General features: G+C 41.1%; 1 protein-coding gene across 2 annotated transcripts; it reads right to left on the reverse strand.

The window, feature by feature from the left end:
• Positions 1 to 9,999: 9,999 nt before the first annotated feature.
• On the reverse strand, positions 10,000 to 37,418 carry FLVCR1 (FLVCR choline and heme transporter 1). 2 transcript variants are annotated; one of them, XM_025877537.2, is made up of 11 exons: positions 36,492 to 37,418; positions 30,918 to 31,062; positions 25,502 to 25,642; positions 20,330 to 20,397; positions 19,207 to 19,310; positions 15,667 to 15,777; positions 15,116 to 15,221; positions 14,792 to 14,903; positions 13,120 to 13,187; positions 12,884 to 12,962; positions 10,000 to 12,447 (listed from the first exon to the last, which is right to left on the reverse strand). In XM_025877537.2, the coding sequence occupies exons 1-10, from the start codon at positions 37,227 to 37,229 to the stop codon at positions 12,885 to 12,887; spliced, it is 1,671 nt and encodes a 556-aa protein (XP_025733322.1). In that variant the 5' UTR covers positions 37,230 to 37,418; the 3' UTR covers positions 10,000 to 12,447; position 12,884. The 2 variants fall into 2 exon arrangements, with proteins under 2 accessions (XP_025733322.1, XP_025733321.1); XM_025877536.2 differs by having other exon boundaries at positions 10,000 to 12,450.
• Between the last annotated feature and the right edge of the window lie 23,530 nt (positions 37,419 to 60,948).

Here is a 60,948-nt window from a genome sequence, read left to right on the forward strand (position 1 = left end):
CAGCCATGCGTCCTTTAGGAAGGAAAGTCAGCCCAGACTGTGCAGCAGGAGACTCGAGCTCAGAGGACTGGGGAAGGTCAGGTTTTCGGCGCATTTGGAGCTTTTGCTGAGGACAGAAACTCCTGGCTCTGTGGGAAAAGACAGGGAAGGAAAGGAAGTCTTGAAGGGGGCACAGGTGGCTGCTCCGGTCAGACCCGGCTGGAGCACCTACTCTGTGGGCAGCGGGCCCTCACCTGCTCCCTGCCCGCCTCACCTCTGCCCACAGACGCCACCCTCGCTAATGGGCCACAGCATGAGCCAGGCACAGACCCCCACCTTCTCACTGTTCAAATTCCCCATATCTGTCCTCAACAAGCTACTCTCTCCGAAGAAAGACGCCTTTGCTTCAAGCCCCGGAGTTCTCCCTGTTGGAAGTGGTGGGTTCCCCGCTCAGTTTCAGAGGCAGAGCCTCTTCTCTCCTTTGCTGCTTTTCCTCCAGACCAGGTAAGGGTGTCGCTTGCTTTCCTGGCTTCGTGGCAGTCAGGGGCTGTGGGGATGGGGTGTCTGCCGTCTTCACCGGGGAGGAAACTGCTTTCCTAGAAGCCAGTTCTTCTAACCCTGTTGCCCCTGCTCCCACCTGTAACCCACCCTGTCTCCTGAAGCGGTCCAAAGGAAAGGGGAGGGGAGGAAGATACAGGGCTGAGGGGGAGGAGTGACAGCTGACACTGGCCAGGGCTCAGCCTGGCTCTCCCTGGGCTCCGTGGGGGCGGAAGTTTGCTTCTGCACAGAGGCGGAGCCGGGCTGGCTGTGGTCCCCGCACGCTGGAGACAGGCCAGCAGCACCACCTGCCTTCCTTCCCTCCATAGTCCCAGACGCACCTGCTGGGCTCAGAACTGTCTGCGTGTCTGAGAAACCAGATCCTTACCTTGTTCCTCTTCACCGGGGACACACAAAAGCCTCCCATCTGGACAGTGAAAAGAACAGCCGGTCATGTTTCCAATCAAACCTGAGGAAGCATTTCTGGGGCAGCTAAGGGGAGCCTCTAGGGGAGGGGTGCTGAGCCCAGGTAGACCCACCTGACGAGGCCATGTGTGTGTTCAAGCCCATCTGGGGAGGCAAGGCCAGCTGGCAACTGCTGGAAAGCTGTTCTCGAGGTGTGGTCCTCGGGTCAGCAGCCTCTTGTCACCCGGCGACTTATCAGGAATATGTATTCTTGGGCCTCACCTCAGACCTGCCGAATCAGAACCTCTGGGCTCGGGGCTCGGCACTTTATGTTTTAATAAGCGATCCAGGTGATTCTGAGGACACTCGAGTTGGAGAGCCTTTGGTTAAAGTAGGCCATGCTAGTGAGCCCGGAGCCCTGGGCTGGGAGGCAGGGCCAAGGGGACTGTGTGTGACGCCCCAGGGACTCCAGTCACAACAGCCTCAGCTGTCTTGCTTTTGTGTCAGCAAGGATGGGGGCTAGAGAAAGCACGCGGCCAAGCTGCACGCTGCCTATGGGAGGAAGGAAGCGCCCCCCACCATCATGGCCCCGGGACAGGCCTAGGGCAGCTTGGCTGGAGGGCACACCAGGGGCCACGGGAGTGGCTCACAGATTCCACTGGGGCGCAGTCTCTAGCCAAACACCATGACTTTTCCCATCTTGCACAAGTTGTGCAAGACAGTTAAGCTGAGTCAGCCTCTCTACCAACCTTGCCGGAACAGGCTTGCCTCGGCGATACCGAGGGTTCGGTTCCAGACCACCACGGTAGCTTGACTATCACGGTAAAGTGAGTCCAATGAATGTTTCGGTTTCCCAGTGCCTCTGAAAGTGATGTTTACACGGTACACTAGTCTTGGACATGTGCAGCACCATTATGCCTAAAAAACAGACATACCTTAATTAAAACATACTTTATTGCTAAAAAAATGCTAACCATCATTTGAGCTTTTTAGTGAGTCCGAATCTTTTTGCTAATGGAGGGTCTGGCCTTGAGGCTGCTGGCTGCTGGCTGATCAGGGGGGCGAGGGTTGGGGTGAAGGCTGGGGTGGCTGTGGCAATTTCTTAAAAGGAGACAACAGCGCAGTTTGCCCCATTGGTTGACTCGTCCTTTCGTGTGATTTCTCTGTTAGCACTGAGAACATTTTAACCACAGTCAAACTTCTTTCACAGTTGGAGTCGATCCTCTCAAACCCTTCCACTGATTTACCCACTAAGCTCATGTAATACTCTAAACCCTTTGTGGTCACTTCAACAATCTCCACAGCACCTGCATCTGCAGATTCAGTCTCGAGAAGCCACTCTGTCCTTATCCCTAAGAAGCAACGCTTCATCCTCTCACGTTTCGTCATGAGATTGCAGCAACTCACAGGTAATAATAATGAAAACGTTTGAAATATTGTGAGGATTACCAGAATGTGACACAGAGACACGAAGTGAGCCAGTGCTGCTGGGAAGATGGTACCAAGAGACCTGCTCTTGGTGCAGGGTTGCCACAAGCCTTCAGTTTGTAAAAAATGCAACATCTGCGAAGCTCAATAAAATAGGATATGCCTGTATTTGCCTCGAAAGTGTCAGTAAACATGTGAGAGTTGTCAATGGCTAATGTTCACCACGGCCCCCTGCTACCTAGCCCAGACAGTGGGAGTGTGAGGACACACTCACTTGTTTAACCTGTGTGTGCGTGTGCATGTGTGCGTGCGTGCGTGTGTGTGTGTATGTGTGTGTTAGGAGGCAAGTGACTCCTACTGGTTTGGAGATACGGCTAAAATGAACTGGCACATCCCTGTCCCCCCTCCCAAAACATGCCCACACATCCCCTCAGCAAGCCTGTGAAATCGCGGCCATGAGTCCAGAGCAGTTCATGAAATGACCAATAGAGAGAGTGCTGGTCCCATTTTTGGAGTGGAAAGGGGTCTCCCAGCCCCGGGCCAGGCAAAGGGCCAGCAGCTAGGTTTTCAGTGCTAATAAGGAAAAGCCAGATGTACTGGTAGGTTAGAGGCACAAGCCTGAAGCAGAATGATTTCAGGGACACAAAGAGGTGCAAAGCCTCACATCCTACTGGACAACTGAGGCTGTCTGAGCTTTATCTTTTTAGCCTAGACCAATTTAAAATACAAATACAGGGGCGCCTGGGTGGCTCAAGCATCTGACTTCAGCTCAAGTCACAATCTCAGGGTCCTGGGATGGAGTCCCGTGTCTGGCTCCCCGCTCAGTGGGGAGTCAGCCTGAGGATTCTGTCTCTCCCTCTCCCTCTGCTCCTCCACCTGCTCGTGCTCTCTCTTTGTCTTATATAAATAAATAACATCTTTTAAAAAATAAAATACAAATACAATCCAGGATTACACATCAGGATTTCACATCTCAGTGAGATGAAGGGAGCTGAGAGAAGGTTTTGACAAACTAAGAGGTGAGGGTGGCCCAAGAGGCCTAAGGGGCATAAAACAATGAAGTTGGGGCTCCCCAAGTATCAGGATCCTCCTCTGTTCAAAACAAGAGAAAAGCCTTGCCTGATTCCGAGGGTGAGAGGCTGCATGTTGGTGTCCGCCCAGGAGGGGGCGCCGCTTCCCTAGAGCTCCTTTTTCATTTGCTCATCTTAGGTCTCTGAGCAAGTGCTGTGGACTCTGATGGTTTGTTTTCGTAGAGCATTTTGAGAGGACACTGTTTTGTATTTCCAGCTCCTACCAGAAACCCTGACACAATCGTACGTGCTCTATACACATCAAATAGGTAAACGAATGAATGTCCATGAGCAGAGAAACATTAAAGTACGGTATATCAGCCTGATGGGGATATTATGCAGTTATTTTAAATAATGGTTATTTGTTGTTTTGTCTTGTTTTGTTTTACTTACTTTTAAAAAGATTTTATTTATTTATTTTGTGAGAGAGAAAGAGAGATTGAACGCACAGGCGGGGGTAGGGGGAGGACATGGGGAGAAGCAGACTCCCCGTTGAGCAGGGAGCCTGATGCAAGACTTGATCCCAGGACCCTGAGATCATGACCTGAGCCCAAGGCAGACGCTTAAATGACTGAGCCACCCAGGTGCCCTGTTTTGTTTTAAATAATGGTTATTTGAAAGGTACGAAGAGTAGATCTTAGAAGTTCTCATTACAGGGCGCCTGAGTGGCTCAGTTGGTTAAGCAACTGCCTTCGGCTCAGGTCATGATCCTGGAGTCCTGGGATCGAGTCCCGCATCGGGCTCCCTGCTCAGCAGGGAGTCTGCTTCTCCCTCAGACCCTCCCCCCTCTCATGCTCTCTCTCTCTATCTCATTCTCTCTCTCAAATAAATAAATAAAATCTTAAAAAAAAAGTTCTCATTACAAGAAAAACAAAATGTGTAACTGTGTGAGGGGTTGGATGTTAACTAACCTTACTGTGGCAATCATTTCACAATATACATATATATCAACTCTTTATGTTGTTCACCTTAAACTACTACAATGTTCTCTGTCAATGATATTTCAATAAAACTGAAAAAAATAAAATAATGGTTATCAAGGCCATGTAGCAACATGGAAAATGCCTAGGTTATTATATTAAATACACATGTTGCTTTCTACCTGTGTGAGATTCTGCATGCATGTGAACGAAAGGGAAATAAAGAGAAATAGTTGCGTATGGGTGGAGGACTAATGGGTAGCTTCCTTTTTTTTTTTAAAGATTTTATTTACTTATTTGTTAGAGAGAGCGTGGGCGAGAGAGAGAGTGAGCGAGAGTACAAGCAGGGGGAGCTGCAGGCAGAGGGAGAAGCAGGCTCCCCGCTGAGCAAGGAGCCTGATGCAGGACTCGATCCCAGGGCACTGGGATCATGACCTGAGCTAAAGGCAGCCGCTCAACAGACTGAGCCACCCAGGCATCCTGGGTAGCTTCCTTCTTAACTTGTTGTTTAATCTCCTTTGTTGTGGGTTGTGCAATAAACACAGAAACTGCTTTTTCCTGAGTGTCTCAGTTTTGTTCTTTGGTGCCCAAGTACCTTGACTTCCACCCCATCTGTCCAGATCTCACCACCTCTTTAGAATTCAGTTTTGTTTCATTTTCTTTGCACCAAGCCCAGTGTTGCACCCACATGCACACGGAAGTGGCTAAGTACTTTGGATATCAATGATTTTAAAGGCAGCTGCTATAAATAATGTCAAGTTCAAACACTTATACACATGTTCTCCCAAATCAGTCAACTGCCTCTCAAGTGTTATCAGCAGTCAGTCCCTACCTTTACTGTTTCTCACAATGGGAATAACAATGCGTCTGATTTGTTAAGGATCTATTGTGTGCCTTCTACTTAAATTTCATCCTCACCACAAACCTGCAAATTAGGAAATATTATTCTAGTTAGTAAGAGAAGAAACAGAAATTCATTTTAAATTCCTTTCCCAAGATCATAGTCATGTTTCACACGTAAGACTTTAGGTTCCCAGAGGACATGTTTTTACCCTACACACCATGTGGGATGCTTTCCAAGGGCCTACAATGCAATAAAATAATGCATATCAATAACAGAATCTAGCCATACAAGGACACCAAACTGTCCTATGAATAATAGTACCAAGTACTGCATAGGTTTGCAGGTAAGGAATCTATGCCCATGAGTCACCCCTCCAGGGACATGTTCTTATACTAATCTGATTGTGTGTGGGGAACCTCTGTCCACGCATAAATTCTACCCTGGCCAGAATGATCCAGAGCTTATCAGTCTTCGTTTTGGGTCAGGATAAGTTTTGAACGATTCAGGCTTTTCACTGAAAAAGAAATCATTGCCACTCTTGTTTCAGCTTCACTTTTATGCACGATGAGGCTTTATGAAAATTTAATCTATCAGCTAATCTCAGGGGTTCGGGGCCATTTCAGTCCCTGGAGGAATTAGACATGTCTCTGAGAAAGAGAGGTGCTCAGGCAGCCTTTATTATTCAAGACCTGGAGGCTCCAGCCAGAAATCAAGTTTCTACTGGTTTCTAACAGTTTGTTCTCTTTACAATGACCATTTCATCATGGGCTTAAAGTAACAACTGAAAGGGGAAGTGCAAATGAATACATCAAGCAAAATTAGAGGCCTAATACATCATTTGTCTAAGTGGAAAACGAAGCTCACTATCTTAATGAGTCTTCCCCCATCCCCCACCAATATCATTCTCCTCCTTTCTCAAGGCTTAGGGTCTCCGGACCACATCCCCCCCCCCCACCGCCTTCTATTCAAACCTGCTCAAGGATATCTCTAGACCCTGGTTCAGATTTCAGATAAGGTATTCCCTCTTGGTGGTCAGTGTGCTTTGAAACCTTGCCTCTCTTTGGGGACCCAAAAATGTTTTATCTCCTGTGAGGTATCACAAAGGCATCTTCCAGGCACAGGATCCCGTCAAGAACCCTGAAGTCATTTCAGGGCAGGTTGTCACCTACACAGATGGCTAGCTCCCCTCGCAGGGAGGGAGGGCGAATGTGGTATAGGCAGGTGTCTCCGTTGGGGAACCTGAGACTGGCCAGCGGGTTACAGGAGAAACAATGGGCTTCGGAAATGGGTTATTTACCTCGAGAGCTTTGCCTGCTGTGGAAAATAAGAATGACTGTAATTCTAGTGAAAGGTCTTAGATTTTATTTTATTTTTCTTAAGATTTTTTATTCATTTATTTGACACAGAGAGCGAGCGAGAGACAGAGAGCAAGCACAAGCAGGGGGAATGGCAGGCAGAGGGAGAAGCAGGCTCCCCCGCTGAGCAAGAAGCCCGATGCAGGGCTCGATCCCAGGACCCTGAGATCATGACCTGAGCCAAAGGCTGCCACTTAACCGACTGAGGCACCCAGGCGCCCCAGGTCTTAGATTTTAAAGCCTCTGTTTATTATAGGGTGATGGTAACACATACAATGCTATATAGTCAGCTTTAAAAAAAAAAAAGATTTTATTTATTAATTTGACAGAGAGAGCACAAGCAGGGGGTGTGGCAGAAGGAGAGGCAGAAGCAGGGAGCCCGATGCAGGACTCGATCCCAGGACCCCGGGACCATGGCCGGAGCCAAAGGCAGACGTTTAACCAACTGAGCCATCCAGGTGTCCCTATAGTTGTTTTATTTCAGTTTCATGACCTTTGCCTTAACATTTAGCTACCTATAAAGCTAAATAAAACTGGAAACTTCATCTTGAAACATCACACTGACTATAATTAAAATAGTATAAAAAGAGGTAGTGGTAACATTTTTATGGCTTCAGGTAGCATCTTCGTTTGCACCTGCCTGCTTTGGCTTCATTAACAAAACTACCCGGGGTTTTGCCTTTCTTTCCCCACAGGCTCCGTTGTGTCTCCAATGACTCTTCTTCCATCCGGCTCCTTTTTAGAGACCTTTGAACTTTGACCCTGCTCTCCTGTCCACTCTCCCTGGTTTCTCATGCTGTCTGTCGATCCCTGATCTGCGCTGATGACAGCCAATCTCTTTTCCAGAAGAGTGGTTCTCAGAGTGTGGTCGGCGGAACCTTGGGAGTCCCCACGACCCATGTCAAACTCTTTTGTAATCCTAGAAAGAAGTGATTTGCCTTTTTCACTGCACTGACGTTTGCTCTGACGGTTCAGAGGCAGGGATGGAAGAAACTGCTCATACCTTCGCACTGAATCAAGGCCCAGGCACCGAGCTGCTCTGGTGGCCACTGGGTTCTTCCCCGTCATTCAGTGGCAGTGAAAAAAAGAAAGTCAGAGCCACTGAAGAATATCCTTGATAAAAAAAGTAAAAGCGATTGAATGCTGATCCTTGGGCACATGACTTTTAAATATTGTGTGATGAAATGGCAAGGACGCATGACACACTTCTGCACACACCCATGTATGAGGCTCGTTTAGAGGAAAAGCATTGGTACACTTATTTGAGATGCAAGCTGAACGAGAGGTTTATTTTCAAAGAACATCATTTTTACTTGAAAGGATGGTTGACAGATAAATTATGGTTATTCAGATGGGTCTTTGGCAGGTATTTTTTCAAAAAGCAATGAAGCGAGTCCCTCGCTTCGAGAAAATAACTGACAGATTTTTTTTTTTCCCACCCCAATGGGAAGAATGAAGTTTCCAAACTAAAATTAGCATTCTGGAAACCCTGCATCTGCCAAAACAAGGCTTAAGAGACTTGTATGAGCTTGATGGCTTCCCAGCACTGAGACTTTCTGATGAGATCAGAGGTATTAACAAATGTGATTTATCTGGCATCATATGATGAGATTTATCAAAGTTGGAAGAGCTGTATAACTCAGTGAAAGAATACTTTGCAAACGCCAATGCATAATGTTACAACCACGCATGGTTAAAGACCTATTGGAAGGACAAGACAGACCATTAAATTTTAATGTTAACAAAGTAGGAAAGGTTTATTGATATGGCTCCAGAGCCCACATGGCAACTAATCTTTAAGATACTACCAGTTCCAGGGGTGCCTGGGTGGCTCAGATGGTTAAGCATCTGCCTTCGGCTCACGTCATGATCCCAGGGTCCTGGGATCAAGCCCCGCATCGGGCTCCCGGTTTAGCAGCGAGCCTGCTTCTCTCTCTCCCTGTTCCCCCTACTTGTGCCCTCTCGCTCTGTCAAATAAATAAAATCTTTCAAAAAAAAAAAAGATACTACCCTTTCCAACTTGCCATTGTATTAAAGACTACCCACAATTCTCTGAAAAGGCCACTAAAATACTTCTTTTCCAACTGCACATGTGTGCAAAGTTTTTCTTCAAACATGTCAAAATAGCCTATCCCTACAGACTGAATGTAGGATCTGGTAGGAGAATCCAGTGGCCGTCTATGAAGCCAGATGTGGAAGATTTTTTGCCTTCTTTAAACATTAAAAGGTGTCATTGTTCTCACTACATTTATTTTGGAAAATAATTATTTTTCATAAAATGTAATTTATTAAGATGTAATGAGGTTATTTTTAAATTAATAAAAGTTTTGTTTCAGTTTCTAGTATGATTAGTATTAACAGCCATAACTGAGAAAAACAGAAGTTCTTTGGGTTCCTCAATGATTCTTTTTTTTTTTTTTTAAGATTTTATTTATGGGGTGGTTGGGGGGGAGAGAGAGAGAGCACAATCAGGGGGAATGGCAGGCAGAGGGAGAAGCAGGCTCCCCACTGAGCAAGGAGCCTGATGCAGGACTCGATCCGAGGGCCCTGGAATCATGACCTGAGCTAAGGGCAGCTGCTTAACCAACTGAGCCACCCAGGCTTCCCTGGTTCCTCAGTGATTCCGAAGTGTAAAAGAATTCTGAGACCAAAACCTTTGGGATTCACTGCCCTAATCTCTCATCCAGCCTCCAATCTTGATGACAATTTCCTTAATCGTGACCAACCGGTTTATTTGCATACAGGACTGGCTTCAGGAGGATGTGGAGTGGGTAGCCCCCTGCTAGGTCTGATTTGAATAATGTGGTTACCACTCCCTTCCTCCCTAAATATCTTCTCTATTCGCCACTCTCCAGGACCTCAAATTTTCCTCAGTGGTATTCTTTTGATGTAAGTCACTTGAACTTCTCTCTTCAAATCCAAATACTTTTAAGTGGTAATATGGTGCTAGTTACCAATCATTAATGCATAAAAATAGTAGCCAAAACTTTTGAGTGCTGGCTATGTCAAGCTTTCTACTAAATGGTCTTTATGTATTATCTCACTGAAGCTTATAAAGAATGAGCGTTCATCATACCTGATTTTTCAATGAAGAAAGTTATAGTTTGGTTTTATGATATTAATCAACAAGGCAATGAGGAAAAAATGACACCTGCTGTGGGATATCAGGTCCCATACAGGTACATGCCACCAGGAGAAGAAGGGAAAGTCTGCAGCTTAGGTGTAGTCATCCCCAGATGGCTCATGCTAGGCACCTATCTGCCCAAGGAGGAGTTAGGCACCAAAGGAGAGGAGATTAAGCCCTTTCTACTTTGCTGTTTTAGTCCTGACCCTGGGGGACTTTGTCTCTTTGTGCTCCACAAAACTCCCTCCTTGGCCCGCTCTGAAATCTTACAGTCCCTTTCCACTCCCTATGTGTACCTAAGCATCAGAACTTAAAAAAAAAACAGCCATACAAAATGAACATTAAAAAAATAAATTTATTTCAGGTCTGAAACACTGAAGGACAAGCATACCGACCAATAGTACAAAAAGCAAAAATTAGAACATGAAAGATGACAATACAGACAGGCATTCTTCTGGCAATACTCTTGAGTTTATACACAAACATATTTTTAAAGACATTGCTCCAACATTCACAAAAGGCAAAAGCTAGTGTTTGTTTGTTTTGCTACATTTATAAATGCAACAGCTTTTGAAAGCATCCAATTTCTTTCTAAAAGCACTTCATTAAAACTTACACAAGTGTTGGTTACCCAACTCCATCTTCCAAAGATAAGACACAATTATATGACATTCTTGTTTGACATGTTACAACTTTAACTCAAAATATAGAAAAAATTATCAATCCATTTTGTGTTTTGGAACATCATATTTCATCCTTTTTCTAATCAACAAAGAAAGACACACATCACATATGCATATGCTGATTTTCAGAAACAAAGGAGCCCAACTTTTATCTGTAATTTTTTTCAAAAGCTCAGGAACTCAATAAGTATGTGATTATTTTAAACAATTGATAGCTCACAAATAAAAATAATTATTTAGGAGGGATCTTAGAATATATTTTTGGCCATAACACCTGTGATGTAAGTATCTAAGGAAGTTAATGATTCAGCATATTCTGCCTGCACTATCACCAACTGAATGAAAAAGCAAAAACAGACGTTAAATTCCCCATATCCACCAAGTATCCATCACAGCTGTTGATCCAATTCTCCAGGGGAGTCTTCTCTAGCTAGAATTAAGTTCCTGTGGTTCAGTGATTTGGTCTAGCCCAGGATAGACAGCATTTAAGATTCAAAAAAGATCTCTGAGATCAAAGCGAACACATTCATTATATGGATGAGGAAAATGCTGGCCAGGGAGTGACAGGGACAGCTAAAAAGGGATCCAGGTCACAGACCCAGAGCTCCTGATTCCCAGCTACGTTCTTCTGGTGACACATTCTCCAGGGTAAGAGTCTATATAATTTACTGTTGTTTGATTACAGAGAATGTTATCATTTCAATATAAAGCAATGCACATAATATGCCCAAATCAGAATTGCTAATTCACTTCAAGAATATTCAAGGGTAAACCTGACTGGCTTTTTTTTTTTGGTAGATATGGACATAATGTAAATATCATGGCTGCTTAGATGTCATTATTGTAAAGATATTTCCCTATCAACTTACAACAGTCAGGACAGAAACAACATTTAAATTCTCACTGTAAACAAAATGCAGTGGTAGGCACTGTAGAAACACATTTGGTCCTATTTTCCTTACCCTGAGCATGTAACAAAGCAGACTTTTTTCCAACAGCGTGGAGACTATGTACACTTTGGTGAAGAAAAGAATACACTCCCCCCAACACGCCGAGGGAGCACGTACCCGGGCACAGTATTCCTCGAAGGAGAACGATCATACGCATGATAGTGCAGAATGAAGACAGCATTTCTAGAGGTCTCCACTAAATGAGACCCCTGGGCTACGGTACCACAGATTTATCTCCACAACCTTCAAGCCAAAGTATTAGGCATGATGCAAGAAATCACGAAAAAGCCGATAACATGTAGGATGGCATTTTCTTGCTAGAAAGTTATACACAAGCATATCTTGTTTTATTGTGATTTCATTTACTGCCATTCACAGATACTGTGTTCTTTTTTTTTTTTTAAGCAAATTGGAGGTTTTGTGGCAACCCTGCATCAAGCAAGTCCATTGGTGACATTTTTCCAAAAGTATTTGCTCGCTCGTGTCTCTGTGTCACATTTTGGTAATTCTTGCAGTATTTCAAACTTTGTGATTATTATTCTATTTAGTAGGTAATCTGTGATCAGCAGTTATGACTTGCTGAGAGCTCAGATGATGGTTAGCACTTTTTAGCAAGAGGTCTTTTTTCCTTTAAGGTATGTACATTGTTCTTTCAGTCTACTGTACACTTAATAGACTACAGAATAACATAAACATGACTTTTATATGGACTGGGAAACCAAAGAATTCATTCGAATCACTTTATGGTGATATTTGCTTTATTCTGAATGGTCTGGAGCTGACTTCACAATATCTCCAAGGCATGCTTGCATTGAAAAAAGAGTAAACAAGGCAGTGGGTACAAAATCATTCTATTTCAAGTTGGAGTGAAAAAAAAAACAGTATTAGCATTTAGGCCATGATAGGAAGGCAGTGCAGAGAACTCAAGGTAATGAGCCTGTGTCTGGGCTCCTTAGCTTAATTAGAACATGAGTCTAAGACAAAAGTCATGGGTTCAACGTGTACACAGAATAGTTTTAATGGTCATCGACAGTACATGTTACAAAGCACTGTTTAACAAGAATAGAAGAAACCAGAAAAATCTTAGAGGTTCCGTGGAAGTCTCATCCCAGTGCTGTCCTTTGAGGGCTTAGAAGTGCCATATTGGTTCTCCTACTGAGGCGGAATGGACAGTTGGCCAGAATAATGGAAAGGGAGCCAATTAGGAATATATTGCACGCTTGGTTCTAAATGGCATATACTCCTCTGTAACTTAAAGGGATTAGACCTTCACGTTATTATTTTAGAAAGCCTCTGACCTTCTATTTTCCATAAAAAAGAAAACACTTCTCGAAAATACATGTCAAGAAGTTTATTTTCTGATCAGCGGTAGAGGATTAACAATGGGATGCTCAGTAGATAAATGGTAGTGTTAATAGGATGTGAGCCGAAGTATTTTAAGCAAAATCTTGCTTACATTAACAATGAAGCAAGACAGTAACTATAGTGAGAGGTCACATAATAATTTTCAATTAAGTATCCATCTCCTGTCATGTATAAACCAAGCCTTACCACTCAACTATCACAGGATGTTAACTTTTTCTTTCACCTCAAATTGCCGATTCTGACTGCTTGGACATCATCATAGTTTTGGATTCTTGATCTGTGGGACTATCTTCAACTGGTACCTATAAAAAGAATCAGGAGATAAAAAAAACCTTATAGCATCTGGCATATGCCATTATGACAGATCAACAGCTGGCTCGGGAATACAAAAAAGCTGACTAGACAGATTGATTTCACACACTTCTCAATAGTATAATCATAAAAATATTCATTACTTACAGCTTTAATATCACCGTTCACAATTCCTATGTTTATATTGTATCTTTTGAGATCAGACTTGATTAATGCTGAAACAGAGAAACAGCAATGGAATTATCAAAGAGTATATATGAATATATTTTTCTCTAAGCAGTACAAAGTCTTTTTTGATGTCACATTTAGCACACTGTAGTACCATCATATTCAATAGCATCCTCATGGCATGAAAAAATGCTAGGGATGCCTGGGTGGCTCAGTCGTTAAGCATCTGCCTTCGGCTCAGGTCATGATTCCGGGGTCCTGGGATCGAGCCCCACATTGGGCTCCCTGCTTGGCAGGAAGCCTGCTTCTCCCTCTGCCTGTTCTGCCTGCCGCTCCCCCTGCTTGTGCGCTCTGACAAATAAATAAATAAAATCTTAAAAAAAAAGAAAAAAGAAAAAGAAAAAAATGCTAGTGCTTCTCTAAGCCACTAACTTAATTAGCAATTCATTCATTAGTAAACAATTACAGGATGCTAGGAACCAAAGATACAAAGATGAAAAGCACAATTCTTTCCCAAGAGCACCCTCCAGTCGGAGGAAATATTGACAGGCAAACGATTATAATACTGTAGGGTCATTGCAAGCCCGTAGGTTATGTAGAAGGTGTAGTGGGAGCCTCGGGTGGGGGGGGGGGAAATGCCTCTGTCAGTCCAGAGACAATCACGGAAGGTTTGCCAGAGGAAGCACATTTGAATCGAAACTTAGAAAATGAGTAGGAACTTGTCAAGCGATAAGGAGAGGAAGGCATTCTGGGCAGACCAGAAATGGCATATGCAAAGAATGTGAGACAGGAGTAGAAGAGCCAAGAATGTGGCACCGGAGGTATTTGGGATCACTGGAGCATCAAGTACAAGGGGGAGGAGGCAGGCTATGTGGCTTGGTTGGTAGGTACATTGTATAAAAGAGTTTACACTGCCATCTGAATAGGGAGAAGGAATACAGAAAGAAATCAGCCAAGTGAGCTAACAGGAGAAGCAACGTGGGTGCAGAAACACTGCTGGACATGAAGCTTTGCTTCTAAATCCATTTTTACATTAATGCGCCCAGACAAACACGAATAAAAGCCCTTTTCTGTGCTCTTTCTCTAGAGGTCTGGCAGGTTGGGCTCTACTCTCGTTCCTGCCCATGTCTATTGATTATCCCTAACAAGGGTAAGAACTGGCTGATCATTCCATGTGCTATTTCCATGACCACACACTATCATAATTGCTGACGTGATTAGGCACGTTCTAGGTGCCAGACACAATGCTGGGAGCTTTTCATGAACAACCTCAGTTAATCCATGTAGCAACCCTCTAGGGCAGACTTTTTGATACCCTGTTATATGAGTGAAAAAAGGAGGATTTGAGAGGTGAAGTAACTTGGCTAAAGTTACACAGCCAGTGAGAAGCAGGTCTGTCCACTCCAGAGTCCTTACCAACTCTTAATATAATGGTTTTATTTTCTCTGCAATAGTAACAACAGTATTCAAGTTAAAATCCGAAAAATGAATGAATAGATTCAGATCCTTGGAAAAAGACAAGTAATATCCTGCTTTTTATCTCTTTTTTCCCCTTGAATTCTGCCAAGCCATTGAAAATCCACAGACATGAAAATTAAATATAAAGACAATATGACATAAATAATTTTGCCAGGAAAACGCCCTAACTTACCTGTTAAAAAGATGCCTAGAAACATCCAAATACAGAGGAAAATATTCCCTATCCTAGGACCATAGTCTGACGTGAGTTTTCCTTGAGCCAATGTGAACAAAATTCCAAATATCTAAAATAAGAGAAATAATTGTTAAATTTGCTTCTTTGAAATCAGTGCAATGTTTCCCCCAGAACTTTTCCTAACTATTTTATTCATATGATTTAGCTTCTAGAAACATTGCAAGGTAGAATTTTTCAAACAAGAACTATTTTCAAACTTGTTACCCGCTAGAATAGTCAGCAAACTAATCATCTCAGATTTGAGAGACGTCAGAGGTTTACCTGTGCCGCAGCATTAAGAAGACCAGAGGAAGTACCTTCAGATTCTGGGTAAGTGATTTCAACAGCAAATTCAAAACCCAGTGGGAGGTAACCGGTCATGAAGAAACTAGGAAAATAAATCCAGAATTGTAGATACAATTAACTGAGGGGCAATATCACATACTGAGGCAATCATTCTACTTCTCAGGACTATTCTAGTGATCAGATAACTGAATATTCTGAACTTAACGTGTGAAAGTAAGGCCCTATTATTATTCACTGAGAAAAATGTACCTCTAATTTGCGAAGTCAGTTGTTTTTCTAGCTAAATAAAGTTACCTGGACTAAGGAAGGCTTATCCATTTTTCACTTATCATATATACCAAAAAAAAAATAATTTTAAACTTTTTTTTAATTTCTAAAGAATTACGCATTTGCATGCACAGGATAGATTCTTTAAAGTTTAAAATATTACAGGACATTTGAATGAACTAAAAATTTACAACCACAGTAGTAATACTTCAGAATTGTAACAGCATACTATCTATTCCTCCTACACACCCGATGCTTACCCGAGTACCCCTCCAGTAACAAACACGACGGCAATGTGTCCAAGTTCCAACGTGACAGTAAATACAACCATTCCCAAAAAAGACAAAATGTAAACTATCAGAGTAGTCTGTCTAAAACAAAAACAAAATTGTTAGTATTTTGCCTGATTTTCCTAGGTATATAAAAATCACGTCGCTAACCACTGCTCTGTCCATACGGTAATAAATGCCTTGGTTTTCAAGACTGGGTTTCTTTTGTATGGAAAATGTCTCCACCAAAGCATGAACTTTAAAGCTTACATTTAAGATTCAACAGCAGCAACCGACAAAACTCACACCATATCCAATGTTGAGACAGGAAGGAATATTCATTTGGATCAAATCATTTCTGTTCCACCAAGTGGGATAGTTCCCTCACTGTATCTCAAGACTGGGTTTAAATTCTACCTCTTCCAAAATGCCTTTCCTAACCACTGCAGCTTACAACATTGTCTCTCCTTCCAAATTCCCTTATCATCTCAGAATCTAAATAATTGTCACATGACAGACATCTTCTTGGGCGTATGACATCTATTTTAGTCTGTTATATTATTATTTCTCATATATGAATGCTTTACTTTCCCCACTTAGACCACAAATGTCTCAAGGACAGGGACCCTATATTGCTTGTCACAATCCCTAGCTGGAACTATGGCCACAACACAGGTTTGGTGAATGAATGGCAATTACTCTGAGAACAAAATCAGGACAACAAAGAAGACATTCCTATGCCTATCAAGTTTTCTAATTCTAAAGTGGATCAAAGGCTAGTAATAACTTTAATCCTTTACATATGTTCCCTTTATCTACAGATTGAATGGGTTTCACTGTAAGCTACCATTTCATAATAATGAAACCACAGCAAGTGTTGTATTAAATTACAGGAGAGCTATCTTGGAGAATTTCAACATGAGAGGTCTTTGGAAGGGCTTACATAATGATATCAAACATATCTTGGTCCTTGAAAGGTACATAGGATACATAGGTGACAGTTCCATATTTCATTCATTCATTTTATTTCATTCCATTCACTTATTCATAGTTCCATTCATTCATTTCTCCCAAGCAAATAGGAAGATTCTGCCTGTTAAAAAATGTAGCTATTCTTGGCTTAGAGGCCTAAGATGGCAGCCTAGGAAGACCTTGAATGCATGTCCTCCCACAGACACACAGAATCTACACAGAAAGCAATTCCTCCTGAAGAAGAACTGAAGACTGACTGAACAGCTTCTGCATAATAAAGGGTAGAGGGGCCACACAGAGAACAGCAGGAGAGACAGAGACAGGGTGACAGTGGGAAGCCCACCGTAGACTCAATGACCTGCAGTAGGGAGAGAGATCACTGGGCTGTGCCTGTGCAGATTCACCTGCCCTGGGGGCACAGCTAAAAACAAAAACAAAACAGTGGCTTAAGGGGCAACTAGACTATGAGTGAAGGAAATCCATTTACTAGCCCTAGAGTGTCTGCCGACCAGTGGGGAAATTGCTGGGACTCACTTTGGAGTTGGAGATCCTGGTAACAGCCACTGTTTACATTCCTCTTCCCCCCTGAGAGGTGGGAACAGAGTCCACTAGCCCACACTAGCTCCATCTGTCCTGCAAGGGGAGCCCTCCCAGACTGCATCTGCTCCAGGTCAAGGTGCAGAGCACCCCCATCAGCACTCACTCTAGCTCCAGCCACCCTGCACAGCAGCCAGGCCACAGAGTGCCTACGAATGCCCCAGGGCCCCCCGGCTCACGCCTGCTCCAGGTGCAGCTATTCTGCCTATGTGGACCCGGCATGAAGCCCCTGGGACCACCCGGCCCAAATGTGCTCCAGCTCCAGCCCTCCCACCAGGGTGGCCTCTGGCATGGAGCACCCCACGACCTCTGGCCTGGACCAAATCCAGCTCCAGCTGATGAGACTAAGTAGCCAGGCACACAGAGTCTACACGGGGGACGTTCCTACATAAGGCCACTCCTTCAAGACCGGAAGTGATACAAACCTCCAGCTATAAAATAAATAAGTCATGGGGATGAAAAGCATAGCATAGGGAATATAGTCAATAATATTATAATCCCTTTGGTGACAGACGGCAGCTACACTTACTGTGGGGGGCACTGAGTAATGAAAATAATTATTCCCCTATGTTTCTTGCAGCATTATCTACAATAGCCAAACTACGGAAGCAGCCCAGGTGTCCACCGATAATGAATAGATAAAGAAGATGTGGTGTATAAATATATAATGGAATATTATTCAGCCATAAAAATGAAATCTTGCCATTTGCAACAATAGGGATGGATCCAGAGAAGAGATCTAGCTATACGAAATAAGTCAGTCAGAGAAAGACAACATGATTTCATTCATATGTGGACTTTAAGAAATAAAACAAACAAACAAAGGAAAAAAAGAGAGAAGAGAATACCAAGAAACAGACTCTTCACTATAGAGAACAAACTGATGGTTACCAGGGGGAGGTGGGTGGGGGAATGAAGAGCACGCTTATCCTGATGAGCACAGAGTAACTATAGAATTGTTGAATCACTATGCTGCACACCTGCAACTAATATAATATTGTATGTCAACTATACTTCAAATTAAAAAAAAAATAACAAAAAACAAAACCAAAGAAAAAAGCACTACCGACCCCAGAAGGTCCCCCCAATCACTGCTTTCCCTGCCTCCAAGAGTAACCACTATCTTGACTTCTAACAAATGTGCTTTATATAAATGAAATCACACATCATAAATATATATACAAATAGCTATTCTTTTAAGGCTCAGTGCAAAAGATGCTGCCCCTGAAACCCCTTTTCAGTCTCCCAGTTGGTATTCCTAAGTTCTTCTTTTGTATTAGCATTTTGATTATAGAAATGTATAATTAATATAGTATTTTCATATTATGTATTATGTTATAGTTAAGTGGTGCTATAGTTTGGAGCACTTTAGGCAAAAGCTTTTAAAGACTTTTTCTTCAAGATTTTATTTATTTATTTATTTTATTATTTTTTTAAGTAAACTCTACATCCAACATGGGACTCAAACTCATGACCCTGCGATCAAGAGTCGCATGCTCCCACAGAGCCAGCCAGGCACTCCTACACAAAAACTTTTTACCAAAAATCCCTTATGCTCAATAACAATTTTTTGGTAGGAGAGACAAAATTTTTTGTTTGTTTTTAAGCTTACAGCGTGAGAAAAGAACAGATTAAAGTCTCTGTCAGAAGTCAAATATTTCCCAGGAAGGGCTTTTGTAGAATAGCAATGATTCCTTCTGAAGATATACGTGTGCATGGTTATTATTAGAGGGGAAGAAGCTTCGTAAGATATCCCAATTCTCAAAGTCGAAATAAGGATGACCGATAAAATAAGACAATATACAGACTTCATTTAGAAGTGAAGGGAATCTACAAATGTCTAGAATCCAAGTCTTTTAGTAATAATAACACTTTTTATATTTCTCAAGTTAAAAAGCAAAGTTTCCATTAAACCCAGAATACCCTGGGTTGTACACCATACGTTTATCTACTACAACTTACTTGTATGTTTTGGTATGATCTAGCCACAAGCCACAAAGAACAGAGCCTACCATTCCAGCTACTACCAATGTTAGCCCAATCCTTCCAGCGTTGATTTCTTCTCCCTTAGAAAAAATTTTCAAAAGAAGTTAATCAGATACTTCTAACTCAAATAGATCTTTCACATTCCCATACCTTTCACAGTCAATGGAAATAATCGGATAAATTAAGCATACAATACAGTAGGAAATTTAGTACATCTGTTAGGGTGAAGGGGGTGGAGGGCAGGTAAGGACATATCAAGGACATTCTATTTTCCAGCCAGACAAAAAAGAAAATCTGAAATGTGGGATAAATAAAAGAAATTTTTCTTGATCCTCCATGGTTAGAAAGTACAATGATTTTTGTTAGAATTCTCAGGTAATTCACAGAAGTCTGAGAAGGAGATTAATCTGATAGTTTTTACATATTACAACTGCTTTCTCCTTGCAAAAGCTAAGACAGGTCACAGCTTGATATTTACTTCTTTATATTTGGGTTGGTTTCCTTTAAAATTGTTTTTTTTTTTTTTTCCATATAACCAGTCATTTCTTTGAAGTACTGAAGAAAGACTTAGGCATTGTCACAGCAATAATACCTTCTGCTTTCCATTTTGTGTGTTTTATAAATTGGATTAAATGTATTCTCAATGAAAACAAATGAAAGGGGGGCCTGGGTGGCTCAGTTGTTAAGCGTCTGCCTTCGGCTCAGGTCATGATCTCAGGGTCCTGGGATCGAGCCCCGCATTGGGCTCCCTGCTCCGTGGGAAGCCTGCTTCTCCCTCTCCCATTCCCCCTGCTTGTGTTCCCTCTCTTGCTTTCTCTCTGTCAAATAAATAAAATCTTTAAAAAAAACAAAAACAAATGAAAATCTTTTAAAGCAACAAGGTCATAAATTTTTTTTAAGATTTTATTTTTAAAAAATAATTTCTACAGCCCATATGGAACCTGAACCTACAATCCTGAGATCAAGAGTCACATGCTCCACCAACTGAGCCAGCCAGGCACCCAATAAAGCTTTAATCTTATGATCATGCTATCAGGATTTACACTGTTTAAGAAACATTCGTGGCCAGGCATGTGACAGAGTATAGACAGAAACTCACCTTAAAATATGTCAGTATCGTTTGATTTAATAATGTTGACACTGAGTAAAATGCTCCAGTTATGATACCTACAATAATAAACAGAAAATTATAAATGTACCATTTACTAGTTCATAATGTGATATGGAGTACTCTGTGACAATGGTGAACATATAATGTATTTCTCAGACAGCTGCCAGAGAAAACTAAAAACCCTTGCCATTTCATTTCAGACTTTGGAATGATCAATTTAACACCTCAACTTACTAGAGATTACAATAGTAAAATTCTGTCATTACACCATTTATTATTATTTAGACTCAGATATGCCAACCGTAACTTCTGTCTCCATGCAGAACACTGTATACAGCAATGAAGCACTGAACAGACCGCTTACTGAGCTCCTACAATGTACTCGAGCTAGTGAATGTTCAAACAGGAGACAGAATCTCTGCCTCAGAGATCTCACCCCTGCATCAAAGACTTCAAGGCAATTAGTAAGATAGTATTAATTATAGAATATTTAAAAAGGAAAAATAAAAAAGTTGGTTATCAGAAAGCAAATGACTAGGTTTGAATCCTGCTGATTCTTGGCACATTTGTAGGACTTTATTTTATTTTTTAAAAGATTTTATTTATTTATTTGAGAGAGAGAGAGAGTGCATGAGAGGGGAGAGGGTCAGAGGGAGCAGACTCCCCGCTCAGCAGGGAGCCCAATGTGGGACTCGATCCCAGGACTCCGGGATCAAGACCTGAGCCGAAGGCCGTCGCTTAACCAACTGAGCCACCCAGGGGCCCACATTTGTAGGACACTAGGTAAGCCTCTTAACCTAGCAAGGCAAGTTTGTTATTTCTCTCTATTATTAAATACCTCAAGCATAGACCAAAGCGCAGAGAATAATTTAACAAATACCCTTACTCATCACACAGCTTTGTCAAACATTCACATGTTGCCATCTTTGCTTCAGGTTCATTTTTTATATCTCTAATCCTGTTCTTCGCTCCTATTCTTTCTGAGGTAAGCCCGAACCTCATGTTAGTGCTTATCATTTTATCTTATTTACTTTATTTTATTTTAAGATTTATTTATTTATCTTAGAGAGAGAGGGCATGAGCGGGCGAGGGGCAGAGGGAGGGAGAGGGGAAGCAGACTCCCCGCTCAGTGGGGAGCCCAACAGGGGGCTCGATTTTAGGAACCTGAGATCATGACCTGAGCCAAAACCAAGAGTCAGACATCCGACTGAGCCATCCAGGTACCCCAGTGCTTATCATTTTAGATATTAATTATATGGGCATCCATAAATAACAATTAGAATTATTCTGCATGTAATTGAACTATATATAAATAATATATTATTTGTATCTATCTGTAGCTTGCTCTTATCACCCAATATTACAGTTATGAGATTTATCAGAGCCAATACTTTAAATTTTAGTTCATGGGACGCCTGGCTGGCTCAGTTGGTTAAGCATCTGCCCTCAGCTCAGGTCATGATCCCGGGGTCCTGGGATTGAGTCCCACATCGGGCTCCCTGCTCAGCGGGGAGACTGCTTCTCCCTCTTCCTCTGCCGCTCCCTCTGCTCATGCTCTCTCGCTCTGTCAAATAAATAAAATCTTAAAAAAAAAAAAAGTTTACATTAAAAAAACCCAGATTTTATTTATTTATTTATTTATTTATTTGAGTGAGCGAGAGAGAGAGAGAGAGAGAAAGCACAAGCAGGGGAAGAAGCTGACTCCCACGCTGAGCAGGGAGCCCAACGTGGGGCTCGATCCCAGGACTGGAGGATCATGACCTGAGCCTAAGGCAGACGCTTAATTGACTGAGCCACCCAGGCGTCCCAAGAAATTCTTTTTTTTTTTTAAAGACTTTACCCATTTGTCGGAGGGAGAGAGTGCACAAGCAATGGGGCCGGCAGGCAGAAGGAGCAGGCTCCCTGCTGAGCAGGAAGCCCAATGCAGGACTCGATCCCAGCACGTCAGGATCACGACCTGAGCCCAAGGCAGATGCTCAACTGACTAAGCCACCCAGGCACCCCCAAGAAATTCTTTTAAGAATACTAAAGCCAGTTGCCTATACGTACTTCTAAAACTTGAAAGTTCTAATTTTCACCCTTTGGTCTTTATTCCATTGCAATTCATTTTTTTGATATAGAGAGCTAATTTTATTTTTCCCATATGGATAATCAATTATCCCAGGACAATTTATGATATAGTTTCTCTTATACAAAACATCTAGTTTTCATATATACACGTTCTAGTCATTAGAGCTGTTTGCAAATACAGTAGTCCTCTCTTATCTGCATGGAATTTGTTCCAAGTCCCCCAGAGGATGCCTGAAACTGCAGATAGTACACACACATATGGTAAAGTTTAATTTATAAATTAGGCACAGTAAGAGATTAACAACAATACTTAATAATAAAATAGAAAAATCACAGCAATATGCAGTAACCAAGGTTATGTGAATGTGGTCACTCTCAAAATCTTACTGTACTGTGGTTGTTCTTCTTCTTGTGATGATATGAGATGACAAAGTGCCTACGTGATGAGATGAAGTGGCGTGAATGACACAAGCTGTGTGATGTAGGGTCAGGCTACTGCCGACTCTCTGTAATAAGGTCAGGAGGAGGAGCATCTGCTTCCCGACCGTGGTTGACCATGGGTAACTGAGACCAGAGAAAGTGGAACTAGGGCTACAGGGATCGCCATATTCTAGTTTTTCTCTTTCCACTTACATGGCCATATGACTTTAGATGTGAGCAAAAGTGACATTTCCCACTTGCTGCCCTAGTAATCATAATAGCATGTGCCAAGGTGTCATTCTGGGTCCCTGAATTAACTCTGGGGAGCAGCACCTTGCTGCCAATTCGCATTGAACATGCAGGACTGACTGGCAATAAGTAAATTTTTGACGCGCTAGGCCGCTGAGATTCTTTATTAGCAGAATTTCATTGCTATCATACGAACTAGCCTGCAAATGAATACTGAGAAGCAGGTCACCGGGATCGCTACTCTGCTCCCGTAATCTAATAGTCTATCCCTTGATTATACGTGGCATCTTAATTATCATTGTTTTGTAAATTCTGGTGTCTGAGAATGTGTCCCTTACCTTGTTCTTCACTGACATTATCTTTGTTGTTCTTGGCCCTTCCTTCTTTTGCAGGAATTTTACAATTAGTCTAGTTCCCTTACAAACCCTGTTTAAGTGGAAGATTGCAGGATAAGACATACAGCTGTCTAAAGATCGTATCAAAAAGCCCTGAGTAACTGGCCTTGGTTGCTCACTTCCCACTGAGTTCAGATGTATATAGGGACCCAGCGCGTTAGCGTGAGGAGGCCAAGGAAAACAGGCCTAAGGGTATCTACTGCACTCTACCCGGTGCTCATCTTGCATCTATTCCAGACGGGGGTAAAGATAGCAAGAGTGAGGGTAAAGGATCATAAGAGCAAGAAATACTGTTATCTGAGCTTCGATTATTTGTCTGAGTTTCAGACAGCAAATAGCAAGAGTGGCATAGTGAAGGATCACGTTTTCTCCAAAGAGCCTTACCTCAAGACAATGTTACCTTAGACTATTTGGTTCCGAATAGTCTGTATTCGCCCTATCTAGGCTAGCCCATGTGCAAGTCGGCTCGGACTTTCTCTCTCTATATAATAGTAGTCATGGAGGGAGACAGGTGCACTGTCAAAAGGTGTGATGTGACTCACTCATTCAAAACCATGATCCCTAACTAGGCACCCCTTCGGTGAAGAATATGAGGTCAAGAAAGTTTTCCAACTCTCCTGGGGAACTCTCCACAGTGTTTCCCAATGCCTTCTTTCTGAATTTTTTTTGAAGATGTATTCATTTATTTTAGAGAGTAAGTGAGGCAAATGTTAAGCCAGCTCTTGTAGGACTGCTTGAGGGGGAAAAGGAGTACATTTCAGGTAAAAGGAATAATGGCACAAAATTGCAGAGACTAGAATTCACGGCATATATGCACGTGGAGGCATGTTCGTGTGTGTGAGCGTTTGTGGCAAGGGGCTGGTTATAAATTGGCTCAAAGACAGTCTTATCTTGGGAGTCAGAGAGAGATAAAGAAGGTAGGAATCTTTCTTCCTTAAATGACAGGCTACAGAAGTGAATTTGCTCTTATAGATAATAACCGCCCACTGTATTTTCTCTACTTCCTAGTTATGTGTTTTAGGTTTAAGCTAACCAGTGGAGGGAACCAGCAAAATTAAGAAAAGGAACTATGGCACGCTGAAGTATTTAATGATGATAGGATATAACATCTGGGATTTGCTTTAAAAAAATTCCAGGAAAAAAGTAGAGGAAAGAGATAGAGCAGGAATACTGAAATGTCGACCATTGCAGCTGGGTGATGATAGGTACATAGGAATTCACTATATTAAATGTTTTATTTTTGTGTTCAACTATTTTCACTGAAAAAGAAAAAAAAAGATCAAGTAACCATGGTAAAGGGGTGAGTGAGCATTTAGGTCAGGGCATAACTTGTTACAACCCGTAAAACAGTTATGTACTAGGGTGTGTGCTCCCAGAAAGATGTAAAGAAGAGAAAGAACAGCAGTGAGTGACTTCTGAAGACAAGTAAGACAGAAATAGGGGGTGTTGGCAGTTATTATAAATGGTGTTGATATAAAAAAAACAAAAACAAAGAATAAACTGTCAGCAAACTCTGAACGGAACCAAATGGGTTGGTGCCTGCAGTCAAACCTACAGCATCAGAGTGAGTATCTGTCAGCTATCCTGGAGTACCTAGAAGGATAAGAATTGCTTTTCCAAGTTAGAACTGGTTAAGGTGATCGCATTAGTGTCTAGTTTTGACTGAGTAGTCAAAATAGATGCCAGTTTGCATAGGAGCAGAGAAAGGAATTGTTGACATTTCCCATATACTTACAGCAGTTTATGAAGGACTTAAAATACTTGGTGTAAACTCAAAAAAGAAGACAGTGCTTGTCTATTTGAGATCTATTATATTTTATTTTAAAAACATAACAAATTAAATTAAGAAATTGGATTAAGAAATTTTGCTTTTAGTTCAAAATTTAAGTTTATGACTATGCCATCATTATTTTTATAGTTAACAAACCTATCTCATTAACTAAAGCTCAATCCACTAGATTAAATGAAAAGAATCTACAATGCTCAAAGTTTTATACAGAAATCAAAGTAAAAGAAAACCACTTACCGTAAGTGATCAAGAGAAGGACAAAAGGAATGTTTCTAAATAGGTTCCTTATTGATTTCTTATAGGAGTATTCAGCAGGAGAACTTTTTTGAAGAACTGCTTGAGCCTGACTTGGTGGATACTGAGGTTTTTCTTTGAATGCTGGAAACACACATGGAAAGGTAATTAAATACATGGATCTTCCTGAGTGAGCAGACTAAATCAGTTTAAGCTTAAAGAGGTAGTGAAAGTCTTATAGTGAGTCTTTCATTTTCATTAATTTCTGAAGAATATCCTCTCAGTCCTCTGAAACGGACCACAGCTCAGAGATTTGATCAATTCACATAACTGCAAAACCATCTCAATAATATGTCACAAACTTGCTCACTGATTAGTCCATTCTTAGTTAAGCAAGATTAATTTTTATTCTTGTAAGTATTCAACAATTCCATTTCTAAACTTAGTTCAATTTGTAATTACAGGTAACATCAGAGATGAGCTAACTGGTCTATGTTACCTTTTAGAGGACTGTCTTGAGTTAGTAACTGTTTTCTTCCTCTATTTGCTACAGAAATTTATCATCTGATCTAATTAGATATAATTTCTAGAATTGAAGAGGTCCAGGTAGATTCCCAGGAGCACAGCTCACCAAAACATCAATTAATTAGGATATACTGAAAACTTATCAAACTAAAACAGACTTCTATTTTTACAGGTGTCACAACTAATTCAAGAGGAGACATACTCATGAATATTTACTTTTGAACGTTCTTATATGGGAGGACTTGGTTGCAATCCCTTCTCTTCATTCACCCTATCTGCTCCTTTCACTGTTGAGGACGCCTGTTGTCCTTTCCTGAAAGTCTCTTTGGGTCCTAGTTAAGATTGGAGATATCTCTTTTTGTTAATAGTGGCAATACACAACCCAGGCGGTTGTAAAACAAAGTTTCAGAAAGTCAAAACCGTGCTTACAAGGTAATCATGGGGATTGAGTCTTCAGTCTCTTACTTAGGTTCTTATTTACTCTGGTAAAGTAAGTATAAGTGGTTCAGATTTGAACTCAAACGCAAAGAGAAATCAATGCCTATTAGTCTTCAACCCCACTGAATTTATTTTCTGAAGACATGTGTTATCTTTTCGTTTCAGGTAGTCAACTGCCCTGTTGGACAAAATCAGGCCCGTATCTACCGGCTACACAATACACTAAAGTCGGGTTTCAGTCTCTATGAAGAAAAGGAAACAGAGGAACAGAAAACCACTGGTCTACGACCCTGTTTACTCTACGTTGCTTCCTTTAAAGGATGAAATATGGCTTTCTCTTTCTCCTTTGAAACTGAAACGCAATAGCCTTCTTCTTTCTTCTCCCCACCAAAAATGTATGCCAAAAAAATAGCTAACTATCGGGGCCCCTGGCTGGCTGAGTCAGTTGAGCATGCAACCCTTGATCTTGGGGTCCCACACTGGGCAGAGAGCTTACATAAATAATAATAATAATAATAATAATAATAATAATAATAAACTATTCAAGCAGTTATTCTCCAAAGTAGCCAAAGGATTTTGGGGTACCACATTCAAACCTTTTCTCCCATGATGAATAAGAAGGAAATCTATGTGTTTAGGACTACTTCTACTTTTGGAATTAAATAATAACATTATCTTTTGATTTCATTATTTGTCCCTGTATGATTCAAGCAGACATTCCACATATTAACTTATTACAAGATATGTAGAGGTTTGAATACTGGCTCTGCCTCATATCCTTGTATAACTCAGAAGAAGTCAATTCCTGTCTCTCAACTATAGTTTTCTCATACATAAAATGGAAATAACAAGTTGTTATGAGGATTATATGATATAATATATGCAAAATAATCTTGTAATTATTGAATGCTACACAGAATACAGTGTCATTTTCAGGAATACTTGTTTTTTAAAGATCCATTTATTTACTTGAGAAAGAGAGCACAAGCAGGGGGAGAGAGAGAGGGAGTAGTAGACTCCCTCTGAATGCAGAGCCCAGCATGGGGCTCGATCCCTGAAATCATGACTTGAGCTGAAGTCAGATGTTTAACCGACTGAGCCACCCAGGTGCCCCCAGGAATACCTACTTTTAAAAGTCAGAGACTTTATCTCAGGGGCTTAAAATTCTTATAGACTAAGTAAAACATATTTCTGTTAAATATTTACAACAGCAGTCTAGCTATAAATATCCTGAAGAATCAAAAGTAGAATTACACATACATGTTATATACTCATGTGTTTAAGTACCTTAACATTAAATATTTTGATTGCCTTTACTTCTGGTTTCTCTCATCCACTCACATTAGTGAATCAGGAAGGTAAGGATTTTAATTTGCACATTTGAGTTACGTGATAGAGTTTACTGCCCTCCTGCACAAGGATAGCTTTCAAACACAACTGCATTACCACGTATACAAGTGGAATTTGAAATGGAACAAAAACAAGACTAATTAAAAATTAAAATGCCGTATTTTTGTATATAACATTTTAAATATGGAGTTAGGGTACCTAGGCTCAAATTTCATCTTCAGTATTCCCTGTGACCATGGATAGATTACATTTACTTCAATTCTGCGTCCTACTTTCCTCATCTATCAAATGGGACTGAGAATAGTACCGCCCTCATAGGGCTATGAGGATTAGATGATGCACCATGTAGTGTGCCTACTTTAAACATGTTTGGTACTTATCAAACCACCAATTGTTAGAAGCCACAATCGTGTGGGGTATGAAGAATGAGGTATTAGTGTGAGATCTGGTGGAAGGCTTGGGTTAATTCCTAGAAATGCTAGATGGATTACATTCATGAATAAGCTCCATGAGGGAGGGCAATAGGGTTACATGGCATGAAGCCTCAAGATAGTATTTTTGAAAGACTGCTGAATACCAATTTAGTATATGTCACATTGCTGAAAAGCAACAGCAAAGCCAAGTTACTTTATAAAATTTGGTTGGGCTTCCAAAGTATTTATGGGAAGTATTCAGAGGGAAGTAGGATTGTCGCTTAGTAATTAAGGACCTTTAAAATAATCCCTATCTTCCTCAATAGCAAATATTTGAGTATAAGGAAAACAGATAAAATTTTTTGTTTAAATGTCACGATTTTCAACCCAAGACATTCATGTCACACCTGTATATTATCTTGCTTTTATACTATGCTTGGTATCATAGGGTTAAGATTACAGGTCACCAAGCAAAACTTGACAGTGAGCCCTTTCTTCCCTGCTCCATCTCCACGGTCTCCTCAGAAGCTAGGAGTGCATAAATAAGTAATAATGTACATGAATAGGTCTCTTTTAATTTCTCAAGTAACACAGGTGCTATGTCAAAGGTCAACCTATTATTACTGCCTTTTTGTCCCCTTCCTTTCACAAAGAAAAATCTTATATTTATCGGGGCACCTGGGTGGCTCAGTCATTAAGCATGTGCCTTCAGCTCGGTCATGATCCCGGGATCCTGGGATCAAGCCCGGCATCGGGCTCTCTGCTCAGCAGGGGGCCTGCTTCTCCCTCTCCCACTCCCCCTGCTTGTGTTCCTTCTCTTGCTATGTCTCTCTCTGTCAAATAAATAAATAAAATCTTATATTTGTAGCATCTCATATAGATATGCTTAAACACATATGTGTCATATATATGATTTCACATGTATAGATATCTTATATTTTTCCAAAGAGATAAAGCCATGAAAGACAATAAAAAAAGGAAAACCAGAATTGATGTGAAGATACACAAGCAATCATAGGAAGGTGGATTTTACATTTTAATAATCCCTAATTGCTAATAGACGATCCATTTATACAAAACATATACAAACTATATGTCCTTTAGCAAATCAAATATGGATACCAGAGAAGTAGACTTAAGAGTTTGTTTTTAAAAAATATACAGTTGACCCTTGAACAACATGGGGGTTAGGGGCACCAATCCCCCACACAGCTGAAAATTCATGTATAACTTTTGACTCCCCAAAAACTTAACAACCAGTAGCCTACTGTTGACCAGAAGCCTTACTGATAACATAGTCAATTGACGCATATTTTGTATGTTATATGTGTTACACACTGTCTTCTCAAAATAAAGCAAGCTAGAGAAAAGAAAATCTTACTAATAAAGTCATAAGGAAAATACTTTTACAGTACTGTAAAAAAAGTCCATGTATAAATGGACACATGCAGCTCAAACCCATGTTGTTCAAGGGTCAACTGTAGATTTCTTTTAAAACTTTGTTAAACTGCTGAAATAGTACAGGGATAATTTGTCTTTTTTCAGTAGTCTATACACAGCAAAAATGTCACCCCCTAATTGAAACATAAAAACCAACCACGAGTAGATTTGGCATGTCAGAATACTTTCTATGCTACCAAGAGAATATTTTTTTCATTATCTGAACAGAAATTAAATGTATGGGCAGTTCATCTATGAAGGCAGTCTCTATCAGAACAGTCTTCAACCTACATGCCTTTGAAAACCAAGGATTTCCTATCTGGAGATCACAAAATTTGAATTTTTCATTACTACGAGAGCCATGGTAAAAATTAATCTTATACATTTTAAAGCTCCAGCAATCATGCAATTTAATGTAAATATTAATGATTAAAAGATGGCCTTTCAATTTTAAAGTTGCTGTCTTCCTCAAATCGAGTTACGATATCCTGAGTGCCCAAAGGACAATAGTCCAGTTATATTAGCAACCACATTACTTTAAAAAACCTGTCCTTCGCCCTGCAAGCAAACTTGTTTCCCATTAAAAAATAAACTTTAAAAAGCAGACCTTCCCAAATCTTCTTCCAAACTGATGATGTGGCTGCTTGCAGCTGATTTTGACTGACTGCTTCAAGAGACAGGCCCAGACGAGAGGACTCAGGGACAGGTGGAGACAACAGTGCTTTGCTGAAGTGGTCTAACAAGCTCTGCTGAGCAGCTGAACAGCTTGCCACTGCTCAGGATCGTTCACTGGTCAACATGTTCGGATCCAGTTAATTGTTAAAATGGGGATCCTTGGAAGGATTTCTCATTAAAAAAGAGAAAAAGGTTGGTAGCCTCTTTGCATCATTTCCAAGCATAACAAGAATTTGTTCCTGGCTATGTTAGCATCAGCTGCAGAAGACGTAGAGGAAGATGCAAACAGGAGGCAGGTAGTATGTTGGAAACAACAGTTATCCAGGAAGAAAAGTTAGTAGGGAGAGAAATTAAATGAGTTAGTCTTCAAACCCTTTGCGATACTAAAATAGATATAGCTGACCATAACAGATCCCTAGGGGTGTAGCATTCATTATCTGAACAGGTGCAACAGCAAGAATGAAACAAGCAGATAGCAAAGGGAGATATTATGAAAATGTTCAGGGCCAGCTATTTTTATTTCCGTATGTTTGCCATGCATTTATCTATTTAAGCAATAGGGAATATAATTTGCTTACCAATTACTGTTAAAAGACATAAAAATGTGGCGACGGATGATGTTCCATAAAACATGGTACTGATATTACAAGCCAGAAGATCTGTGTTATTCTGTGTGTTGGGCACTAAAACTGGTGGTAGCAAAAAGCCAACTGCAGTTCCAAGCTGTAAAATAAACAATCCTGTTAATACCTATTATTAATAAGAGGGGAAAAAAAGGACATACTGGCAATTAATATAGAGAAGACAGCTAGCGTATTTAAGGTGTAAGGTGTACATTCTAAAGCACCATGTTCTGGGATGCTGGGCTAGCTCAGTTGGAGGAGCAAGGGACTCTTGATCTCGGGGTCGTGAGTTCAAGCCCCACACACCGTGTAGAGTTTACCCAAATAAATAACTATTTTTTTTTAAAAAGCACCACGTTCTAATGTTGTTTGTTTTTTTGTTTTTTACTACAGTACTGTTAAATGGTAGTTGCTCCTACTATTTGAATGATTCTGCTGTAAGGATGTAAGATACCGTTCTTACCTTTTAGATGCTTGCAATCAAAAAGAAGAATAAGAATATGCAGAGTAAGGCTGAGAAAGATGATATATAGAGTGGAAGAAAATAGTTGCAAATCATATGTCGAAAAAGCGTCTACCATCTAGAATATATAGAGAACTCTCACAACAACAACAAAAAGACAAACATCCAATTCAAAAATGGACAAAGGACTTGAATACACATTTTTGCAAAGAAGATATACAAATGTTCAATAAACACGTGAAAAAAATGCTCAACATCATTAATCAGTAGGGAAACGCAAATCAAAACCATAATGAGATACCACTTCATACCCACAAGGATGGCTATAATAAACAAACAAACAAAAAATTGGAAAATAACAAATGGCAAGATATGAAAAAATTGCAACCCTTGTACCCTGCTAGCAGGATTGTGAAATAGTGCATCCACTGTAGAAAACAATTTGGCAGTTCCTTAAAAAAGTAAACATAGAATTACCATATGACCTAGCAATTCCACTCCTAAATAAATACCCCAAACACTAAAGATAGGTATTCAAACAAATATTAAATATTATACATGAATATTCATAACAGCCCTATCTGCAATAGCCAGAAGGTAGAAACAACCCCAAATGTCCATCAGTGGATGAATGGATAAACAAAATGTGGTACACTCATATAATGAAATATTATTCAGCCCTAAAAAGAATGAAATACTACCATGGATGATCTTTGGATGAACTTTGAAAAACATGCTAAGTGAAAGAAGCCAGACATAAAAGGTCACATAGTGAATGATTCCATCTACATGAAACATCTAGAACAGCTAAATCCATAGAGAGAAAAAGCAAATTAGTGGTTGTCTGGGGGTCAGAAGAAGGGGTGAATGAAGAGTGACTGCTTAGTGTTGGGTATCGGGTCTTCTTTGAGGGTGGATGAAAATATTTTGGATCTAGATGGAGGTGATGGTTGTACAACCCTATGAATGTACTAAATGCCACTGAGCTGTAATCTAAGATGGTTAATTTTATGGTTAATGTGAATTTCACCTCAGTAAGAAAAACATAAGGTTGACTATGATAATCACAATGAAAGAAATAAAATTAAAGTATTAAAGGAGCTCAATGGAGAAAGATAACAGGGATGGAGATGAGAAGGAAGGGCCCAAGATTGATTTCCAAAAGGAAGTGTCACCAAACACTTCATTTGCTCCTTTACAAAAAGCTGGATAGAGACCACTAAACAGGTAAGTACAAGAGAGTTTGGTAAGTGCAGTGATAACAGTGATGGAGAGGTAGACGGTGCTAAGACTGGGATGGTCATGTGATCTATCATCCAAATGAGAACACTATTCAAAGTGAAAGGGACTAAATGAGCAGTTATCCTAATGAACAGCTCCACACCTGGATTATCCCAGGCAAACTGGAACAGACAGTCACCCTAGCTACGAAACTACTTTGAAGGAGCATTTTGTATAGACTTGGGGTTCAGGAAAAGTTTCTGCAGGAGCAAAGATCTGAAGAGGAAACTGGAGTTAGCCAAGTGAAATCAGTGTGTTCCCAGCCAAGGGAACATCAGGTACAAAGGAAGGAGGAGAGCATGACCTTGTGAGAAGCTGTAAGTAGTGGACAATTCCCCTCAGAAGCAGAGAAAAAATGTGAATGTGAGGAATGCGGGGGGGGGGGGCGGTGTGTGGAGAGGTGAAGCCGAAGAGTTGACAGGAGGCAGATCCAAAAGGACTCACACTGTCTTATTAGACAGTTTGAATTTTATACTCAGGGCAATGGAAGCCACTGCAGAGAGCAAGGGAGTGTCCTGGACAGATCTGCACATTAGAAAGACCACAGTGGATAAATGTGAAGAGTCATAGGAAAAGTGCAAGAGCTGCAGATAGGAAAGTCAGCCAGCAATCTCAAGGTAAGGGCTGCTGGCGGCCAAAGCCAAGAGAGAGGCAGCAGAAATGAAGAGAAATGAGCTAGGAGACCAGGTGAATTTGGATGGGTGAGAGCACATGGAAATATCAGCTAGCCAGTATCTACGTAAGTCTGAAGCTCACTCATTTATTCAACAAATTTTTATGGAGCATCTATAATGTGCTGGGCACTGTATTAAATGCTGGTGAGACAACTGTATACATTCAGACCACATGCCTATTTTCATGAAACTTACAATCTAATGGTGGGGATGGGAAATAACTAGTAACAATATATAAGCATAAATATATCAGAGAGTGATAAGCACCATATGGAGATAAGTACAATGATGTAATAAGAGAGTGACTGGGCAACTCTAAATGGGTTCCTCAAGAAATGCCACAAAATGATATCTAAAATGAATTTAAGGGGCGCCTGGGTGGCTCAGTCGTTAAGCGTCTGCCTTCGGCTCAGGCCACGGTCCCGGGGTCCTGGGATCAAGTCCCGCATCGGGCTCCCTGCTCAGTGGGAAGCCTGCTTCTCCCTCTCCCGCTCCCCTGGCTTGTGTTCTCTCTCTCGCTGTGTCTCTGTCAAATAAATAAATAAAATCTTAAAAAAGTAATAAAATAAAAAACAAAATAAAATAAAATGAATTTAAACTGAGAACTGTGTGACAGTAAGGATGTAATAATGTGATCCTAGAAGGAAGAACATTCCAGGCAGAGAGAATGCTTCTGCAAAGGCCCTTATGCAAAAACCAAGCTTAGATGAAGAAGACGTATTAGAATAAGGTTTTGCAACCCCGAGTGAAGAGTTTAGATTTTAAGTACTATGGAAAATCATCGGTGAGTCCAAAGCAGAGCAATGACAGGATTTGATCCATGTTTTAGAAGGGTTTCTCAGGTTAGAGACCTGGCAATAGAGATGAATAGTGAAAAGCCAGGATGCAGGAAATCAGACAGACTTGGGTGTGAATGCTGCCACCAGTTTGCTGTGTGACTTCTGGAAAATAATTTCATCCCTTCAAGTCTCAGTTTCTGTATCTATAAACCGGAGAGACTAATGGTTCCTACCTTATATTATTAAATTCAAGGACACAATGCATGTAAAATACTTAGCATGGTGCCAGGTTCTCAGTGAATGCTCAATAATGTGGAATATTATTATAAGTGATCACTCCATAATTTAGGCCAAAAATGAGGGCCATGAAAAGTGCACAGTTACTGCAGCCAAGGAAGGACAAGAACCCTAGGGACAATGAATGTACAAAGAAGGCAGAGGTGTGCTGAACATGAGAGGGAAATCTGCCTATGAGAAAACATTTCCATTTATTACCCATAAATAGATAATCCATAGATATGGAGCTAATAATATTTCTGCCATACTCAATGAAGTATGAATATGGAATACAATTTTGGTAATGAAAAATACCTTAAGAAAACAGTTCCTATCTAAACATATGGAAGCAACCAACTCAAATATCAGTTATAAATTATTGTGTTTTTTTTTAAGATTTTTATTGATTTATTTATTTGACAGAGAGAGACACAGCGAGAGAGGGAACACAAGCAGGGGGAGTGGGAGAGGGAGAAGCAGGCTTCAAGCTGAGCAGGGAGCCCCATGCGGGGCTTGATCCCAGGACCCTGGGATCATGACCTGAGCTGAAGGCAGACGCTTAATGACTGAGCCACCCAGGCGCCCCAGTTATAAATTATTTTGAATGCACAACAACTACAGTTCAAGCTACCCTTTCTTCTGTACTTTTAGAGAAAGAAGATAAACATAAAGTAATAAAGATGTAGAGCTAGTCTCTTTATGGATTTTAGCTAAATCTTATTGTGATCTTGGAACAAGTGTTAGACTGGAAGTAAGAGAGTAACATTCTTTTGTTACATAGCAGGTAGGAATCTAGGCATGGAGACAGGTGATTTTTTTTTTTATTTTTTTTTAAGGATTTTATTTATTCATTTGAGACACAGAGATACAGAGAGAGAGAAGAGAAAGCATGAGCAGGGAGAGAGGCAGAGGGAGAGGGAGAAGCAGGCTCCTTGCTGAGCCAGGAGCCCGATGTGGGGCTCGATCCCAGGACCCTGGGATCATGACCTGAGCCGAAGGCAGACGCTTAACCATCTGAGCCACCCAGGCGCCCCGACAGGTGATTTTTAATTACATTCTCCTCAAGCTGAATGAACACTCCATACAATGTACATAAAGTATCACAAAACTCCATATGCAAATTTTAAATGACAATAAAAGAATCAATCTGCAATTACAACACACACACACACACACACACACACACACACACTCACAACATTCTACTTAGTAATGCTACAGGAATGCTACTGGAATTTGAACCTATGGTGTTAGAAGGACTAGGAAGCACTTTAAGGGAGAATTGGCAAAATAAGCCACCCTTTTACCACAGGTTCCATGATCTGCGATCTGTCTTGCATTTTCTGACTGTTAAAAATTGGTAATTGGACTCAGTAATGTTGTGAGGTCTTTACCACCAGAACATTTATTTAGCTGTCATTTATAAGCATTGTGCACTAGGCACTCTGCTGATTGCTAACATATAAAATTAAACAGGAAGGGCACTTGGCTGGCTCAGTCCGAAGAGTGTACAACTCTTGATCTCAGGGTCATGAGTTCCAGCCCCACCTTGGGTGTAGAGACTACTACAAAAGATAAATAAATTTTAGAAAAATAAATAAATAAGTAAAACAAAACAAAACAAAATAAAACAGGAGCTGTTCACATTGATCACTCAAAATGAGAACAAACTTCCCAGAATCCAACACCTTCCTTTTACAAAGAATACACTAGGGATGACAAAAATACCTACCTAAGTCTCACTGGTTATTACACTGACAAGTTTTCTATGATGCTAGGGACATATGGGCCAGTTCAGTTAACTATTTTATAGGTAATTCTCAAAGCAAGAAGATAAGGTAGTCACTTCAAACTGGTTTTGAAGTTCTGTCCTTACAAATAAATCAAATACCCTCTTTAATCCAAGGCTGCCTCCTATCTTATGACTACACATCTCCCTTCCTTCATTTATACACAACTGCCTCATGCGGGTCCATCCATACGCCTAGCTCATACAGCCTATGCCTTTATCTGGTCCTTTAAGGATCCGATTTTCATCTATCACTCTAGTTCTTACCTGATTGCCTAGCACGGCAGTGGCACAAGCTGTGGATACCTCCTTGGGCCCAAACCACACCGAGGCGATGCGGGAGGGCAAGCCGAGGATGAACACCTGGGCCACGGAGCACAGGCACTGGCCCAGCATGGTGACCCAGAAGAGATGCCGCTCGACACTGGCGCACTTGATCCAGGCGCCCAGGCAGTTGAGGCCGGAGCCCAGCAGGGCCGTGAGCCGCAGGCCTCTGGTGTCCAGCAGCCACGTGGCGGGGAAGATGAGGGGCACGTAGGCCAGCATGTACACCATGGACAGCCAGTCGATGTGCAGGGAGGAGACGCCATAGAAGCCCTCGAAGACATTGCTGATGATGCTGTATTGGATCCATTGAAAGGCGTTCACCAGCGAGTACAGGCTGAAGATCAGGAGCACCACAAAGCGCCGCGCAGAGAGCGCAGTCTGGGGCACCCGGGAGCCCTCGGCCCCGGGGGTCTCCTCCCCGGGGCCCGTAGGCAGCAGCCGGGTCTGGGTCTCCTCCTCTGGAGCCAGCGGAGTCTGCGGCCTGCCGAGGGATTCAGCGGCGGCCACAAGGCGGTCCCGAGACACTCCATTCAGGGTCAGGCAGCCGGCTTTGGGCCCGTTCTGCGGCTCGGCGCTCAGCTTTCCGGGGGGCTCGCCCCCCGGGACGAGGAGGTATCCATTCGCGGGCGGGTGCCCAGGTGCCACCGCTGCCCCCTCCTCATGGTCCAGCTTTGCCATGTCCCCGCGCTCCCCCGCGCCCCGGCCCTCCTCCCTGCACCCCCCGGCCCAGGACCCGAGGCCCTCCCTGCACCCCAACCGCAACCCCTTGGCCCACCGCTCATGCAACCCTTTCCCTGGCCGGGTGAGCCTGGGTGCAAGCCGTGAAACGCAGCCGGCGCTGCCGGAGGCCGCAGGCGAAGCCGAACTCGCGCCCCTCCAGGCCGGCGGTCACGCAGCGCCAGGCCCCGCCCCAAGAACGACACCCGACCAGTCAGCGGGAGAGCCAATTGGGGCGCTTCTGTCCGGGATGAGGCGGGAGCAAATTTGCTGGGACTAGAGGAGGAAGGCGGGACTGGAAGGTTAAGGCCCTGCGTTCACTCAGGTAGACAGATGCAGTCACCTAGAGTTAACCGACCTGGGGAGAGGGCGGGAGGCGGTGCAGAGGAGAGGGCGGGAGGCGGTGCAGAGGGGGTGGGGAGGGTGAGCGGAAGGGTGGGAGGCGGCCCGAACAACTCGGCCCCTCGGAACTAGGAGCGAGGGGTTAGGAGAAACCGGGGAGACCAAGAGTTAGGCTTCGCCCTTTCCAGCCGGAGGGGCTCCCTAGGGCCAGGTCCACACTCGGGCAGAGGGCGAATTTGGCCTCGCCCCAGCACAGCTGGCTGTCAAGATCGGACCCCGCCTTTAGAGCAGACAGGACCACGTTTCAGAAATTCGTGCCACCTCGGCAGAGGGAAAATACCAGAAAGCGTTTCAGTCCAAATGAAGAGATTCGTCAGAAATCCGCCCCTGGTGAAGTTGGAATCTCCCACCCCGCTGGTGACGGAGGCGGATGAGACGGGTTGTGCCTGAGCAGACACTGTGACTCAACATTCTCGCTTGGACTTGAACCACCTCCTGTAGTTAGTACTTACTGGACACGCACATTCAGTGGGCTGTGGATTCCAGGTACCAAACTTGTTATGTATGTTCCAGACACTGTCGTGCCCTAGGGAATGAAAGTTTCTGCTCTCAAGAGCACGTGTACGTAGCCTTGAGAGTCTTCTAGAGAAAATGTCCCACCTGCTGCTACTTAGGAAACTAATTTTGAAGCAAAACAAACCGAAAGACTCCAAAATATTCATTATTAAAGTGAAAATGAAACTCGGGGTATCTAACTATGGGTTTAATCTAAAAAAGTGCTGCTATCTAGAAGCCTAAAACCTTCTGCATCTTCTTTTTAATGCCTCTTAATATCATTATTGTGGGGATGTATATCCGATATATGCCTCAGATATACCAGATGCCTCTCAGTACAGGGGAAATACTACGTAATGCTAAACTTTAAGGAATATGTGCATTTTAATGTCTTCCTTGGCCACCCTATATAAATTGCCACATGCCACCAACCCCCACCCCCCTCCTTCTTAGTCCCCTTCCCTGCTTAATTTTTCTTCTTAGTGCTTACCACTATCTAAAATGTCCTATATTTTACTTATTTTTTTTTTCCGGTTATTTTCTCCCTCCCCACTAGAAGGTAAGCTCCATGAGGGCAAGTCTGAAAATTTATTGCTATTTCTTAAATGACTGCAGCAAACAAGCATTGAATTACCATTGAATATTTTAAATAATTACTTGCTTTGTAAATGAATCCATTTCTTTTTTAAAAACATGCGAATTTCCCCTGCAAATGATTTTCTAAACATTGATTAGATAAGATTTCATATTATGAAGCTGTGTTCTCTGAATGAACAAACAACTAAATGTGGAATCTAAAGTCTTCAATCTTAGTTAAGAAGTTTGTTTTATGGGTTTCTGAAAAAGATACTGATCGTGGGCGCCTGGGTGGCTTGGTTGGTTAAGCAACTGCCTTGGGCTCAGGTCATGATCCTGGAGTCCCAGGATCGAGTTCCGCTTCGGGCTCCCTGCTCAGCAGGGAGTCTGCTTCTCCCTCTGACCCTCCCTGTCTCCTGTGCTCTTTCTTTCTCATTCTCTCTCTCAAATAAATAAATAAAATCTTTAAAAAAAAAAAGATACTGATCGCATTGCTTGATATTCCACACAACTTATTATTCAACATTCAGAAGCATTTTTAAAATACCTTCATGTACCATGAAACTTTCTACATAGCTTGCAGAAAAGTTGTTTAGAAATGGAATCCAATGGGTAGAATTTTAAATGGACCTTTCTTTGCTTGTGCCAGTCATACCTCCATTCCAGATAGTCACAGTAATCATTCAGATATCTGCAAACTTCTCACCCGCTTCCTGAAACCAGAAACTGGCAGATTATATTAGGCCTCTCATTTCCCCATTAGCCAGTGTGTGTTGGCGATTGTCTTCTGCTAGATCTGAAGGATAACTTCCCTCTCTGCACAGAGGCAGCTTCCTGAATGTACTTCTGCAAGGAGGCCATTCTTTCTGATTGTGTAGGCCTCTTCTGTCTAGAGATAATTTGCCTTTTCTGTGTCCTTAGCAAGAAGGATGGGGTTGAGAGTCCTCTGGGTATCCTGGATAACAGCCAGCATCTAATTTCCCTCCACATTTTTACCACCTGGTACCTATTCTACTCTCACCCACTTTGTCATTTGCCTTTCCTGCCCATGGCAAAGCTCTGTATCTGAAACGATCACCATCTATGCGGAGGGGGTTTAGAGTAGTGGAGAAAAGCATATCTAGAGATAGGCTACCTGGATTTGAATCCCAACTTTAGTACTCACTAGCTGCCCAACCTTGGGCAAGTTACTTGGCTGTTTTATAAGAGTACATGCTATTATGAGGAATAAAGGAGTGAATGATGCCTGGCACATGGTTTAGACATTCTTAGTTATAGTTTTTAAGGTAGTTTATATGGTGGTCCAGGGTCTGGATCCAATTGGCCTGGATTCAAATCCTAGTTCTTTCACTTTCTAGCTGGATGACTTTGGACCAGTTACTCTGTGCCTCAGTTTCTACAACTAGAAAATGAAGACCATATTCTTCATAAAATTGTTGTGAGAAATAAATGGCTAATAAGTATAAAGTGCTTAAATAGTGCCTGACCTCTGATCTATAGTAATCAGTACTATACTCAGTAAATGTTACCCAAAGCTATTATCAACTCATGTCTGCCCTCGAAGTTATATCTTGTTCTCATGTTATCTTAGATTTGACTCCATCTTGCCCTTGAAGCTTGCTTGCATTGTCCTGGAGTTACTCCAAGCTCTCTCTGACTGAATTTATGATTTTAGAGCCCCTCTCTGGAAGGTACTCTGAGAATGTTAGTATACACAGTGGTGTATACTAACTACCCTTGGCCTAACAAGAGGAAGATTTCTTATCAGAGGTGGTCAGCAGTTGAACAGACAATATCCAGGCAACAGATGCTATCTGTGTTGGACCATGTGTGTTGTGGATAGGATGCCTGAATTCCATAGAAAATTGAACTATGTGGGGCGCCTGGGTGGCACATTTAGTTGAGAATCTGACTCTTGGTTTTGGCTCAGGTCGTGATCTTGGGGTTATGGGATCGAGCCCTGCTTTGGGCTCCATGCTCAGTGGGGAGTCTGCTTGAGGATTCTCTCTCCCTCTCCCTCTGCCCCTCCCTCCCAAATAAATAAATCTTAAAAAAAGAAGAAAATTGAACTATGTGAGATTTAAAATTTTTTCTGACTCTAAATTTCTATGATATATGAAAAGTAAAATAAGATATTTCCAAAGAAAGGATTAGGCAAAATTCATATGCTTAGTTCGACAAAGTTCAATAAGAATGGAGTACAGAAAGGGAAAAACCAGCAGTATCTCTTTGTAGTATCATTCCAGTCTCTTAACCTTGCCTTCTCTCTCGAAGCTTCAATGATAGATACTTATTAACCAGTTTAGGTATGAATCATACTTTATATCATATGTTTAGAGGTATAAAACATAAACCTTACTCTCTGCCAGAGAGGACAGTACGGGGAGCATCACTTGGCTGGGAGTCGAGAGGAGATTGAGCTACATTATGGGTGTGGAATGCCAAGTCTGAGAGAGACTTGAATAAGTAACAGTTCAGCAATATGAGATCTGATATGGCATTCAGGAACCAAGGTCCAAGATGCTATCAAGTGTAATGTGGCTGTTCCTGAGCAAAGGTTTCCTGCAGTCTAAGAGGATAAGATGTAAACCAGAACAATGCTACTAGATGTAAAATCCACCATGTATCATGGGGAGGGGGGTAGATTTTAGCAGCCTTGACTTCAGTTTACATCACTATTACTGTGCTCTGTCCACCTGAGTGGCCAGATCTCTGCTGTTGTACTCTGTGGAAGGATTAAGTTGGGAATGGAGGAGTAGAGGAGGCTGGAAATCAGAATCCTCCCATGTGTACTTTATTTTCCCCATCAAGACATTGTGTGTGTGTGTGTGTGTGTATGTGTGTGTGTGTGTGTGTGTGTGTGTAACACTTGCAGACAAGAATCCCAGGGTTTTCCCTTCTGTGTATTTTTGTCTTGCTTCTTGAGTTCTTACAAAGAAACCAAATGGAAGGGATGGGGTTGGGAACTGAAATTTCCAACCCTTTAATCAGTTGGTTTGTTCTCCTGGCAACCAACCCCATCCCTAGGTACCTTCCAAAAGTCATTTCATTAGTATTACAAGGAAATCATCAGAGAAAAGTCCCAAGGTTTGAGAAGCTCTGTGCAAGAAACTTTGTTGTGAAAGCCAAATATATTGTTCTTACTATAAATCACAAAAACACATCAGCATTGTAGCTGGTATGTATTAGCAAGGCTAATTCCTGATCCCCAGGCTTGGGAGTGTGAGGTTGCTATTGTACCACCCGTTTGGTCAGAATTACCAAAGGAGGGCGCCTGGGTGGCTCAGTTGGTTAAGAGTTACCAAAGGAGCTGGGTGTGGCTGAATATGCAGACTGGAGGCCATACCAAACACAGAGGAGGACTAGCACAGGGAAGAAGTACACCACATTAGTCCACTCGGTGCCTCTAGTATGCCATGTTCACATTTATCATGCAATCTGACTCATGATCTGCTCTCCATCTTCCATTAATTTAGCCAAATCCCACCCATCCTTTATGGTCCAGGTCAGTTCAACTCCCACTCCCTTCCTTAATCTATCTCCATGATTGGAGCCCCTAGAGATACCATCCTCTTCTGACCATTAACACCCCTGGAGCTACTCACTGAACATTTCCTGGTGGTTACCTAGCTTTTCTTTGCATATTTTAGCCCTTATCGAGAATTGAGCATCTTGAAGCCAGGGACTGGATTTTACTTTATAACACCCTCAGTACCTAAAAACCTTTTTACATGGCAGTGTAGGGGCCCAGGACAGGATGCCCCAAAATGGGCCACAGTGGCATGTTGATTACTTTGAATTAAAGCTACTGAAGAAACAGCCAGTGCAAGGACACTCTGACCTTCCTCGCTCCTGCTGAAAATGGGAGATAAATCTCCTGTGTGAAAAGTACCCTCCCTGTACCAGGAGGTGGAGAGATAGGGAATCCTTATCACCAGAAATAGGGAATTTAGAGCCAAGAAGGCCATATAAACAAACCCTGTTACTTTTTACTAATTTACTACCTCAGCCCCCATTCTGTTTAGAATTTCATATTAATTGAGGGTCTGAACATAAGTTTTCTTTTTCCTGTCTACTCCTCACAAATCTATTGTCTCTTTGACTAAAAAGTATAAAAACTGCTTGTTGTGGTCATTTCCATAGGTTTCAGTTTCCTTAGGTCTCAATTTCATTACCCTCCATGGGCACATAATTAAAATTTGGGGTTTTTTTTCTTTTCCTGTTAATCTGTCTCATGTCCATTTAATTTTTAGACCAGATAAAAGAAATTTAAAGGGTACAGGAATATTTTTGCTCCTGGACAACAATTCATTTCATACAGAGTCACTGGCATCTAACTCAACAAATGCTTTTAGGTGACAGTGACTAATAGGAAAATGGCCAGCTCCATTATTGCGAAATTGTAAAATTTAATTTATATCAGAAGTTAAATCAGGCCCAAAATGTAAATAAACACACTTTATTTTATTTACTTATTTTATTTAAAATCAATTAGCCAATATATAGTACATCATTAGTTTCAGATGTTGTGTTCAATAATTCATCAGTTGCGTATAACACCCAGTGCTCATCACATGTACCCTCCTTAATACCCATCACCCAATTACCCCATTCCCCCCCCACCTCCCCTCCAGCAACCCTCAGTTTGTTTCCTATAGTTAAGAGGCTGTCATGGTTTTTCTCCCTCTCTGATTTCTTCCCATTCAGTTTTCCCTCCCTTCCCCTGTGGTCTTCTGTGCTGTTTCTTATATTCCACATATGAGTGAAACCATATGATAATTGTCTTTCTTTGATTGACTTCTTTCGCTCAGCATAATACCCTCCAGTTCCACCCACGTTATCCATTGATCTGTCCATGGACATCTCAGCTCTTTCCACAGTTTGGCTATTGTGGACATTGCTGCTATAAACGTTGGGATTCAGGGGCCCCTTCAGATCACTACATTTGTATCTTTGGGGTAAATACCTACTAGTGCAATTGCTGGGTTGTAGGGTAGCTCTCTTTTTAACTTCTTGAGGAACCTCCATACTGTTTTCCAGAGTGGCTGCACCAGCTTGCATTCTCACCAACAGTGTAAGGGGGTTCCCCTTTCTCTGTATCCTTGCCAACATTTGTTGTTTCCTGACTTGTGAATTTTAGCCATTCTGACTGGTGTGAGGTGGTATCTCATTGTGGTTTTGATTTGTATTTCCCTGATGCCAAGTGTGTCTGTTGGCCATTTGTATGTCTTCTTTGGAGAAATGTCTGTTCATGTCTTCTGCCCATTTCTTGGCTGGCTGTTTGTTTTTTGTGTGTTGAGTTTGATAAGTTCTTTACAGATCTTGGATACTAGGCCTTTATCTGATATGTCATTTGCAAATATCTTCTCCCATTCTGTCAGTTGTCTTTTGGTTTTTGTGGACTGTTTCTTTTGCTGTGCAAAAGCTTATTATCTTGATGAAATCCCAATAGTTCATTTTTGCCCTTGCTTCCCTTGCCTTTGGCGATGTTTCTAGGAAGAAGCTGCTGCGGCTGAGGTCGAAGAGGTTGCTGCCTGTGTTCTCCTTTAGGATTTTGATGGACTCCTGTCTAACATTTAGGTCTTTCATCCATTTTGAGCATATCTTTGTGTATGTGGTGTAAGAAAATGGTCCAGTTTCATTCTTCTACATGTGGCTGTCCAATTTTCCTAACACCATTTGTTGAAGAGACTGTCCTTTTTCCATTGGATATTCTTTCCTGCTTTGTTGAAGATTAGTTGACCATAGAGTTGAGGGTCAATTTCTGGGTTCTCTATTCTGTTCCATTGATCTACGTGTCTGTTTTTGTGCCAATACCGTGCTGTCTTGATGATCACAGCTTTGTAATATAGCTTGAAGTCAGGCACTGTGATGCCACCAGCTTTGGTTTTCTTTTCCATCATTCCTCTGGTTATTCGGGGTCCTTTCCGGTTCCATACAAATTTTAGGATTATTTGTTTCAGCTCTGTGAAAAATGTCAATGGTATTTTGATAGGGATTGTATTGAATGTGTATATTGCTCTGGGTAGCATATATATTTTAACAATATTTATTCTTCCAATCCATGAACATGGAATGTTTTCCCATTTCTTTGTGTTTTCCTCAATTTCTTTCATAAATGTTCTATAGTTTCTAGAGTACAGATCCTTTACCTCTTTGGTTAGGTTTGTTCCTAGGTATCTTATGGTTTTTGACACAATTGTAAATGGGATCAACTCCTTAATTTTTGATTCTTCTGTCTCATTGTTAGTGTATAGAAATGCAACTGATTTTTTTTTAAAGATTTTATTTATTTATTTATTTGAGAGAGCGAGAAAGAGAGAGAGAGTACATGAGAGGGGGGAGGGTCAGAGGGAGAAGCAGACTCCCTGCTGAGCAGTAGGGAGACTGATGCGGGACTCGATCCCGGGACTCCAGGATCATGACCTGAGCCGAAGGCAGTTGCTTAACCAACTGAGCCACCCAGGCGCCCCTGATTTCTTCTTTTTAAATTTAAATTCAATTAGCCAACACATATCATAGTTTCCGATGTAGTATCCAATAATTCATCCGTTGTGTATACCACCAAGTGCTCATCATATCACGTGCCCTCCTTAATGCCCATCACTCAATTATCCCATCCCCTGAAAATGCAACTGCTTTTTGTGCATTGATTTTACATCCTGCCATGTTTCTGAATTCCTGTTTGAGTTCTAGCAATTTTGTGGTGGAATCTTTTGGGTTTTCCATATAAAGTATCATGTAATCTGCGAAGAGAGAGAGTTTGACTTCTTTGCCAATTTGAATGCCTTTTATTTCTTTTTGTTGTCTGATTGCAGATGCTAGGACTTCTAGTATTATATTGAACAACAGTGGTGAGAATGGGCATCCCTATCCTGTTCCTGACCTTGGGGGAAAAAATTGCAGGTTTTCCCTGTTGAGAATGATATTCACTGTGGGCTTTTCGTAGATGGCTTTTGTGATATTGAGGTATGTTCCCTCTATTCCTACACTGTCGAGAGTTCTAATCAAGAAAGGATGCTGTATTTTGTTAAATGCTTTGTCTGCCTCAATTGAGAGGATCATATGGTTCTTGTCCTTCCTTTATTAATGTGTTGTGTCACATTGATTGATTTGCGAATGTTGAACCACCCTTGCAGCCCAGGAATAAATCCCATTTGGTCGTGGTGAATAATCTTTTTAATGTACTGTTGGATCCTATTGGCTAGTATCTTGGTGAGAATTTTGGCATCCATGTTCATCAGGAATATTGGTCTGTAATTCTCCTTTTTGGTGGGGTCTTTTTCTGATTTTGGGTCCAAGGTAATGCTGGCCTCATAGAAGAAGTTTGGAAGTTTTCCTTCCATTTCTATTTTTTTGAAACAGTTTCAGAAGAATAGGTATTAGTTCTTTAAATGTTTGGTAGAAATCCCCCGGAATCCACCTGGCCCTGGACTCTTGTTTGTTGGGAGATGTTTGATTACTGCTTCAATTTCCTTACTGGTTATGGGTCTGTTCAGGTTTTCTATTTCTTCCTGTTTCAGTTTTGGTAGTTTATAAGTTTCTAGAAGTGCATGTATTTCTTCCAGATTGCCTGATTTGTTGGCATATAGCTGGTTATAAAATGTTCTTAAAATTGTTTGTATTTCCTTGGTGTTAGTTGTGATCTCTCCTCTTTCGTTCATGATTTTATTAATTTGGGCCCTTTCTCTTTTCTTTTTGATAAGTCTGGCTAGGCGTTTATCAGTCTTATTCTTTCAAAGAGCCAGCTTTTAGTTTCATTGATCTGTTCTACTCTTCTTTTGGTTTCTATTCCATTGATTTCTGCTCTAATCTTTATTATTTCTTTTCTTCTTCCAGGTTTAGGCTTTATTTGCTATTCTTTCTCCAGCTTCTTTAGGTGTAGATTAGCTTGTGTATTTAAGACTTTTCTAATTTTTTGAGAAAGGCTTGTATTGCTATGTACTTCCCTCTTAGGAATGCCTTTGCTTCATCCCAAAGGTTTTGAACAGTTGTGTTTTCATTTTCATTTGTTTCCATGAATTTTTTAAGTTCTTCTCTAATTTCCTGGTTGACCCATTCATTCTTTAGTAGGATGCTCTTTAACCTCGAAGTATTTGAGTTCCTTCCAAATTTCCTCTTGTGATTGAGTTCAAGTTTCAAAGCATTGTGGTCTGAAAATACATAGGGAATAATACCGATGTTTTGGTACCAGATGAGACCTGATTTGTGACCCAGTATGTGATTTATTCTGGAGAATGTTCCATGTACACTTGAGAAGAATGTGTATTTTGTTGCTTTAGTATAGAATCCTCTGTATGTATCTGTGAAGTCCATCTGGTCCAGTGTGTCATTCAAAGTCCTTGTTTCCTTGTTGATCTCCTGCTTAGATGATCTGTCCATTGCTGTGAGTGGGGTGTTAAAGTCTGCTACTATTATTGTATTATTATCAATGTGTTTTTTTTTTAAGGTTGTATTTATTTATTTAACACACACACTCACACAGAGAGAGCACAAGCAGGGGGAGCTGCAGGCAGAGGGAGAGGGAGAAGCAGGCTCCCCGCCAGGCAAGGAGCCTGATGCGGGGCTTGATCCCAGGACCCTGGGATCATGACCTGAGCCAAAGGCAGATGCCCAACTGACTGAGCCACCCAGGCACCCCCAATGTGTTTCTTTAGTTTTATTATTAATTGGTTTATATAATTGGCTGCTCCCAAGTTAGGAGCATAAATATTTATAATGTTAGATCTTCCTGTTGGATAGACCCTGTAAGTATGATATAGTGTCCCTCTTCATCCCTTACTACAGTCTTTGGTTTAAAATCTAATTTGTCTGATATAAGGTTGCTACCCCAGCTTTTTTTGGATGTCCATTAGCATGATAAATGGTCCTCCACTCCTCTCACTTTCAATCTGGAGGTGTCTTTGGGTCTAAAATGAGTCTCTTATAGACAGCATATTGATGGGTCTTGCTTTTTTGTCCAGTCTGATACCCTGTGTCTTTTGATTGGAGCATTTAGCCCATTTACTTCAGCGTAACTATCAAAAGATACTAATTTAGTGCCATTTTATTATCTGTAAAGTCACTGTTTCTGTATATTGTCTCTGTTCCTTTGTGGTCTATGTTACTTTTGGGCTCTCTTTGCTTACAGGATCTCCTTTAATATTTCTTGCAGGGCTGGTTTAGTGATTACAAATTCTTTTAGTTTCTGTTTGTCCTGGAAGCTCTTTATTTCTTCTTCCATTCTGAATGACAGCTTTGCTGGATAAAGTATTCTTGGCTGCATGTTTTTCTCATTTAGTGCCCTGAATATATCATGCCAGCCCTTTCTGGCCTGCCAGGTTTCTATGGTAGGTCTGCTGCCAGTCTAATATTCCCACCCTTGTAGGTTAGGGAGCTCTTGTCTTGAGCTGCTTTCAGGATTTTCTCTTTATCTCTGAAATTGGCAAGCTTCACTATTATATGTCAGGGTGTTGATCTATTTTTATTGATTTTTGAGGGGGATTCTCTGTGTCTCCTGGACTTGAATGCCTGTTTCCTTCCCCAGATTAGGGAAATTCTCAGCTATGATTTGCTCAAATGTACCTTGTCTCCCTCTCTTTCTTCTTCCTCTGGGACTCAATAATTCTAATATTGTTTCATTTTATGGTATTGCTGATTTCCTGAAGCCTCCCCTCATGGTCCATTAGTTGTTTTCCTCTCTTTTCCTCAGCTTCCTTCCCTTCTATCATTTTATCTTCTATGTCAGTGACTCTCTCTTCTGCCTCATTTATGCTAGCTGTTAGAGCATCCATTTTCGACTGCATCTCAGTTAAAGGAATTTTAACTTCGGCCTGATTAGATTTTATTTCTGCACTAAGAGATTCTCTAGTGTCTTCTATGCTTTTTTTCAAGCCCAGCTAGTAACTATATAATTGTTATTCTGAATTCAATTTCTGACATTTCATTATATCCGTATCAATTAGCTCTATGGCAGAGAGTATTACCTCGGGTTCTTTCTTTTGCTGTGAACTTCTTCTAGTCATTTTGTCCAGACAGGAATAAATGACAAAGAGAACAAAGTCAAAAATATCAACCATGACCCCAGCAAAATACACCCTAGACAAATCTGAAGAGGTAAGAAACCAAAAAAGAAAAGAAAAGAAAAAAAAAGGTAAAAAGAGAGAATATAATCTCACAGGTGGACAAAACAGGGTGATCCACTTGGTCCTGGGTATATTTTGGTCTGTTTGTTAGAAGATACTAAATCCCAAAATTATAAAGAAAGAAAAACTTTTATATATATATATAAAAGCAGTGAAAGGAAGCCAAAAATGAAGAATATATCTATAAAATGTAAATGTAAAAATGAAAATTAAAAAAAAGACTTAAAAACAAAGAGTTGATAAAATAAGAAACAAGTTGAATAGGAAAAAAAAGGAAAAAGAAAAAGAAAATTTTAAACTGAAAGACTAAAGACTCATGAGAAAAAAACCCTCAATTTCTATATACTATTTTCCCCAGCACAGGAGTTTTTCAGTTCTGAATGATCCGTAAACTTGGTATTTGCCTAATGTTCCTGCTGATCTTCTGGGCGAGAGGCTTGTTGCACTGATTCTCAGGTGTCTTTGCCTGGGCAGAGTTGCAGCACCCCTTGCCAGGGGTTCTGGCTCAGTGTAAGCTGCTTCTCGTTGCTCAATGTGGCTTTTGTTCCCTGAAGACTTTTCCTGCCGCTTTAGAGGATGAAAAAAAAAAAAAAGTAAAAATGGTAGCACCTGATCTCCAGAACCAGAGCTAGACAGTCGTGGCTCCCACTCTTCAGTACACCCTCCGGGAAAGGCAGTCAGTCCCTTTCATGTGCGCCAAACCCCGCAGACTCCTGCGGTGCACCCTGCATCAATGCTCCCAGGGAGGGGAGCAGGGTCTCACCGGGGCCCTACGGCTGGCTAGGCCCCTACTCGGGAAGCTGTTGCCGGATCCTGCACGCACCTGCGCCGCCGCTCCCCTGGGGGAAGGAGCAGGGTCTCCCAGGGGTTGTCGCTTGCTGGACCTCTGCTTGGAGAGCAGTTGCACAGTCATGCCGCACTCCCAGTTTATGGCCACATCCAGCTGAGAGGCCACTCAGGGGCTCACTAATTGTAGCCAGTTTCCCCACTCTAATGCTTGGGAGCTCTGCCACACTCAGGCACCCCTGGTCCTTCTGTGACCCCGGGGATCCTGAGACCACACTGTCCCACCTAGGATTCTGCCCAATTTGCCACCTGAGCACCTTTCAGGCAGGGACGTCCCTCACAGAAGCAGACCTCTAAAAGTTCCGATTTTGCACTCCGGGGCTGTATCACTTTCCGGTAGCCGGCTTCTGGAGGCTCCATCCCCTCCGTCGTTTATCTTCCCCTCAGATTCACATCTCCGCACCTCCTACCTTGCAAAAAGCGGTCTCTTTTCTATTTGTAGAATTGCAGCCATTCTTTTCTTAGATCGCCAGTTGAGTTCACAGGTGTTCAGAATGAGTGGATAGATAACTAGCTGAATTCAAGGGACCAGATGAAGTACAGGTTCCCTATTCTTTCACCATCTTCCCTCTCCCTCCTAAACACACTTTAAATTCAAGTTTACATATTTGGCCATGATTGTGCATGCCTGGTGTTGTATCTTATAACCTTAGAGTAGGAATGAAGTAAGACCTTGGTGAGGTTTGAAGTGAGTAGCTATCGGGGAGCGGAAAATTTCCCCTTACCCTCTTAGTTAAAAATGTTAAAATATTAAAACAATGTAAGACAGATTAACAGGAGAAAACAAAGTTAATTAATGTACACATGGGGAATCCACATAAACATAAGACATTCCAAAGACAGTCAGGCAAAATGAAGTATATATGTCATCCCAAATTAAGGAGAAGGGGTATGGGTTTAGTAATTCAAAAGAAAGGAAGTAATTCACAGGAAGATGAAACAGAGCAAATGTCTGGTGAACAGATGTTTTCTGGGCCATACAGAAACACTGGGACACAGGAATTTTAACAATCTTGGCTTGGTTCCTCCCTTCCTACCACACCTAGTCCATATTATCATGTAGTTGTCTGTGGAGCAGGTCCTCTATCTCAATTCTTTTAGAAAGTTAGGGGTGTGAAAATGAGTAAAGGAAACCTCATTTCAAATGGAGTCTCAAAGCCCTGATGGGGGTGGGGGAAGGGTGGGGAGCTCTCACACATCCTTGCAGCCTGAATAACCAGTAGGGAAAAAGAAGATAAGAATTATCTTGACAAGGGAGGACATTTTCTACCTAGGTATTTATCTCCTGCTCTTAAGAAAAATAAGAAAGAGCCCTCTGTGCCCCAGCAACAATGCGTTAGTCACTGTTTACAGCCAATGAGAGCCCTCCACAACCCCAAACTCTTGTTCTTCTCCAATGAACTTTTGTTCAAAATAACCCTCCCCAATTTCCTTCTAAAACTTAATAAAAGCTAACCTTCCCTTTGTCTCTTTGGACTTGCCTGTGGCTCACCATAGCTTGCTTGTCCTGAATTGCAATTCCTCTGCCATTCCCAAATAAAGTAACTGACTATTTTATTTGTGAGGTTGACAGGGGGAAGGTCAAAGGTTCTTCCTGTGCCTTTTGGGCCTTGATTTCAAAATAATCCGCATGCCAAAGCAGCACATCCTGGGTGGCCTGCCCTAAACCTCAACAGTTTCTTCCTCTGAGGCTTTCTCAGTAAGTTTCACATATTGAAAGCTGAGCTGGTGGGTGTGGAAAGTTAGTAGCTGAGTGGCAAGAGATCCATAAAGGGAGAAAACAACAAATAGAATGAGGATAAACAAACAGAAAAGAACAAATTGAAGCCCATTACCCCACACCCCGTTAGACCAGTCTCCTACTCCTGGGAATAGGTCAGTCCCATATAGTGGGTAAATTTAATTTATCTGATGAAAATTACTAATCTTTTCTTTTAACAGGTTGAAGTTAGACATAGAAGTGACATTTTTCACCCATGATTACAAATTCCTCCTTGTTGAGCTAAAGAGACACATTTTGGGGTGGCAGATTTCACTTCCCTACAGTCCTGCCTTTGAAATTTCCCCAAGAAGGTTCATCGTCCAGAAGTCGAACTGGTAGATTGTTTCATCTCATCGAACTAGGTTCTTGGTCCTAACAATAGGTCAGTTCAGTAAATTCCTTTCAGTAGGTCATTTTGCAGATAGACTCCCAAAGTTAGGCCTGTATTATGCAAATAATCAGGTATTGAATAAGAGGCATTTCTGTGGGAACAAAGAAAAACAACAGTTAATGGGTTAATGATTAGAGTACATTTTAAACCAGTTTCTGAGTTCTGAGGGTAACCAGTTGAGAAGATTTCTAGATGTCAGGCTTACGCATTTCGAGATGGAGTGAAGGCAGCCATGGATCATCTGATACTTTCCTAGTTTGCAGGTTGAATGTCTCTGGTAATTTTTCTGAGTGGCCCCCACAGCAACAGGCAACAAGGATGGTCCATACATGAGCTATTGTAATTCCCCTGAAGTTCATGTATCAGGTTGTCCAAATTTAGTTTGCATGGCTTTGGGAAAAGCACAGTTTTAGCTCTTAATGATCCTAAGACAGGATAGTAGGGGAAAAATTGGAAATAGGAATTTGGAGATTTGTAGCTAGAAGACTTTAGGCTCCAGTCCAGTTTGTGATGAATAGTATTAGCTTCTAATATCCACAAAGGTGTGTTATTGAAACGTAATTTTTCTATTTATAAATACTGTCGTTTCTACCAAAGATAGCCAAATTAAGACTAATCTGTTTGCAAAATAAGTCTACTTTGAATAAACTTGGCCTGATTATTTACATAAAGACTAGCAAGAATAGCAACTGATCATTTACGCTCCTTTAAATTTGCTTCCTGGAACTTTTCATAAGGCATCTCCAGGTTGAACTCTTAACTTCTCAAGGTGAAGAGGTCAAACCAAATACTTGCCATGAGTCTTGTAATACCTATAGATTTGGGTTAATTCCTCTCTTTTGGTGTCTCCCAAAAATCCTGAGGTACTTGCACCTGCCAGGAAGTGACCTTCCTTACTCATCTGATAAAGCTGCTGGGAACTCTGTGAGCAAGGTACCAAGGTGATATTTCCAAGGGGTTTAATTGACTCCATAAAGTCAACCTTAGTTCCTTAAAGCTATACCTGAGTCTATGCATGCCTCTTTTAAATATGACATTCCAGGCAAAGCCTCTGTAATATAACCAGCTTCCAATTGTGTCCTGTTACAAGGAGAACAGATTCTTATTGAACTTGGGCAAATAACTATATTGCCATAGAATATAAGAATATTCACTGAGTGTTTCTGAATTCTGGAGAGATCAGGTAGGGAGAAAAAGATATTTCAATTCTGCTTACAAAGGTGTAATTTACCAAATTGCTGTAAGTCATAGTTAGCTTAAGAGGAAAGGCTTCCTTCTATCTGGAAAACAGAAGATTAAAGAACCAACTATATTTTAAATAAAAAGTCATAAAAATTATAATCGTCCTCATCAGTTCATTTCGTCCCATATAATTCTTGGTCTGCTTGAATTCAGTCTTTTCATTAGTTTCAGAAACTTACCTAGTTTTATGGATATTTACATCTATTTAATTCATTTATTAATAATCAGACTTAGCTTGCTTATGAAAATTTCACGAGACATTAAAGCAGTTAGCCATCATCTTAAGTTACTTTTTGCTGGCACATTTGGTAACAAAGATAACATGAGCTTGTTTGACTTTTAGTAAACCAAAGTGGAAAAGTATCATACTTTATGCCAATAACTCTAAAGACATGTCTATATATTTTTTTCAGCATCTGCATCACACTTTTTTCCTCTTTTTTAATTGAAGTGTCATTAACATACAATGTTACATTAGTTTCAGGTGTACAATATAGTGAGTTGACAATTGTATACATTACTCAGTGCTCATCACAATAAGTGTGCTCTTAATCCCCTTCACCTGTCTCACCCATCCCACCCCACCCCACCCCACCCCACCCCACCCCCTCCCCTCTGGTAACCATCAGTTTTCTGTATTTAAGAGTCTGTGGGGCGCCTGGGTGGCTCAGTTGGTTAATCGACTGCCTTCGGCTCAGGTCATGATCCTGGAGTCCCGGGATTGAGTCCCGCAGAGCAGGGAGCCTGCTTCTCCCTCTGACCCTCTTCCCTCTCGTGCTCTCTATCTCAAATAAATAAATAAAATCTTAAAAAAAAAAAAAAAAGAGTCTGTGGTTTTGGGGCACCTGGGTGGCTCAGTCGTTAAGCATCTGCCTTCGGCTCAGGTCATGGTCCCAGGGTCCCGGGATGGAGCACCGCATCGGGCTCCCTGCTCAGCGGGAAGCCTGCTTCTCCCTCTCCCACTTCCCCTGCTTGTGTTCCCTCTCTTGCTGTGTCTCTCTCTGTCAAATAAATAAATAAAATCTTTAAAAAATAATAGTAATAAATTAATAAAACCGTAAAAAAAGAGTCTGTGGTTTGTTTGTCTCTTTTTTTCTGTTTGTTCATTTGTTTTCTTTCATAACTTCCACATATGAGTGAAATCATCTGATATTTGTCTTTGTCTGACTGACTTTATTCCACTTAGTGTTATATCCTCTAGGTCCATCCATGTCATTGCAAACGGGAAGATTTCATTCTTTGTATGGCTGAGTAATATTCCATTGCATATATTGTGTGTTATATAATATTCCATTGTATATATTACATATATATCACATCTTCTTTATCCGTTCATCTATGGCAGGACACTTGGGTTGCTTCCATCTTAGCTGTTGTAAATAATATTGCAACAAACATAGGAGTGCATATATCTTTTCAAATTAGCATTTTCATTTTCTTTGGGTAAATACCCAGTAGTGTGATTCCTGGATCATATGGTAGTTCTATTTTTAATTTTTTGACAAACTTCCATACTGTTTCCACAGTGGCTGCATCAGTTTACATTCCCACCAACAGTGCATGAAGGGTCCTTTTTCTCCAGATCCTCACCAGCACGTGTTGTTTCTTATGTTTTTGATTTAAGCCATTATGATAGGGTGAGGTAATATCTCATTGTAGTTTTGATTTGCACGTCCCTGATGATGAGTGATGTTGAACATCTTTTCATGTGTCTGTTGGCTGTCTGTATTTCTTATATTAATTAAACCAACAAATTTAAACTTAGCTTTTATTTACTGAAAATTTTCCTAGATCACAGGAACTTGAAAAACAGGTTACTTTCTATTATATTTTTGAGATTTAGAAATGCTTAATTTTAGGCCAATTAAATAGAGCTCTCTTACAAATTAATTTTGGTAATACTATCAGGAGGTAGAAAAATACCATATTTATAATTTATAAAGCAGAGGTTTTTATAGCTTTCCATTTTAAAATTTTAGCTATGAATCAGGTATAACAATATAAAAACTCACTAGTTTGTAAGTTAAGTTTATCTGCTTGGATAGCTACAGCTTTTTACTCATAATATTTGTGGAGAAGGCACATGATTTATATTCGTCCTTGACAAGTAATCTTATAGAAGCTGTGGAGCACTTTGTATTTTTTAAAAGGTCCCTAACCCGGTCCCCCATGTAGTCTGAGGGTTGGCATTGTTTTAGATACCTCCCGGGGTGTTTATATTTCAAATACAAGGTAAGATTCATATCTTGAAAGGACAGAGAAAAAATGTAAGTTCCTCCAAGAAGGACTTTGGTTTTTTAAGGCCAATAATTTTACAAGCCTTATGAGAAAATAGGGGAAGTTTTAGGACTGGTAAAAAGGAATAGATGGACTTTGCATTGCCTCTAGAGCTGCATTTTTTAATTTAGTAAAGATTTGTAATATAAGGATAATTGCTGTCCAGTTTTTCCCCCAAGGAATAACAAGGGGTTGATCTGCCCACCCAGTTACATTAGCTCCAATTTGCTTTATTTCTCTGGATTGGTAAAAAGAAAACCACAGGCCCAAAATGGTGTTATGTAGGTTAAGGCCCCATGTCAGTAAACCAAGGCTTAATACCTAACCTGACTGCAGTTTCTTTAACCCCCCAGAATTTTTAACCAGTCAACATGGGAATTTCCTGGGGCGCCTGGGTGGCTCAGTCGTTAAGCGTCTGCCTTCGGCTCAGGTCATGATCTCAGGGTCCTGGGATCGAGCCCCGCATCGGGCTCCCTGCTCCGTGGGAAGCCTGCATCTCCCTCTCCTACTCCCCCTTCTTGTGTTCCCTCCCTCGCTGTGTATCTCTCTCTCTCTGTCAAATAAATAAATAAAATCTTTAAAAAAAAAAAAAAGGGAATTTCCTGGTCAGCACTAGGAAGTTTACTTAGGAGGGTGACCTTTCCTAAAACAATGGATTCTTTGCTAATAATTTCCTTTTTACCCACTTCCTCTCTCCCCTTAAAAACCTTTTTCCTTTTCTGCAGCCCTTTGGAGCTCCCCTCTACTTGCTAGATGGGATGCTGCCTGATTCATGAATTGATTAAATAAAGCCAATTACACCTTCAAAAATTTCCTCAGTTGAATTTTTGTTAATTAACAGATTTGGTGGCAGTGATGGGATCCAAAGTGAACTTCTGGCAGCATTTGGGGACAACAAGAAATACAGGTGCGGTACCCACAAAAACTTTGAGTTCACTCTCTTTCTCACATTTCCAAGGGCTATAGGTGAGTTCCTCTTGGTTCTGAGCTGTCAGTTCTGCCTAGAGCTCACGAGGGCTGGCAGTTTTGCTTGGAAGCCTGACTGAGCTGGCAGAAAGTTCTGCCCAGAGCCAAGGCCCTAGACCTTTCAGACCATAGATCCCCTGGGGGGAAAAACCTCACCAAGGTTCCATGGGAATTGATGGTATGCGCACAGGGCCTTCTTGTCGTCAAGATGAAGTAACATCTCTTGGTAACTGCCAATACTTTAAGGTGCACATGTTTGTTTGTCTTGTTTTATGGAGATAAAGGCTACTGCTAGAGGGGATCTCAGAGGCCAAAAAGCCACAAAAATCGGTGGGCATGGGTCAAGCATTTAAAGGCTGCTGGAGCTCTGGCCACCTCAAGAAGACTCCTGTGATAGGATAAGTGGGTCACAGAGTGGGTTAGATTGACACTGGGTCACCTGCCAACCTCAAGAAAATTTCAATGCAATGAGGTACACTGTCAAACACAACCCCCAATCCAGTGGCATGTTCCTTTTAAGTATTACTTTGGCTCTAAGAAACCCAAAGGCTTAGCTAATGGGATCCTTAAATCCTAGAGTCAAGTGTGCCACCTTTCAGCACATTTTATGTCTAAGAGCTATAGTCCGGGAAGTCGTAGATGTGTAGCAAAAACAGCAAATCTTACTAAGCTGGTTTTGTGTCCTGAGGAACTTCGGTCAGTAACCATCAGGTTGAAGACCCCAAAATAAGCGTGGACAAAAATGTTGGTTAACTCCATTTGCGGCCAAGGTCCTGCCAAAGTGCTGCCAGCCCTTAGGAGAATTACAACAGAGAAGAACAATAACCAGGATGGGGAAGGTTCCAATTAGCTACAATCATTTAAGAAGTGCACTTGAAAAGGTTCCCAAATTAAGCAGAATGGGACACCTGTTTTAATTGGCAAGCAGAAGCCTCCAAAAGGTTTTCAAAATTCCAAAGTAGTTTCATCAAATGACTCTCAGTGCAAAAGGCTAATGAAAAATTAAAGCTGTAATGGTACTTAAAACACCGTAAGACTGATGTAACTCCTACTGCTTCTCTCTTTTCCTCTTTGGAGTGCTCATTCTACTAATTCTCTGCTTAATTGTTTTTCTATCTCTAAACAGACTACACAACCATGAACAAAAGTCTACCAAGTGAATGGCCTTACAGACACCCCCATATCTCCCTTCAAAGTAGAGTCCCTATATGGGTCCCTCCTAGAGTTGTCAAAACTAAGGAATTTTCTGGAACACTGCTATGTTATTTCCTTAAACAGCCAAAGAGAAACTGGTAAATACCTGCAGAGGGGATCCCAGAAAAACTGGCAGAAGCCCGCAAAGGGCGAAATTCCTTATCAGAATCAGCTCTTCCGAATCTCTGTCTGTGGTGCACAGTCAAGAGAAGACAATAACATTTCCATTGTCCCTTCCTTTCCAAATCCAGACCTACTGACTACTGATCCTTTCTCTCCCAGGGAAAGCTACTGTCTTCTTGCTTGACTCATTTTCACAACGGGGCCTGGCTTTCCGCCTGCCTGGGACATGCAGGTTGCTGATTCTCTCTTTTGGCTCTCATTGGGAGCAACTCTGGATTTGGGGAAAGTAATAAATATCCTTTGCATCCTGTCTGAGGACCCCTCTTACACCAAAGGGGAGTTATTCAATACTGCCAAAAATATCTAAAGTTAAAACCATGTACGCAAAGGGAAAAAGTAAATTGAAGACAATGTAGTTGAGTAGATTACAAAACTAGAAATGCAACTCTAAAGGCAATTCAAAGTTCACCTATTCTTTTACCAATCCCAAAACTTCCCCTATTACATGACTTTAAACTATTGGCTTTAGGAAACCAAAATCCTTCAAAAAACAAAAACAAAAACAAAAAACCTTGCATTCTTTCTCTGTCGCTTAGAGTCATACATCTTATCACGTATTTAAAACACAAACACAGCTCACAATTGCCTGAGACTGAAAGAGAAAACAGGGAAAGAACCCCTTTTCACATACAAACTGCTGAAAGGACCCTTGTGCCCAAACTCCAGTAGAGTCTCCTTAAGATTAATTCAAGGGACACATAGAAATCTTAAAAATTTTCTCCACAAAGATCCTCCACTGTAGGGTCTTTGCAACTATCTGTGTGTATGTCTCTCTGTCTGCATATATGTAGTAAATGGGAGCTACTGTTCTACCTCCAGATGGTGCTGCTAAAATTAATTTGCCCAGGCAAGTGCTTGTAAGGACTGGACATCTAAAACTCTCAGAAAGATAAAAACTAACCAAAATGTGTTTTTTTCAAGTTCTCGTGATCTGGAAAAATACTGGTTTGGGTTGTTGGTTTAATTGAAATAGGTGTGTCTTTAGAGTTAACAGCATTAAAATTAAAACTTTAATTCTGCCTGGGTTTACAAAAAGTCAAATAAGTTGATGTGATCTCTGTTATAAAATGTAAAAAAAAAAGGGGGGGGCATCTGGGTGTCTCAGTTGTTTAAGCGTATGACTTCAGCTCAGGTCATGATCCCAGGGTCCTAGGATTGAGTCCCATATGGGGCTCCCTGCTCAGCTGGGGAGTCTGCTTCTCCCTCTGTCCCTCCCCACCCCAACCCCGGCTTGTGCTCCCACATGCTCTCTCTCTCTCTCAAAAATAAATTTAAAAAATCTTAAAAAATAAATAAAAAATAAAATGTTGAAGAAAAAAAAAAGAAGAAGAAAAGAAAAACCCAGCTTGGGAGAATTAACTGACCTTGATGTCTCATGAAGTTTTTTGGGGGTAATCTAAACATAATTATTAAAAACAAGTAAATTAAATAGGTGTAAATAAAATAAAATAAAATAAAATTTTAGGTAAACTTTTAAGTAGTCTCCCAAATCTTTTTGGTAACCTAAAACCCTAAAGTTTTGCTGAGTTATGTTAAATGATAAATTAAGTTAAATTCATTAAATATCTAGATCATTTCTAAATAATATAAAATACTGAAATGTCAATTACTGGACATAGATTTATTTGCTTTTTGGCTTCCTTATTACAGAGAAACTAAAGATATGTTTGGGTCTGTTAGTAAACATGCTTGGGATTTATTAAATATTATATGATGGGGGGTGGCTGACTGGCTCAGTTGGGAGAGAACATGCGACTCTTGATCTTAGGGTTGTGAGTTTGAGCCCCATGTTGGGGGTAGAGATTACTTAAAAATCAAATCTTCAAAAAGAAAAAGATTGTACTATGAAAAAGTACATTTCTAAAAATTGTGAAATATATTCATCAGTATACCAACTTAAAAAAAAATACTGGTGTAACAGAGTTCATCATTGCTTATTTAATAGCTTTCACTAGAAATTAAGGGTTTCTTTTTTTTTTAAGATTCTACTTATTTATTTGAGAGAGAGAGAGCGAGAGAGAGCATGAGAGGGGAGAGGGTCAGAAGGAGAGGCAGACTCCCCACTGAGCAGGGAGCCCGAGGTGGGACTTAATCCTGGGACTCCAGGATCATGACCTGAGCCAAGGCAGCTGCCTAACCAACTGAGCCACCCAGGCGCCCGAAATTAAGGTTTCTAAGAGCCAAAAAATTCTAGTAAGGGAAACAACACTCCATGCAAAAGAAGTAAGATGTGTATTTTTGGTTAAAATAAGTAAGAGGGATGGGAATACATTTTAGTTGAGAGAGAAGAAAGTAATCCTGTCCTAAAGTGAGGCTGGTTATTTAAAGATGGAAACCTCAGGACAAAATCCAAACGTAAAAAATGAAGTTGCAAAAGATTTGTGAAAAAGGAATCGTTGGAAAGGAATTTTATGGGTGGTCAGGACTAAGATGAAAATGAGTATGTTTTAATATCAAAAGTAAGTTGGTACAAAATCAAAATTTGTTTTCCTCTCTGTTAAAAGGACAAAGGGTATTTTTTGTTGGTTTGTTTGTTTAGACTTTTGGTCTGCTTAAGTCTTTTTAACCTGGAATATTCCAAAAGATTTGCTAAACTAAGTAGGCTCATTTGATATGTTAAAATATATAGGAAGCATTGCCAAATAAGAAGTAATACTAAGTTTTCTTTATGTTGTATTTGTAAGATTTGGGCACATGTGAAAGCCCATTCTGCTTCTACAAACAATGGCCCCTCACTACCAGACGTTTGCTATCCCGGTACCCTTGTAACATAGCAATAGTCCAATCCTGAATCTGAGAAATTGAACAATGGCTGTAAATTAAACAGTCAGGGATATGGGAAAACCAAGACAGCTGCTCGGTTTTCCCCAGGTCCCTGGCAAGTCCCATTTTTTGGGTTTTGCATTCCTTTACCCAGCATAAGGAATTTAAGATGACTCAAGTTATAAATAGACATTGGTGAGGAGACTTTTATAATAGTGCAAGAACAGTCCACAAGCAATATCTGACTTGTCAGGTGCATAATCCTAAAAAAATTGTTTTTGTCTCCAGCAGCCTCAGACAAGACGACTTCCCTTTGGACCCTTTGAACACCTACGGCTGGACTTCATTCAACTGCCACTTCATATGGGTGATCAATATGTTCCTGTTACTGTTTGTATGTTTTTCCATATGGGTTTCCCATGGCAAGTCAGGTGACTTTACAATGGGTAAAAAAAAAAA

This window comes from Callorhinus ursinus, unplaced genomic scaffold (assembly GCF_003265705.2).
Source record: "Callorhinus ursinus isolate GAN/ISIS: 27379988/994484 unplaced genomic scaffold, GSC_fseal_2.0 scaffold13, whole genome shotgun sequence".
NCBI lineage: Eukaryota > Metazoa > Chordata > Mammalia > Carnivora > Otariidae > Callorhinus > Callorhinus ursinus.

Bases quoted from the DNA above. Each gene is read 5' to 3' on its own strand.
- FLVCR1 (XM_025877537.2), bottom strand. From the start codon at position 37,229: ATGGCAAAGCTGGACCATGAGGAGGGGGCAGCGGTGGCACCTGGGCAC. The intron at 25,643-30,917 runs GTAAGCAAATTA...GTGTGTTTCCAG, and splicing joins ATGTCTTTTAACAGTAATTG to CATTCAAAGAAAAACCTCAG. The intron at 14,904-15,115 runs GTAAACCTCTGA...CTCTTATTTTAG, and splicing joins TTCTTAATGCTGCGGCACAG to ATATTTGGAATTTTGTTCAC.